Source organism: Cryptomeria japonica, chromosome 2, assembly GCF_030272615.1.
Source record: "Cryptomeria japonica chromosome 2, Sugi_1.0, whole genome shotgun sequence".
Lineage (NCBI taxonomy): Eukaryota > Viridiplantae > Streptophyta > Pinopsida > Cupressales > Cupressaceae > Cryptomeria > Cryptomeria japonica.
The window spans coordinates 198,519,242-198,591,330 of NC_081406.1; the positions used below are offsets into that span (position 1 = coordinate 198,519,242).

General features: G+C 33.0%; 4 protein-coding genes across 4 annotated transcripts; 3 read left to right on the top strand and 1 right to left on the bottom strand.

The window, feature by feature from the left end:
- Positions 1–12,893: 12,893 nt before the first annotated feature.
- Positions 12,894–15,021, bottom strand: LOC131072775 (ankyrin repeat-containing protein At2g01680). The gene is made up of 3 exons (XM_058009032.2): positions 14,565–15,021; positions 14,060–14,475; positions 12,894–13,959 (listed from the first exon to the last, which is right to left on the bottom strand). Exons 1-3 carry the CDS (start codon positions 15,019–15,021, stop codon positions 12,991–12,993), a joined length of 1,842 nt encoding a protein of 613 aa, XP_057865015.2. The 3' UTR covers positions 12,894–12,990.
- A 21,544-nt stretch (positions 15,022–36,565) lies between these two features.
- On the top strand, positions 36,566–37,367 carry LOC131072774 (ankyrin repeat-containing protein At5g02620-like). The gene is made up of 3 exons (XM_058009031.2): positions 36,566–37,006; positions 37,049–37,166; positions 37,261–37,367. The coding sequence occupies exons 1-3, from the start codon at positions 36,566–36,568 to the stop codon at positions 37,365–37,367; spliced, it is 666 nt and encodes a 221-aa protein (XP_057865014.2).
- An 80-nt stretch (positions 37,368–37,447) lies between these two features.
- Positions 37,448–38,872, top strand: LOC131859756 (ankyrin repeat-containing protein ITN1-like). The gene is made up of 2 exons (XM_059213781.1): positions 37,448–37,675; positions 37,760–38,872. Exons 1-2 carry the CDS (start codon positions 37,448–37,450, stop codon positions 38,870–38,872), a joined length of 1,341 nt encoding a protein of 446 aa, XP_059069764.1.
- A 28,399-nt stretch (positions 38,873–67,271) lies between these two features.
- Positions 67,272–69,545, top strand: LOC131072773 (ankyrin repeat-containing protein At2g01680-like). The gene is made up of 3 exons (XM_058009030.2): positions 67,272–67,728; positions 67,830–68,245; positions 68,589–69,545. The coding sequence occupies exons 1-3, from the start codon at positions 67,272–67,274 to the stop codon at positions 69,543–69,545; spliced, it is 1,830 nt and encodes a 609-aa protein (XP_057865013.2).
- The last annotated feature ends 2,544 nt before the right edge of the window (positions 69,546–72,089 follow it).

A 72,089-nucleotide genomic window follows, 5' to 3' on the forward strand; every position in this document is an offset into this window, starting at 1 on the left:
TGCTCCAATACTCCAAAATTCCAAAAACTCTATAACTCCCCCCTAATGTATGTAACCATTCATTATTTTTCACATGTATACTACTCCCCCTTTGACATCAATGCCCAAAAATTGTAAAAAGAATGTCAAAGAATGATAATTGTACACTGAATATCTCCAAAAATGTCCTACCAAAGATTGAGCAATTTCAATATTTTTGGGTAAGCTTTCTCTAATAAATCCACATAAGTATCCCAACCAATTTTGAATGTGCCGGAGATAGATACAAGTCCACTCAATAAATATGCAAGTGATTCTTTCTCATTAACTTCTGCTGGTGTGGGCTTACCAAGCATATCCATGCATTCCCTCTTATGAACACCAAGTGAATCCAATCTTGGACTCACCAAACCTCTAAAACTTTTGCCTCTCTGAATGATCTTATCTCTTTATTTTTCAAGAGCATAAATTTGGTTCTCCAAGGTCAAAATTTGTCCATCAATAGATATGGTCAGTGAAATTAGTCCATTAAAAGAGTAAGCAATATTAGCAATTTTGTCCTGTACCTCTTTTATTTTTTCATCTACTTTTGTTGTATTGAAACATACCTTGTATATATTAGTACCTTGTTTCAAATAATTTTCTATGAAATTTAACTTCTGAATCTATTTCTTCTCCTTGTCAATGATCTGATCAAAAGTGGCTCTCTTAGCCAAAGTAAAATTTTTTAGTGCTAGCAGGTTAGAGATCTACTGTAATGATTGAAAATCTTTAGAGATGTGCTTTGTTATTATCTTAAGCTTGCCAGAAGGGCTTTCTTCATTCTCAATCTTACATTCTGAGACCAATCTCTACAAAACAATTATGGATTGATCAATAATCCCTTTGTCCATGGTTCCCTCCTTCATCAGTTTTTGAGCAACCATCATCATCAACTCTATGGGACTCATCTTTGTGATGTTTTTCTTTTCCACTAGAGAAGTGTCAATTATCAATAATGATGTGCTAGCAATTGGTTCCCTACCAAATTATCCTGTTTTCTCTAGTGATTTAACTTTTATTACCTCTTCACTTGTACCGGTGGCTTTGCCACTCGGTGCAGTCTATGCAACTGCCGGTTCCACTATAGGAACAATATCCTCAGCTTATACATTAGTATCCAGAGGAAAAGTGTCCTCAATGTTAGTATCATGTACAATGTTCTTTGCATTAACCGGTGTTTCTGTATGAGTCTGTACATTTGTGTTGACCGGTGGTTCAATTTTCACAATCTTGATATTCTTCAAAACTGAGGGTGGAGTACCCATAATTCCTTTACCTTTCCCTTCAACAGGTGTATCTACAGTATCAGTCTTTGTCTCCTGTGAAGTGAAGAATCCTCTATGCTCTCCCAAAATTTTTATCCAACCCTTGTGTATTTCCTTTATTATCTCATTCATTCTTCCTAACATCAGGCTAGTTATTCTATGTTTGCTATTAAAAACCTTTATGTCTGCAGCCTCAATTGTCTTCTCCATCTCATCTAGAGTTATAGAAACACATATAGCTAAAAGTTCTTGCATCTTAATGTGTTTATCATCTTGCATTGAAGATAACCTTCTAGCATCTAACATGTTGTATAGCTCTATCGGTATTTAATTTTCTATCTCAATTAATGCTTTCTTATAGATGTCTAAATATAGAAGAATTTCTTCCTCTACCTCTCTTTGTTCATCAACTTCTAATGTATCATAATAAGACTTAACATTTTTTAGCATCCCATCCTTAGTTATTTCATCTACAATTTCAACACAAGTCTTAGGCAGAGTAATTGTTACATTACCAGTCTCTAGTGCCAAATCAATGTCACTCTTCTTCCTCCTATTGGTAGTACCAGATGCAGCTAATGATATAGCCTTGGGTGCCTACTTTTGTGCCTCTAACTTGATGGTGACCTTCCTAACCGGTTATTTCTTTGGTTCCACTTTAGGTTCTTCCGGTTTCTTACTCACAACCCTTTTGAATGCTAATGGTGTCTCATCTTCAGGTTTAGAATCTATAGTCACAGGTTCAATGTGAACTACCAGATCCTTGATCTTTCTCCCTTTCTATGAGAAAACATCAATGAGTGCCTTCATGTCCTTTGAAACTTCCTGTACAAACTTGCTTGCTTAACCTTCTTACTTTTCCCTCTTCTTCCGATTGAAATCAGTTTCAACCTCAAAAGTCTTTTGCTATGTTGTTCCACAAGGTTTTTCTGCTTCATCTATTTCTGCATCTATCAGAATTTTTGCATATGCATCCAGAATTAATGTATCCACCTCATATCCCATTTCCTTTATCCAAATCGTTTGGGGCTTGACTACCTCCATGAGAGTCACATCCTTCTTAACCATGAAGCAAATATCGGTAGAGTATTTCTCTATTATTTTCTCAGGTATCCTTATTCTAGACCTCATAGATTTCTAAAAATCCTTGAAGTAACCCCATACCTTATCATCTCTAAGACTTACCAATGCAATAATTGATTGCTTAAACTATCTTCCTACCGGGATGTCAAAAACCCATTGCTTCCTTCCAGAACCAGGAGTATCATTCAAAAAGTATAACATTAAGCATACTAACAGATTTCCATACTGGAAGGTGCCTTTCTTCTCACCTTTAATCTTCCCTAAACTGATCAATAACTCCTCAAGCATCTAGTCACAAAGATCTAACTTGATATTTTCTCTCATCATCCTATAAGCGGCCAAAATACATGAATTGGAAACTGAATTTAGTCGGTTAGACTAAGTTACCTTGTATCCTATGATCATGCTTCCAAATTTAATGTTGGTGTTGGTGATGGTGGTCACCTTCATCGATCTCTTGTTTGATGTGGCGCCGGTGATCTTCCTTACAAAGTCATTTGATACTTTCTTATCCGGATGTTGCCCTATTGATGGAAAACCAGTAATTGCCCGGATGGCTTCCTTAGTGATTTTATAGGGTCAGTCTAGCCATATGAATTTCCCATGTACTCTTCTTACATATATGACAATTTCATCCTCAAACTCTGAAATATCCAGAATATCAGTGAACCCTAGATCTTCGCTATGTTTATATGCCGGTTTGATTTTACCAGATTCTCCCATGAGTTCATTCATATACATCCCCTTGATCTCTGAAGTTACTAAGTCTTCTATATAACAATGAATATAGGCCCTAACATCTTCCATATATATCACCCTCCGGGATGCGAGAAAATGCTCCAACAAAATCTTCCTTGGTAGCCATATGTGGATATCATTTGAAAATTGGCCTAGGGCGGTCTTTAACTTCTACTACAGTTGGATTTGTAATGATAATAGGAGAAAAAGATGATCCCGATTCCATGATTCAAGAAGAATACCTTTACAATGCTACCGGTGAAAACTTTCAACAAATCCTTCCAGATGTCGGTGTGATCGTTCAAGAAGAAATTTGATCTCCTCTAAATAGCTTTTGATTGCAGTAAGTCACTCTGAAATCACTTTGAATGCTGTGTGAATAATAATGAAGTGTAATCAACCTTTTATCCATTGAGAAAACCCTAATCTTCTGTTGACATAAATGACTGTCGGTGAATGATACCAGATCTCACTCTGAATGTATCAATGCTGGATAATCCTCTCCAATATCTGAAACATCTTCCAGAATCTCCTCCAGGGGCATATGCATCATCTTCCATGAAATTTGCCTACCCCTAAGGCATCTACCTTTGTTACCGGATGAGCTCACTGCCGGTGCAGGAGTAGCCTCTTCTGCTAGATAGGTAACCGAGACATTCCCATCTGATGATTGCTCTTCAGTTTTCCTAACCCATCTCTGAGTATGATCTTGCCGGATTTCACTAACCTTATCTTTGCCTTTATCATTTGATCCTCCATTGCCAACTGGTGGATTTCTGCTTCTGCAGAACTTAGCAATATGTCCAACTTCATTGCATGCATAACATGTAACATTTTTCTTTTGAATTGCCTTGCTAAAATCATTGAAATTGCTTGACCTGCACTGATTAGCCATATGTCCAAATTTTCCACAAGCATAGCATTTTACATTCATTCTACAATCTTCTATCTTATGACCAATTTTATTGCATTTAGAACATTTATCAGGAGCAGAATCAGGGTTTTGATTTGCTTTGTTTCTACATTACCTAGCCGTGTGACCAAATTTATTAAAAACAAAACATCTACCATTGAATTTATAAGCATTGAATTGCCTTACCAGTGCCTTATGGTTTTGATCTTCATTAGCAGTACCAGAACTCTATCCTTGCTCAAATCTAGGTCCACTGGAATCTCCAATTTGCCTCTGTCTATTCAGTAACTCATCAAGCTGTGCTGAGCTGATCTTGAATTTTTCTTTGTACTCACTTGCACCAGTTAAGTCATCTCTTAGTATTGTCATTTGTCTCTCAATCTCTTTCTCATTGCTCCAGGATTGTACCAAATTAGACCTTAATATCTCATTTTCATGAGTCAACCTACCACATTCTTCAAATTTGTTCTTCAGGGATACATCAAGATTTTATTCATTTTTCTTTCTATCCTCAATATCCTTAGATAACCTCATAGTCATAGTTTGCATTTCATTCTTCATAACCATGTTCTCTTGAATCAATTTTTGACATTGTTCCTTAAGTGCATCTTCATCATTCTGATTTTGCAAAAGTTCCTTTCTCGTAGCTTGAATAGATGAAAGTCTCTCTTGCAGTACAAGAATAAATTCTTTAGCAGAATTTAAATCATCTTGTAGCTTTAAGTTCTTCAATCTTTCAGCATCATAATCTTCAAGTGCCATCTCAAGTTGCTTCTCCAAAGCCATATTCAATGATTCCAGTTTCAGGATCTTCCTCAAGTTGTTAAACTTCCTTTGAGGCACAAGGCTCTGATACCAATTGTTGGAAACCAATAACACTGAGGGGGGGGGGGGGTGTGAATTAGTGTTATACAGGAATAGAAGATTTTAGCCTTAACAAAACATTCATACACCAACTGGTATAAACATAATTGAAAGAAGTAATGCAGCCAATAAGCCAAACACATAAATGTGAACCATAACACACAAATTTATACATGGAAAAACTCAATGAGGAAAAACCACGGTGGGATTTGTGACCCACAATATCAATTCACTGGCCATATGAAGAGTTATTACAATATATTATGGGCTTGCACTTGCAAGAAGGCTTACAACCTAGAGCACACTTCTCATCACAATAGGAGCCTCACTGAATACATAACAATCCAGACAACAATCCAGAGAAGTGTGAACTTCTTAGTATAGCATCTTCTATGCCAGAATACAGTTTCGGTTTAAGCTCTATTTGTTCTAGTTAAAACCCTAAACCTCAATACCGGAATAACCCTTACAATGAATTCCTCACATACATAGTCTCTCCAATATATTTTGTATTACATTACATTCATATATCCATTCCAAATGTCTATCCTTATTCTCTCATTCTTCTTCTTTCTATTACAAAAATGTTATAATCAATCTCCCCTATATACCCTATACAAATTTATGCCTTATGTCCGCTTACAAGGATATATATAATATCATATTACATGTTGGCCATATCACATAAATGAATAAGTATTAAAACAAGTTGCTGATGCCAGATCCAATATATGTTGGCCTCCAATACCGATGAACTTTACTATACCATGTTGGCCTGCATTGCCGGTGATCAAAGAAATCTTCTATCCTGCCGGTCCCGGTGTAGATTCTATGAAGTGCCTGCCGGTACACCATATGAAGCCGGAACCCAAAATCATGTTGCCATCAATGACAACATAATGAAACGTAACCAGTAGAGTATCAATTGCCAACATATGTCTGGCAAACAAAATTAGGGCAAAAATCAACTGCAATGTGATAAACATATGTGGCCAACTGGATAAACTGTCAAAGTGATAAACTCTAACAAGTGCCCTGATAGAGATAGGATTTAGTGCAATGTGATAAACATATATATTGATAATGATAGTGCCATGTGGTAAACATAAGCGCTACAAAGACAATGCCAAATAAGTAGCACCATGTAATAGACATAAGTACGACTAGGATGAGGGTGACTAAGCAATATCATGTGATAAACATAAGCACCACAAAGATAGGGCTAGACAAACAGCATCATGTGATAAACATAAGTACCACTAAGATAGGATAAGATAAGAAATGCCATGTGATAAACATAAGCACTACTAGGGTAGGATTGGATAAGAAACAACACGTGATAAACATATGGACTATTAGGATTGAATAATGCCAAGAGCTGATATAATGAGACCGATGCGATTAGCTTGGTATGATTGTAGGAGTACCTGCCTCTCTTGGAGTTGTGAGATAGATATCCCATGACACAGAGACTGTGACCATAACTAACTGAGGATGACCATAGAGATATAGAGATGACATGGGGTTGATACACTTCATGTTTATGTTTGAGATTCAGGCAAACATGGGGCTGCTAACTATATTAGCTAAGTGGTGGCATTCAGAGACCTTCTCGTTCCATTTTCCAATCGACAGGATGTCAATTATGCTGGAGGATGTGCACATGATATTGTGCATTCCCATCACTAGAGATATGGTGCTTTATGAGTGAGATGGCGATGAGGATTCTTTGCAGTGAGTATTCGATGACATAGACCTAGAGATCTAGGCTAGTCATATTACCTGGGAGACTATGTATGCTAGTGGGGATGTTCAAGCAACAGTTGTGGGCAGGGTGATAAGTGGATTCTTATGCCCAGACAAGATGACCCATGGACTAGCGATTGGATGGGGACGAGCTATGGATATGTTGATGACCCAGAGTGCCAAGTTTGTGTGCGGCTTATGTGTGTTAGCCTATTTTACCACAAGCTTCACCAGTTTGTTTATCTCGGAGGATGCGACCTCGAATGCGGCCTCAGATGCGGGCTCATACTGTTACAAGTTTAGTGATATGAGCATATTTTAGTGACTCGTCCAGTTTGCTTTAGGTTTAAAGGACATGGATAGGATTATGTGCATTACTATTCGATGTTCACTTCCTAGCCTTGGTTAGGGAAGCTAGAAAACTAGAGGAGGGTGATTGACAATATTGATACAATGAATATGGAGACCCTACCTTGATTGCAAAGACTGGCCAGAGGATGCTAGAGAGCTCCCATTTTGTTACAGGACCAAGTTCTTGATTGGACAAATGCCCTATATTCTTGACAGATAGCTACTGGATAGGGTATGTAGACAGTTTGGCAAAGTTTACTAGATGCCAAGGGGTTCTAGGGAGTTCACATGGACAATGCGAGAGCAGGTTAATTGGGGTCTAGTTTTGTCTTATGAGGCCGCGCAGTGGCTGAGCTTTAGGCTCTTGTCCCAATGCCTGAGGACATGCATAGGGAGATTGCAGATGTAGGGATGACGTCGGACTATAAGGCGTACTTTAGGGTACATCCATTTCCATGGTTGACCGGACTAGTAGAGATGCCATCAAGACTAGATGATGAGGTTGATGATGAGGATGGGAGGCTAGGATGGAGGAGATGAAGGAGAGGAGGATAGTACGAGGGAGAGGAAGAGGCAGAGATGGAGGATGACAAGGGAGAGAGGAAGGTTGATAGGAGGGAGCTAGAGGCCATGAGGGTAGGCCTTTCTAGGCTACTATAAGGGAGAGGTGGACAAACAACATAGGTTTCCTTGTAGGTACAGGGAGAGCAGGCATAGATACAAGATTCCCCACAACAGGGTGGGAGAGGGGAGGCAACAATTGGATAGGAGGAGGGAAGGGAGCTAGCCATGCTCTTGGAGAAGGTGTAGACACAAGCCAAGGATATAGAGGCCTTACAGGGATAGGTGGCCAGACTTAGACAAGAACTATCCTAAGGCATGCCGAATGAGAGAGAAAGGGCCATAGAAAAATATACTATTACCGAGGAGACCATCCAGACTATGGGAGCTGCATGACAGGGGGCTATGGCCACATGTTATATATTTTGCCTTAGACCTAGTGGGTAAATCAGCTATTGTAGGTACCTATATGAGGTAGTGATACCACCTCATCTTAGGGTAGAAAGCTACAGATAGGATTCACAGACTACCTCTAGGAGACATGGACATAGGGAATCCAACAATGGGGTCATGTGACGACCACCACTAGTAGGTTTAGGAGGGGGAGGATGACGGGGGGATCCAGTGGTTGGATCATCAAGAGCTCAGATTCCATTGAGGCCTACTAGCTCTGAGGGAGGCAGGTCATCATAGCTCTCTTAAGTCAATTTTGTATCACTTTTTTTACAATGATAGACACTTGGGACACGTATAGTCATATGATTTTTTTGACATCATTGCATCATGACACATATTTTTTAGATATATATGAGAGAGGATCTATTTTTGGTGGCCACTATATGCTTATGTGATCCTATGTGATACATTTATGATTATTCTTATGACATGATGTTACTACATGCTTTATGATATCTATGTGATTTTTATGAGATGCACTTTTATTTATGATGATCCTATGATGCAGATGTGATGTATGATGATGTATTTTATGTTTTTATATGCTTATGCCATGTATGATGATGCACTATTCCTATCTATGATGATACAATTATTCTATGCTATAATGATATATGATGAATGCATGCAAACAATGATGCTTGTATGATATATTGACAAGTGGTGTGTGCACGATGTGATCTTATGTACATGTTGATGATATGATTATATAAAAAATAATGTATTGATATGTAGAATGGATGTAGTATGATTTCTATCTATGTGACATGCATGATGTAGAACAACTTATGATGATACAAATGAACACTACATGAAATGTAGATGTTTTTGGTGTGTCTTTATACTTAGTCTGGTAATTTCAGACTACACAGACATGGGGAAGGACGATGTAGGACACACAAGAAAGGGGGATGGAAGGTAGAAGATATGGATGTGAAATGAGCTTCTTGTTTTATTATCATCATTTATCTTGTTTTAGGGAATGTATTGTGACCATCCAAATATAGGTTCGACCTAGATAGTCATTGTATCATTTGCATGGATATCAGACAATCACAAACAAGGAATGCCCTAGTTCACACTAGACCCACAAAGTCCTCATATCCTTGGACGAGCCATAGTATTACTAAGAGACAATCCACAAGAAACAAATAGGTGATCATGCCCCATCTCGGCCACTCTAGTCATAGACATCCTTGAGAAGCATAGGAAACATGACATCACAAAAGATCAAATCAAAAGAAAATCAAAGACTTGACACCGACATAAACTGAAATTCTCAAGTTATAAGTGTATCTTGCCACATGTGTTAACATGTTTGATCTAGTCACAATGTTGTCATCCTGATAAAGTACAAATTATGCTGAAAAACTCTGTTGTAGAAAAAGTCTGCCAAAAGATTGATTTGTTGAAAGGTCACTACTGCTTGTGTCTCATCTAATACTGACTTACTCCATCAAACCAATACTTTATTACAGAGAAGAGTGAAAACTTTATTGCGGATCGACGATGCAAGTGATCTTTTATTGCAGATTGTGTGCGAAAAGAAGGAAGAAATGAAAAGATAATGCTCCTCAATACACGCAATGCCAAAAAAATCTACTTCCACTACTAGGTTTAGGATTTGCCCCCAGTTGTAAATAGAACCTGATTTATTGTGGGTGAAAGAAAAAGGTGGAAAGAGTTTATTATGGATAGCGAACCAATCTTAGGCAGATCAATTGTATTGGCTATCACTATTTAGTTTGCCTTTGTCTTTTCATTGTATTTTGGAAAGAGAAAATGCAGTTTACGAAAGTTAATTTATCACCACGTGAAGAGACGAGGACCTCTGTCGTGACTCCAACGACATAGAAGCAAAATTAATCCAGATTTTTCAAAGAGCCATCCCTTTCTAAGCTTTCAATGTTTAAATCTGAATAAGACTACTATCTTTTACTTGTTTCCTCTAAAAGTCCTTAATATTCATTTCTTCTCCCATTTGTTATGATTGTCATGGAATCTCTCGACCTTAATTTTCCTACACGCTCACAATTTCCCCACTCCTTCCTTTCCTTACTCGGGTTTTCTTCATTTGTAGCAATAGATTTGAACTCTTGCGGGCCACCACCACCATGTAAGAAGAAAAGCAGAGGGAGTGCATGCAACTATGACTGACATAATCTTATTGATCAAAGAAGTTGAGTTTCACCATGACTTCCGTGTGGAAGGGCACCACTGTCACTGTAATTAGCCCTTTTCTAGATTTTCCAAGCAACGAAGTAAGCTTGACTTGTCAACATTTTTTCTAGTCACCCACTAAATAGAGCACGCCACTCAATTTAAAGTAAAAAATGGTATACTCTAAAAATTTAATTTCATTTATTTCAGTGACCATTTGTTATAATTTTAGTGACCATTTGTTATGTATTTCAGTGACCATTTGTATACTCTAAAAAATGTATACTCTAAAAATTTAATTTCATGTTTAAATCTGAATAAGACTGCTATCTTTTCCTTGTTTCCTCTAAAATTCCTTCATATTCATTTCCTCTCCCATTTGTTATGATTGTCATGGAATCTCTCGACCTTAATTTTCCTACACGCTCACAATTTTCCCACTCCTTCCTTTCCTTACTTGGGTTTTCTTCATTTCTAGCGATAGATGTGAACTCTTGCAAGCAACCATGAGTTCCGTGTGGAAGGGTACCACTGTCATTGTGATTAGCCCTTCTCTAGATTTTTTAGGCTAACAAAGTAAGCTTGACTTGTCGACATTTTTTCTAGTCACCCACTAAGTAGAGCATGTCGCTCAATTTAAAGTAAAAAATTGTATACCCTAAAAATTTAATTTCATGTATTTTAGTGACCATTTCAATAGTATAAGGTTTTTGTAAGTATAAAATATGAAAAATTGTAGTCACATGCTTTCCCATATTCCAAATACAAATGTAATATCAATATTTTTTTTCTTTTGATTCAGAGTAGTACTTTATGACTTTATTTCTTCACCATTTCTTATTATTTTAATTATTTTTTATATTATTTTATTTTTGTATATTATAAAATATTATCTTTCATGTGCATTTTGTAGATCTTTATCTTATTGCATAGGATTATATTAAAGGGTAGATCCACAATACCGTAATAGTTGTGGAAGCATTCTAAGAACAACTTTAGTGATAATTAGTTCTTGAATTAATATTGGTAATCATTAGACTAAGGTTCACATTCACTATTATCTTCTCATAGTCTTTTTGTAGAGCTTAACTATATTTCAATTTATTTGTTTTAAAATATAAATTATAATATTATTACTTAGCTAATGATCAAAGTTTATCTAGGTGAAACACAATTATATATGACCAAATACATGTTTATTTATCTTCTTAAATTACATCTATTTATCTATGTTCTTATTAGAAACATATGTAATTTGATTCTTTTCTTTGCTTAAAGTATTAATCAATCAAATTTTGCTATGTTCTAGCATGATTTTATAACACATAAGGCTTATTTGGACTCACACATGAGAGAATGATGTACATGTAAAATTATTGTTTCTTAGTGCTTAGTGGCATCAATATATAGTATCAATTTGGTACCTAAATGTGAATTAGAGGTTGTGGCTATTCTTATTTAGTTCACTCTTTACTACTAGAGATAATAGAAGTAACAATAATAAAGGTTGATATTCCTTGTAGAAAGGTCAATTGTTGGACATAAGATTGAAAGCTAATTTTATGTGCAGCATATCAGTAATCCAAGGTCCATAAAACATATTTTGATTGATTAAAGAATAAGAATAACTAGATTGTTGAGATCAAAGGTTAGTATTCATGACGATTTTGTAGTGATTTTAGCAACAATAGTTTCCAATGCAAGGCTTTGACTCCAACTCGTTCAACTTTTCTTATCATACCACTTTTATGATATAAATGTAGTGTCATTTGTGAAAGCCTTAGCTGCTAAAGAAAATGTACATAAACAAAAGAATGAGGAGGCTCTTCCAAAAAAGATATTACTTAATTAGCATTGAAGAAGTCCCTCTAGAACTAGAAATGATATGACATAAGTTGCAATTGCTTGGAGCTTATTATGGAGGTATAGGGAAAGTTCTAGTTGACCTTATCTTGATCTATAACAATGATCGTTTAAATTAATAACCTAGTCATCTTCACCCATTACAATACAAAAGAAAGTTGTTCCATGGTTTGTGATTTATGCTCTTAGAAATGTGAGCTCAAACACATTATGAGGTGGCTAGAATAAGAGCACAAATAAGATCCATGTTGAAATAGTTGATCACATATCATAATTATTTATTTAATAGACTACTTTTTTATTATACCGAATTCCCCAACTCATGAACAACAAGCGAATATTTAAAAAAAAAGGTAAGTAAATATTCTTTATTTTCTTAAGACAGACTAATTGTTCCCATTATAATTAAAGCAACAGAAATGAAGGCGCAAGAAAAATGATACATTAATTTTCTCGTTCTATTTCCTAAAGACAGATTAACTGTTACTGGTTCGAGACAGCTGATTCATGTAAGCAATACAATTTAAACTGCAAGAAAAGTCTAGCGAGGGGCCACGAAATTCAATCTTGCCCCGTATCATTGTCGAATAGGCTTTACGAAGCTCATGTGGATTTTATGGAGTTAGAATTTGAACTATACCAAGATGCTATTAGCTGTCGGTGTTTTAGTGCCTTTTGTCTTTTCTTGGTAATCTAAAGACTCGCATAGTACAAAATTCAATGTGCACAAGTTAATTTAATCACAGTAAAACTTGGAAATTAAGTTGATTGAATACCATTATTAAACAAGAGTAGTGGTACTATAAAGATAAAAGGAGAATATTAGTTATTTCATTTTCCACCTTGAAAAGATGGGGACCTCCACCGTGAGATTGAAGATAGAGACGGTGGAGACTTTTCAAAAGTGGAAATTGGGAAGAAATTCCTACTTTCTATCAAAGCCACTAGCCATTGATAATATTTATGTGTTTACAGTGGATGGAAGCCGTTCCCTTCAGAGCTTTCAAAGTCTGAGTCAGAAGAAGAATGGATCCGTCTCCGAGGAAATCTCTCGCTCGTTTCCCTTGAATTCGCTTCACTCTCTTCTTCTCCCAAGTGTGTTATGATTGCCTCAGGGTCTCTTGATCTTGACCTTCCCACACGCTCACCATTTCTGCGCTTCTTACTTTTCCGGAGTCGGGCTTTCTTCATCTGATGGCCAGCAACCAGCCAGGCAAGAGAAGTGAACATAAACACCATGCTTCCTCCTCCAACACCACACATGCTAATTGCAACCCACATACTCTTCGGACCCACCACCACATAACCAGCAGCCAAAAAAGCCGAGGCAGTGCATCCAACAGCCACCCACATAATCTTGTTGATGAAGAACAAAAGCTTCATCAACACTTTCCTATGGAAGGGCACCACGGTCACCAGAATCAGAACTATAGCGAACGACGAGAATAAAGCCACGGTGTCAGTTATTACAAATACTTTGAAGGCGACGGTGTGTGCCATCACAGCAGTGCCTTCGTCATCGCCGTCGTTTTTTAAGCCGCCTGGCACGGTGAACATGGCGGCGAACGCCACTGTAGCGATGAGCACCGCCACCACAGTCACAGTGTTCCCTGCATTTTTTATTCCTTCTGTGTGCAGCTGCCGCAGTTCTTTTGCCATGCCGTTCACTCGATCACTCGTGTCGGCCGTCTGGAAATGATGAGCACGAACGTGGTGATTAATTGAGTTGACGCTGCGTTTGAGAGCGAAGTCGTCCCGCTTGAAGCGCTCCAGAGGAAGTTCGTAGGCGCGCTTCGCATCGAAATCCTTGAGCGCAGCCCCAATTATCAGGGCTCCCGAATGAGCCGGTTCTTTCTCCAAGATATCCAGGGCCGTCAGCCCTTGTTTGTTCACTGCGTTCACATTTACAGTCGTACACGTCACAAGCCACTGGACCATCTGCGAAGCCATCAATCTATTAATAAATAATTATATGACAAAGCAATAATCTCTGTGCACGGGAGGGCTACTTAATTTGTGGGCCACTCTGCTCGCTTACCTGCTTGAGTTTTTTCCTGGTAGCAACATGCAAAACTGTATTACCCTCGTTGTCTTTTGTCCTGATAAGCTTGGACGTGTCAAGAAGGTCAACCACGTGCTTGACAACTTCGATCTGGTTCGCCTCCACTGCAGAATGCAAAAAGGTTTCACCGGCTGTGGAGAGCATGTCGGCAGAGTCAGGCCTGAAGGACAGTATTTCATGAACAACGCTGAGCTGTCCTTTCATCGCTGCGATATGGAGAGCCGATCTGCCAGAGCCATCGAGCATGTAGCAAATCTCAGGATCGGCGGTTAACAATGCTCTTGTTACTTCCAGATGGCCGTGTGGCGCAGCTAAATGTAACGGGCTGATTCCTTGCTTGTCCACTTTTCCGACCAGCCCAGTTCTCGTCTTAATCAGCTCCTTTACTATGTCTGACCACACCATATATATCAAATTATCAAATTAAACATCAAATGTCTTCACAGTAAATTTTCTCTTTTATTTTCTTAAATGAAATTACCTGCGTGTCCTCTAGTTGATGCAGCATGAAGAGAGGTCCGCTCGTCTGGTTTTTCGGAGTCGAGGGCAAGCAAGGAAGCGACTTCAATCAATTCAGTAACCACATGAACGTGGCCTTCCTTGCAAGCAACAAAGAGGGCTGTTTCATAATCCTGATTAACCTTGTAAGCAATTCGTAGGTCTCTTTCCAACAACACCTTCACAACAGTCGAATGTCCTTCTCTTGCAGCTTCGTGCAGGGCAGTATCCCTCTTACTATTGACGTAGGAGAAGATTTCAGGCTTGATTCTCAAAATCTCAGACACGAAATCTGTCTGTCCAGCTCTTGCAGCCACATGTAGAACTGAATTCTGGCTGGAACTGGTGACTTGCTCCAGAACATCAGCACTCTCGTGTATTAAATCACGAATTGCATTGATATTTCCCAAATGGGCAGCCTCAAAAACTCTCGAGTCCATGACTTCCCTCTGTTTTGCCATTCCCATCCTCTCCCAATTTATGGTTATGATTGCATAAAACTGCACGGAACTGAACAACTTCGGCGATACAAGAAGAGTAGTATCCTGCGGCTACACCGTACTTCTTCATGTTTTCACGGCTCTCATTTTTCCCCTCATGGTTGTAATGGCCTTATTTGTTTCTGTGGTTCTAAAGCTTAGACTATACTATTCACTTGACTTTGGGAAGTATATGGTAACAACGATGAAGCTTCCTTGTAATTGCATTTGTTTCCCCGTTGCTTCTTGTCACCTTCCATAAATAAATGTCTCTCTTTTCTTACAAAGCTTCTCTTCTATTTGGTTTCGTCTTCTATTTGGTTGCAAGGAAAGTAGAGCGCATACATTTTCTACATTCATTCTTTTTTTTTAACAAGTGTTTTTTTCTCTTTCCATTTAGTTGCTTATTTTATTGTATATTATCCATTTTAAAAAGAAGTTTATTCAGCTAGTTATTTATTTAATAAGTGTTATTTTCTTTATATAAATAGATGTTTGGCAAAGGTTTTTTTTAATATGTATATTATATATTTTTTAATCTTATAATTATTTGTGAGTCTAGTTGATTCTTAGCATCCAATTATATATTGTTCCATATACTTAATCTCTAGTCTTTTAAAGTGATGACATTTCATTCCATTCGTTTCTATTGCATTCTCTATTTTGGAATAGCTATCATATTGCATTTTACAATTTTTCATTATCTTTATTATTCATCTATTGAACTTCTTCCTGGTATTGGTATCTTACATTTGTTAGTCTCATTGACAAATCTTGCACGGTATTAGAGGTTTTCATATTAGATCTTAGATGGTATCAAATCTTTTTTACTGATCCAACTTATGCTTGTTTCTATCAAGGAATACGGGATCCTTTTGCAGTTTAATATTGTAGGATTGCTTTTGGTAATTAGCAAGTAGGTGGGAGCTTATCATTGTGTTCATTGTGTCTTTAAAGATTGTTTTTATCTTTTCGTTTCTTGAAGTTAGACATTAGAGGTTAGATCTATGACAATTTGAAGATGAAATGTGCTTCAATATAAAATAACAACAAAGTTTGATGCATTTTGCATAAGATACAACCCTACCATTACATTTTAGAGTGCCCTAAAATTCTAGAAGTGCCTATTCATTTGTCAATTTTCAAGCACTTCTATTGAGACTTGATAGAATTTTTTTTTCTTATCTAATCTATCAAAAGAAATATTTTAAAATAATTTCTTTATAATGGACTGGATCAACATAATAATGCCATTTTACTAATTCGTAAACACATAAAAAATAAAAATATATTCAACTTATATGAGTGGATATATATGTGTAAATGGTTGATCTAGTTTTGAAGGGTGTTTAATAACAAGTACAGTAGTAGTAATTCCATAACCACTTTTATCTACATAATAGTTTAAGTATGGAAGGCCACTTTTATGTTTTCAGGTTACATTCTAAATGAAATAGAAGATCAAGAGTTTTAGACACATTCAAACTTTTCAAAGTCAAAATTTGAATAAGAGAGGTATCACTTTCTCGTTTCCGCTAAAATTCCTTCATATTCATCTCGTCTCCCGCTGGTTATGCTTGTCATGGAATCTCTCCACCTTTAGCTTCCCACACCCTCACAATTTCTCCGCTCCTTCCTTGCCAATAGATGTGAACATGAAAGCCTTGCTCCGACAATACACACGCTCAATGCAATCGACATTAGATGTGACTAGAAAAGCAAAAGGAGTGCATCCAACCATAACCGACCTAATCTTAGTGATAAAGAAGATGAGTTTCACCAATACATTGGAGGTGCAAGGATAAGCCAATAGGTAAATAAAGGAATTAAATTTAACATTATATAATGTGTTATATTAATGTATAGGTCTATACACATGTATCATTGTATTATATAATTTGGTACATGTTTTTTTGTCAATTTTCTTCATTGTTAAGATATCCTGGTATTCAAATGCATCGAAATTAGAAATCCATTATTTGTAAATATTATGTAGAAAAATTAGAAGTCTATACAACTTTTTGAGTATAGAACTAATTGCATATACTTAAACTTGTTATTGTACATATTTTTTCTCCTTTTAAAAAGAAAACAATTAGAAGCCTTAACCTTTCTATTATAAGAGCAATTACAGGTGAGCTTGTTATGTCTTTGCATCAATGTTGTATGGATTTTTTAAATTTTGTAATAGTGCTCCAAAGAGAATGCAACCTATATCAAAGAACATAATAATTAGAAGTATATGGCTTTATGATAGTGTACAAGTAATTGCATATACTTACACTTGCTACTGTAAGTAGTTTTTCCCTATTAAAGAAGAGAATAATTAGAAGTCTCGAACTTTATGAAATGTCTATAATTTAACAAATACAATTTTAAGAATTTAATACTTCGTTTTTGTGGGATATCTCACTATGTTTTAATCCCTGTCTCTCAATAGTCATTTAAATATATTTCAATAAATAGAGAGAAAAAAGTAAAAAGTACTCTCTTAAAACTTGAGCTAGATATATAGCATATCATCCCCAAAATCGTTGTTAATAGTGATCAATTCATACACAATTGTAATCATAAGTTTTTCACCATTAGGTTACTCAAAATCCAAAACAGGATGATAATATTGATCAATTTGCACATACCTACATATCAGGACAACATGTACAAACTAAAACCTATCAGCTTAATCTATGAGAGTTTGGTTCTATTTACACATTAGAGATCACAAGACAATGAACTTGTATAAACCAATATCCCCAAAAAGATTAGATTTTACACACTCCTTTGAAAATAAAAGAGAAAATGAACACGAATTTGTATAAACCAGTGTCCCCCAAAAGATTAGATGCTACATACTCCCATAAAAGATTAGGTGAAAGGAGGAGTATATAAATTTTCTATGTGTAGATGCACAAAAACAAAAAACCTATGAAGGTTGTAATGATAGTGTACCAATTTTAGAATTGAATTTCCTTCCATAGATGACACGGGAGGTAGTACAAGGTTATTGGACAAGTACAAGTGTTGTACGAACCTATGGATTCATCGATAGGCTCTAGGGTATGCCATTGCTGATAACAAGCATCCCACTTTGACCTTGGTTAATAGCACAAAGGGCCAATGCCCTCCACCATGCTTACTCCCATGTCCTCTCTCCTTACAAGATGCCAACTCCCATGAAGTCCTTACAAAGAGAAAGCATTCCATCTTGGTCATTTAATGCCACATGATCAATGGCTAGAGATGACATCTCAATTATGTAAGACTAATTATTACATCATCCATAATAGTTTTTTTGCCTTCTATAACTTCAATACAAATACATACATGCATTCAAGTTAGAATGATTAGTTTCTTCTCTTGGAGAGAATGCCATTTATAGACCATTTGGACAAATCAAAATTGTTTTCATTCTAATTTTCTTTTTTGGTGTGTGAATGAATGCCATTTATTATTATTTTGATTGCCATATGACTTCTTGTATTTGAGTGTATAAGATTCAGTAGATTATGGTTTGTCAGTAAAATCACTTTCTTCCCAGCAAGAATATTGATGGATATTGTTCATTTTACTTAATAGGGTCTCTCTTTTATATGCCCTGACTAGCCAAGGACCCTACCATAAGCTCTTCATTTCATGGTAGGCTTTCAATGATTTGATATTTGTCTAACATCATAGAAATGATAATTGTTCATACCCAAAAAGATCTATTCTCATTTATAAATAGATATGCCTTGAATGAAATAAAATCAACAATTATGAACATTGCATTGTTGTTTTTGATTAAGTTGTTTATACATTGCTTTCGTACTGGGATCAAGAGTTGCTAGACCCAATGAATCTCAAAGAATTAATTTTTTGAGCTTTGTTTTCTTATCATGCAATAAAAATATTGCAGAGCTGTTAATCAAAAGAATTATTGTGTAGAAAACTTCCATCAACAACTCACAAATTATTTCTTTCATTTAAAAAAGATACAAACACACACATGTATGTGAAGTTGCTACTTAAGTTGCAGGAATATTTAACTTTCATAGATTAACCATATAATTCAAATTACCCATTACCAATTATGTTGAAAAGTTAGAAGCATTAGTATGAAGGTTCATCACCCAAAGTGTTTAGGATCAACAATAAGATTTCTTGAGTTCAGGGTTGAAATTCATTGAAGCAAACTTCATGTAAAAATGTATGTGTAATAGTAAAAGGTGAAAGATGGTGATGTACAAAAGGCAACCACTAGCACAAAATCTAAAGCAATGACAAAAGAAGGTTATCACCAAAAGATTATTTTAGTATCAAGACCAAGTCATGTTTGGCATTGATAAATTCAACACAAGCTAGGGATGTACTTGCTCTCTTGCAAGTATTGGCAAACTTAACCCTCTCTCTTGAAAGCATTGGTGAATTTGGTCCTCACTACTCTCTTGTTCAAATTACCCCAGGCTCATAACAATCCCATTCCATTGAAGTTGATTTGGCTCTTTGAAAATTTAGGGAAAATTATTTCATGATTGAAATATATCCAACCAAGGACAAAAATAATTAATCCACATGGCTCTTGCAACACCAGAAAATTCTATTTGCAAATTTGCAATTGTAAAACATTTTTTTTTCAAATTTATGATTGCAAAATATTCCATGAAATTCCAACAAGAAAATTGGAAGTGAAGAATTTGTGCTTGAAGGAGAAGATTTAAGTGTCCCCTAAAGAAAAATGTTTTGCTGAGAGAAACATAAACAAAGACTAAATTGTGGTTCTAGTTTGGACCAATTGGTGAAGTTTTCATTTGCATGCATCAATTTGAGAGCATAAAGGAACTAAAGAAACCAATGTTTCAAATATTAGATCCATAAAAAATTTGATTATAGGTAACCCTATGTTGAATCTAACTCCTTATCCAAGTGCCAAGATCAAAGTCTAGAGTCCTCATGATAATATCTTGAGTTGTGAGTCTACACCCAAGCCTGAGGATGATAAAGCCTACCTTGCTTTGGATCATGTGGATATCATTCCCACTCAATAAGCTTCTCTAAGATGGTACTTTTAAAATAGGCATGGCAATGTTTGTAATATTTTTCTTACCAAGTGCGAAGATTATTAGCTTCTCTTTTTTGAAAATAAGATTGCTTATGCATTTAAAATGGTACAACTGCAAGGTTATGTTTTTAAGCAATTATAATATCAAACTATGCTATGGTGAACAATGCACAAAATAATGTATCAACATAGCTAACTGAAGTGATTAGTAGTAAAATTGCAACAAAATTGCAATGTGGCCATTTAAGATGTCTCAAATTAATCTTCATTGGATGAAAGAGTGAACTTGTATTTCAATCTCAAATTTAGGTTTTTCAAATTTATAATTTTGAGATAGGTCTATTTTAAAGTATGTTGTTGTATGAGTTTTCTTATCAACTTCAATTCAGATGTATGGACATTTCAACTTGAGAATATGTATGATAATAATAAGGGAATTTTAATTTATATACACATTAAATGCATGTGACAAAGAAGGTTTTGGAAGAGATGCAATGGTATTTAGTTTTCTAGGAAATATTATTATATAAGAAAGGTCATTGAATAAGGGAACAATATGCCCTCTTTTCTTTTGAATTAGAAATAAGATTAACAACCTTGAAACTATTTGAAGATCTTGCCTTTGATTCCAATTTTAATGTCATGATAGGTAAAATATTTTTTGAACAATACAATCTGCAATTCATGTATAATCACCATGGTTTGTAATCGTCAAATACTTGAGGATTATAAATTTGAACTAAAACTTATGTGATTGCATTACACCTCAAAGTTACATAGTAGAAGTAATATGAAAAAATATCTTGAGTACTCATTATTATTGATGTTCATTGAGTTTTTCAAAAAATTCAAACAAAATTTCCTAGTTATTTCATAAAATTATGTGTGGCCCATTCTATTTCCTATTTTATGCCTATTAATTGCCTAGAAATGTGATGAATCAATATTATGCAAGCATCCATAATATGGTTCTTGATAGAGGGTCTCATATTATAAATCATAGTTGGGGCCTCTATCAATTAACACTTATTATTGTGGCTATTTATGCTCTATTTTATGCCCAAAAGTACTTATCCCATGTGGTTAGTTTATGAAGGAGCCTCACTTCATGAATGGAAGATTCAAACCTCATCAATTCATACACAACTGCAATAATAAAAATCCAAAGCGCTTCGATGGGTGGATGCTTAAGCCCATTGAAATGAAATTTTAATTTTTATGAAGATTACAACATAACTTTGGCATACTAAGTCCACATAATAAAAAATTTCCATTTTCATTGGAAAATTCAATATATTTATAAACTAACATATATGGTAATTCTACTAAAGATATTAAAGCTTTTGAAAAAGGTAAAACAAAGAACAAAAAAGTAAAAATTCTCTCTTAAAACATGAGCTAGATATATAGCATATCATCCCCAAAATCATTGGCAATAATAATCAATTCATACATAGCTATAATCATAAGTTTGTCACCATCAAGTTACTCAAAAGCTAGGACATGGCAATAATATTGATCAATTTACACGTACTTGCATAAAAATGCTTTAGTGATAATGAAATGGGTGTGGATTTCACCAGTTGAAAACTAAAACCTATCAACTTAATCTATGAAGTCGTAAAGCAGTATGCCCTAGGAATCTATTTGTATAATTAGACTATAAATTAAAAGAAAAAAGAATAATACCGCTTCGATTTCTTAAAAGGAGAATCCATAAAATAGGTCACAAGAATACAGATTAATGAAATGGAAATCATAACTCTATACTAAATTGAACTTGCAAATTTAAATGAGATTAGGACAATCACCACAAAATAAGGAAAAAGGATTTACTCTAGAGAAACCCTTATGTGGAGAGAAGTCCAGAAAATGTTAACTACAATTCACTTAAATCCACAACTCTAATGGCAATTATAGTCCTAGGTTGCTTGGGGTATTCAGCCAATTTGAATCTCAAACAATTCTATGGGAACATCCCCAAAAATTTCAAAACAAAGTGGGGATGGAAAAGGTGGGTGTCCTAGAAAAATACAGAGCGTCATTATTCTAAGTGTCGTTCTTTTCTCAGAGGATTCCTAACATACCAATCTTAAACATTCTTGACATACCAATTTTAAACAGATTTTTCCTAGCTAAACAGATATTTCTTTGGATCTAAAGTATTTATTTTCTATATCCCGTTAAGATGTTTGACACTAAATCACTGTCAGTTTTAAAACGTGAGATAGGTATTCCGTCATATCGATTAATTATTTCAATAATATGTTTAAGGTTTTCATAGGCACATTTCTTAAGTAATTTTCTTACTAGATTGTTAAACTTTAACTCTAATTTTATTAAAAAAAATAATTATTTCATTTGAGATCAAATTAAATTAAAAACTATGGAAATGTTTTCACAGTCACACATTCATTTATTGATAGTTAAAAAAATTAAATACATTTTTAATCTCTTTACAACAACTAAAACTCTAATTTGATTGGTTAACTCTTAGGGGAGAGGACCCATTAGTTGAACATCCTAATTTTACACTTCTCATAATCTTATGTGGAAATTTCAAATCATATCCAATTTTGTACAACAATTTAATTAGCAAGTCTCCTATTTATAACTAATATTCAAGGGCCACATAATCAAATATGATGCCACATCAGCATGCTTTTTTCCAAGGTGTCAAAAACAACCAAAAAAAAAGTTGAGAAAAATGGTTGTGCAAAAGGGATACCATACTTATGTAGTTGATGTGGTATCACATAAATAGTTGCTTTTAACAACTATGGGCAATCATCATCAACATTAACAACTTTAAAATCACAACTATTGGTGCAATGTTGTAAAAAGAAAAGGACATTAAATCAACAAGTGTAGGTATTAAGTCAACAAGTGTGGGTAATAAATCAACAATTTCTATCACAACCATTGGAATGCGCTCAAGTACTGGGTCCTTTCCCCTATATCTCCATTAAAAGGACCTCCATGGACCAATCTCACCCCTCTTCAAGAATCTTCTCATCATCATGTTTTTTGTTGCATTTTCCCTTTTGACAACCATTCTTGTTTACAGTTTCTTCTTCTTGGTCTAAGCTCTTAGGCACAACACTTATTCTTAGATTATCTTTGTACTCAAATAGAATTTATAGGTTTTTAACAATTTTTTCTTCCAAATTCTAGAACGCGAGAAAATTTTCTTCTCTTGACCTCTCATAACCCTCTTGGAGATTTCTCTATTGTTGCTCATCTTTTCTTCTGAGAGGTATTAAGTTTTCTTTGTATTCTTCTTTCTGAAGAAAAGCCCAAACATTGTCTCTTAATTGATAATATTTCAAGATTACTCCATTGATGCTTCCCTTTTCTTCTTGAAGACAATATTTTTTATCATTTTAAATTTATTTACATTTTTTAACTATCAATAAATGAATGTATGACTGTGAAAATATTTCCATAGTTTTACGTTAATTTGATCCCAAATGAAATATTTTTTTTTTATAAAGTTAGATCATAATAACATTAGAGTTAAAGTTTAACAATCTAGTAAGAAAATTACTTAAGAAATATGCATATGAAAACCTTAAACATGTTATTGAAATAATATTACTAAAACCAATGCAATGTATAGAACTGAAATTATAGAAAATATATTTTCTAACTCATAATATAATCTATTTAATGGTGACTAGGAAAAATAAAGTGAAAAGTCAAGCTTACTTTGTTGCTTAGAATATCTAGAGAAAAGTCAATTATAGTGACATTGGTGCCCTCCAGTTACATGGTATGTGGTGCCCCGCAAGACTATGTCGATTGTAGTGAGCGTGTGTATTGTCGGAGCGAAGCTTTCATGTTCACATCTATCGGCAAGGAAGAAGCGGAGATATTGTGAGGGCGTGGGAAGGTCAAGGTCGAGAGAAATTGTGGCCAACAGATTCCGGAATTCGTCCAAATTCGCTCTTTTGAAAAGTCTGCATTTTTCCTGCCTCTCCGTCCTTGGAGTTACGGTGGAGGTCCCCATCTCTTCACGGCGGCGGGGGCGGGGGTGGTAGTGGATGGTGAAATCTTTTATAAATCTTCGTTCTTCGTCCAAATCAACTATCTTTCCAAGCATTACCATGATTAAATATGAAATACCAAAAAGGATTTGATACCATCTAAGATCTAATATGAAATACTCTAATACCATGCAAGTTTTGTCAATGAGGCAAACAAATGTATGTAAGATATTGATGCCAACAACAAGTTCAATAGATGAATCATAAAGATAATCAAAGATTGTAAAATGCAATACAATAGCTATTCCTAAAGAATATTCAATAGAAGTAAATGAAATGAAAAGTCGTTACTTTAAAAGATGAGAGATTAAGTATATGAGATGATATATAAGTGAATGCTCAAGAGTCAACGAGACTCACAATAATTATAAGATAAAATAATATATAATATACATGTAAAATAAAGTCTTTGCCAAAAATCTCTTTATATAAAGAAAATACCACTTATCCAAATAAATAACTACTTAACTAAACTTTTCTATTTAAAAAGATAATATACAATAAAATAAGCAACTAAATGGAGAAAAGAGAAAAAATGAATGGAACAAAAAAAAAAAAAAAAGGAATGTACAAAATGTATGCACTCTACTTTCCTTACAACTAAAAAGAAGATGGAGCAGTGTGAAAGTTTGTCAGGAAATATAAGACACTTGTTTATAGAAGGTGACAAAAGTAACGTGGAAACAAATGCAATCCATGGAAGCTTCAAAGTTGTTACCATATACTTTCCAAAGTCAAGGGAATATTATAGTTTAAGCTTCAGAACCATAGAAACAAACAAGTGTTGCAGGTTAGTGTAGTTCCTGTCCAGTGCTGCAAAGGTGGTTGTGGATTGGTTTTGTTCTAAGAGTGGTAGCGTTGGAGGTCTGTTCATGCATGTAATTGCCTCAAAACCAGGTAAAACTATAATGAATCTAGATCAACCTTTGCTAAAAGTTGTTCAAGTAATCTTATTGCATCATAACAACCTCATATAACTGACCTTGTCTCGAGGGCAATTTGCAAGTATAAAACTCATTAGAATTCCATAACTTTCACTTAAGATTCAAAATAACTACAATATAATTGTCACCCTCATTTGAAAATAAATCTTTTACATCATTGAGAAATATACATAGATATATTCAAATTAATCATAGGGCCTTATATATTTAGAACAATAAACATGAATATCACTATGTGACCTAAAATATTAATGATCTAAACAAATCAAATGGTAAATGAAATAATGTGGGTTATACAAATGAAATTGAAGATTGCTAAAACATTACCATTTTACAAACTGACAATTTAAAAGTAAACATGCCTTGATAAAGTACCTAAATAATAACAACACCATGCTGACCTCTGATTGATTTTGATCTACGAGAACTCCTACACATTAGTAACTACATCATTCTTAATCCTAAGTTCAGTCTCTATTTATTCTTAATCCACATAGACCAAAAACTTATGTTCTTGTTGATAAACTAATTTGTTCCATATAGGTGGAATTTTTAATAAGATCAATATTTTGCACACAATATTAATTCTAAATACTCCACCCTTCATTATATAAGTCTTAGTAGAATGATTAAAAAGGTTCTAGATATACTATATTAAATATTATTTCATCTATCTACTCACTTAGCCAATTATTTTAGAGATGCTACTATTTAAAATATCCCCAAATCAACATCAATAGAATATAATTCTATCTAATAGTGTAGATAATAAATCAAAATATCATAATATAACAACTAAATAAATTGGAACATTAAAAATGATATTTTTTAAATTATGACACCATCGTTAGCAGTTAGAATGAATAAACACATATTTAAAGAGAATCTAATAAGAAACACTAATGAAGAGTATGTAAAGATGTAAATTATTCTATATCCAAATAAGACATAATATACTCTTTATTCATAAATAAACTCATAAATCAGTTAATAAATCTATTTCATACAAAATATAACCCAATCTTGTTAAATCAAAATAACAATAATAGATTTCAATAGGAGATAAGGAAATTTTCATAAACAATGAAATGTATAAATATCTCATTACATATCTTTATACCATGCTTAGGCTTTCTATTGCCATAAGTATAATTCAAACATAAAAGAAAGAGAGATGCGTCCATTGATATCCAATCTGAGTTGCTTCAATTTAGTCCTTCGAATGAAGATGAGAACAAGAATCAGGTGCTTTTTCCGCCCAACCTTGAATCTTACGCTTCCCCGAAATTCTTAGTCAATTAAGAATACCTGACCCTGCACGAATTGCTTAGCAAAAAGAATTTGAAAGACAAGATGGAATCTGGTGCATGCCTAGATGATACATTCAATTTATTTTTCTAGTTCCATTGAGAAACATACAAGATCAATCAAGGATATGGTAGAGAGCATAAATAAAAGAATTCCATCTATTTCAATGGTTTATTCAATTGAATTACTTGACCGAGTATAATGCCATGCATAGCAAAAAAAAAAGATAGTTTGGAAAAACAAACTAGTCTCTCTAGGATTCCATATTTGGAATCCGTCCCGGAAGGTAACTTTCCCCATACACAAGCCTAACTAGCTTGGTTCACATGAATAAAGATTTACAATTTCATAAAGAAGACAATATTTTTGTCTAATAGAAATAACAACATTCTTATTACTTTTGTTCATAGATCAAACACTCTTTCATGGAAGTACATTCACACATATTTGAAAATAATCTTTCATTGATTAACTATCATGCAAATTTGATAAACAAATATAATTTCATTTCCAAACCAAAAAGTAAATCAACTAAGTTTAAAAAGAAGGTGTAGCGCATGTATTAACCTTTTCATATAAATGAGTTATAATGAGTACACATTCTTTAAAAGATTAACTATTGCAAGCCATAATGCGCTAAATGCCGTTCTTTAACATTTACCATGCATGTTCATACTTATTTTTATCAAATGTACCTCATAATGCATTTCCCTATATGACTATTCAAAAGAAAATTAAATAAATTTTTATCTAATCATGGATTGTCTCAATCGAATTCCATTCTAGTATTAAACATTGTACTATTTTACAACTTACTCACTATCCTTTCTAAATGCATATTGACCAAAGAATTGAAATAGATCCTACCTCCTTATGCTCTTGTTACTGGCTTGAGGTGATGGACTTGCTTCCCTCCTCAAATCTGTCTACTCCTCTCTTTCAAGATGGTTCAAAAGCTCTCTGTCGCTCTCCAACTGTCGATTCTTCTACTATTTCTCTCTTCTATATCCTCCCTATCCTTCTTTTCTATCTCTTTTCTAAACTTTCCTCTCTAATCTCTCTATTCTCTCTTGTCAATCTTTTGTCGTTCTTACTATGTTCTACTTCTCTATTCTTCTTCCTATCTTTCTATCTTTTTCCCTCGAGCCTATGCTATTACTTATACTGCTCTCCATCTAAATTAGTTGCTAAAACTTTGGCTTTAACTTAGCCATGACATTGACACCTCTGCTAAACATTCAAGGTTCCCTTAGTTCTAATGATTTACAACTCTTCTTGTTTGCATACTTGTCGATTGGACTGGATTCTATGGTTCACAGATCTCTAACACCTTTGCTCCATGTCTAATCCTTACCTCGACTTAGCTAGAGTTTCGTTTAACCAACTAAGCATGATAACAAACGCAGATCTTCCTACATCTCGGGTTATCTGTCCTTGTCGACACGTCTATGGGTCCTTTGGCCACTGACTGCTATTCTCTGCAGTCGTGGAGAGCTAAGTCACTTACCTCCTGCCGTGGTTTGTGGAATTTAAGTCGACTTCTGCTACCGTGGATAGAGGGACTTAACTGCCAAGTCACCTACCGTGGGTCATGGAAGATAAGTTAACTGCAGACTTTTGCTATATCATGGACACTGCGTGCCAGGTCGACCTCGACTATCAACTTCTAACAATCGATAACCAAACAAACCCACCACGTTTGCTATATAATGCATAAAACATGTTAATAAAAATAATAATGTATTTAATAATATATACATTACATTCAATTTATTAGATGTTAAATTAAAAAGAAAACCTAGTTAAAACATTATGATATATAACTATTTAATTTTATATATATATTAAATGACGGATTTATTTATTTCTATTTGTAAAAATGTTTTAATATATATATATATATATATATATATAATCCTAAATCATATACAAGCATATTTAAGAACATAACATTTCAAATTGAAAAGATTATCTTAATCACTTTAAAATAAGACATAAATTATAAAACAATTATCAAAATTTCATGCATATGAATTCCATATAATTGTAAACACATCAATCATAAATAAAATTATATTTGCATTCTCATATGCTAGAAATACTAAATCATCTTTAATAAGAACGTTAAGTCGATAGGTTTCATAACTCTAAATATCAAACTAATTTTCACTTTTATAGACGAAATCAATGTAACGATTACCAATTACTCATATCATTTTATTCAAAATCATGCATCGACGAAGTCACAATTGCACAAACAAACTTTTCTATTGTGGTGTGTGAGATTCCTCTAGTCTACCGAAGTGCATGAGCTAAAACAACTCTACCTGAGTCCTGTTCTCACCTTCATTTTTGTTCTCCTGTCCTTGCATCACTTGTACTCAATAGTTCATTAGTAATGACTATCCGCAATAAAGATAATACTAGCCATCTAATTGCATATTGCATGAGTAAAGTACATACATCATTTCTTATCATTTGCATACAAACTGCATTGTCATCGAAATAAATGTTCATATTCATTTCAATTTCTATTTATAATATAAATCCTTCATTATTTTCCTAATAACATATTATTGAAAATACAGTTCATGATAGAGTAAGCTAGGAATATCAAATGACAACCTAATCAATAAGCTATTAACCCAAGAATATCAAACTGGTAATCATTTGGCTTATTATGAAAGAAAATAGATAGTAATATAATGATCTTTGATCCATTGAGTACCTCCAAAATTATCAAGTGAAATTGTTTAACATCTCACTCTACATATAGAATATCGACTTAAATTATCACCGTTGTATTTCTAATATTTCTTAGTAAAAATAGAATTAATGTTAATCGGACTGGACAACTTCAGTTTTAGTTTTTTCATATTATAAATAATCATTTAACTTAAATTATCACCATTGTATGTCTAATATTTCTTAGTAAAAATAAAATTAATGTTAATTAGACTGAACAACTTTAGTTTCAGTTTTTTCATATTACAAATAATTGTTTATGCCCATATTATTTAATTGATCATTATATATATCTATATATAAACATGTTTAAGTAAATTTATTCCTACATCGAAATTGTTGACAAAGAGGCTGAAATGCTAAGTTTATCTCTGTTCATGCTAATAAGCTGAAAGGCTAAGTTATCTCTGTTCTTAGTAATAGACCAAAGGATTTTTTAGACATAAGTCATCAAGTAAGGGCCAATAAGACCAGATGCTACATACCTATGTGTTTAGCTGACAAGTCAGTGGGACTAAGGTATAACATCAACAAATTATGTATCTCCAAAATCTGGAAATACTAGTACAATGGGAAGATGTTGCAGCTGCACAAGGGTAAAACCCATACATGATTGTAGCTGCACCAAGGCTTTTTTACTTCCTACAATTGAGTTAACAATCAATGCACAATGTTTTCACAGTCTATAATTTGAGTAAAGAACTTGGGGAAAATTCTGAAATTGTCTAAAAGATGAAATATCTATTACACATGATTTTCCAACAGCTCTATTTTTAACTAAGTTAAAATTAAACAATATTCAAGAAAATTGTATGCATTGGTTGAAGAGAAGCTTCTATCTCATAGATTAAAACTCAGAATTGATTGTATCATCTACATACAATAGATTGTTAAAAGGCTTCAAATTGTTTTAAGTAAAAACAAATCGTTATTACAAAACTAAAAGTCTGAAACTTATACCAATACTCCCCTTACCCATACAAAAATAAGAAGGTTGGAAAATATTTGAGTTCTCACTAAAACATAAAGGAAAATTATTTGTAAGACATGTTGAAACTGCAAATATCACTAAAAACATGTATGTAGACTGTAGAAGAATACAACTATGCAGATGAATAACTTGCTGAAAAAGTGTTTGGCAATCTCCAATTGACTACAATGGTTTGGTAGGTTATGAAGAATGGACTTCCTCATGTCTAGTCTAGAATGAGAGGGTTGATACATAGGAACGAATGTTCATTGAAACATAACAAACATGTTTGTAGTGATCATGACTACATTTTTTTTTGAAAAGGTTGTATAAAACTTAATTTACATTTTTTGCAGTGTGAATTATTTTAGCAAATGATTTAAAGAAATGAATGCAAACTGTTTGACATAATGTGTTAGTATACATTTATGTAAAATATGAAGCTATCATGACAATTGTTTGACAAAATGAATTAGTAAATGTTAATACAAAATAAGGAAGTTTGTATTCATATGCAAAGGAAACTTTTCAAGAAGTATCCTAGACTAGCTAAGCAACTCTACTAGACATGCATGTAAAATGTATAGGAGTAGCAAGGTATGTGAATTGTTTGACAAAATACCTCAGAGAAATGTGATCTTGCAACATTAGTAGTAAATATTTATAAGCAAGGAATTATGAATTTCAATACGTTGGAACAAGATATTATTACTTAAGTTAAATATGATGCAATATCAGTCAAGAGACATGGGGCGATGCCTGGACATCTAGGGAAGGATAACAAATGAACTACAAGTGAAACATGTTTAGATGCATTTATAGGCTAAAATATAATGGAAAAAGTTGTATGAATACACTACCTACTATTACAAGTCAGGAGACAATTTTTTAACCTTTCAGTCAAGCAATATAAGTCATTGGAGTAAGATATTATTATTTTTAAGTTAAATATGATACAATATCAGTCAAGAGACATGGGACGATGCTTGCAAGTCTAGGGAAGGACATGTTGCACATAGCAACTTCCGAAGCAACAACACCTATCTCTTCCATAATGGTCATCTTGCTGAACATAATGTAAGTATAACATAGAAGTTACCATGACCAAATAGGTGCCTTCCTTACCTCACACCACTTATCAAAAGTGAACTCAAACCATAAATACAAACTGCCAAAATAGAACCCTCCATGACTCTTACACCGAACTAGAAATTGACATAGTCATAATAGAAAATTTTTGTCATAATCTCAACGTAGCAACCTATGACACTAGTTCCCAAAAATTATTAGGACTTCCAAAGTGGAATGAAAAATAAAATAAATAATTAAATTAACATGTTTGGACTAAAAGGTTGAGACAGCTTAATCCCAACATTCTCCCACTTATCGAAGACTTGTTAAGAGTCAAAACACTCTGTTATCTACTCAAGGCCCCAAGACCCATAGAACCAGCACACCATATGAACTTCTCAGTGCTCACTAGCTTTGTTAGTGCAACAACAATATTTGCCAAAGTATCAATTTTCTCCAACTTCACCTTTCCATCTTCCACCATATCATGAACAAAATGAAACTGTACATCAATATGCTTTGTTCTGGCTTGGAAAGTAGGATTCTTTGCTAAACATATAGCACTCAGGCTGTCACAACATATAGTAATTTGTCCTACATCAAAACCGATATCCGAGCATAATATCTTAAGCCAAATAGCTTCTTTACAAGCATGAGTAGCTACCATAGACTCAACTTCAATTGTAGAAAAAGTGACTGCAACTTGCCTCTTACTCATCCAAGTCACTACACCACCAAACATCATGAACACATATCTGCTAGTGGGGCTTCTGCTGTCAATGTCACCTGCCCAATTAGAGTCTAGACATACCCATGAATAATATGAGAATGCTGAGGTCTAGTAGGATTACCATGGAAACATAGGGAATACTCGAAAGTACCCCAAAAATATTTGATCACTCTCTTCATTGCATCCCCATGCACCCATCCAAGATTAGCCATAAACCGACTAAGGACTCGCACAACTTGTGCAATGTATGGCCTCGTACAGACCATAGCATACATTTGGCTACCAACAACACTCGCATAAGGAACTCTAGTCATGTCCTCCATCTGAAAAGGAGACTTTGGATAGTCTTCCACATAAATTTTTGTCCCTTCTAGAACATGAACAACTAACTGTCTGCAATTTGTTTTGTTGATTCTCTCTAACATAGAGTTCACATACTTTCTTTGGCTGACCCAAAGCTTTTTGTGAGCTCTATCTCTTTTGGTCTGCATTCCTAAAATGTACCTACCTACACCTAGATCTTTCATCTCAAATTGTGTTGACAACTGATACCTCACAGAATAAGAACCTGAATTAGCCTTAACCCAAATAAGCTCATCCTATTGTTCCAAAAAGATGACCACCTTAGATTGCACAACCCTATTGTAATCATCCTTTAAGTCTCATGAAACAATAAAAGATTCAATTAACTTCCAACGAGAAACAAGAATCACACTCGAATAATCCACCCAAAAATAATTAGAAACAAAATTACCCCAATGAGATTTAAGAACTATCATAAGGTCAGACCAATCTCCAATACTAGTCATAGCTGGCTACCCATTCCAAACCTCCTCCCAAAATTTTAGCCTTACGACCATTGTGAACAAGCCAAGATAAATCAGGTAGAATAACAGACCGACGTGAAGAAATAAAGTTCCAGATGGATGACCCCTTAGGGAGGTAATAAGTAGTGAAAATAATTTTCCTATCCAAACCAAACAAATATTTAAAAAACATAATTTTGGACCATGTCAAATGAGGAGCTTTATATAATTTCCACACTAGTTTTGCTCCCAAAACAAAATTCTAAAGCTATAAATCTCTAATCCCCGCACCCCCTAATTTCTTAGGGAGACAAATATTATCCCAAGAAAGAAGACGGATACAAGATTTCCCCCCCACATAGTCATTCCAAGGGAATTTCTTTAAAACCGATAGTAGCTTAACAATAAAATTCTTAGGAGCTTTCAAAACAAACATGAGGTAATTCGGGATAGCATTAAAAAATGACTTAATCATCAAAATATTACCTAAGAAAGATAATCATTTGTGCTTCCAAGACAAAATCCCAATAAAAATAGAGGAAATAAGTTTTTCCCCAGAATTATGTTTTTTCGAACCTCCAAAAAAAGGAAGTCACAAATATTTGCAGGGAATAGAGCTAGTCTAAAAACCCCAAAATTGAGATAATTTATGTTGAAGCATACGAGGAACATTTAAGAAAAATATTGTAGATTTAGCTTCATTGACTAATTGACCAGATGCAGAAGAGTAGTTTGAAATCGCTTACTTAATAATCTTAGACTCAACAATTGAAGTGTAACCAACTAGTAAAGTATCATCTACAAATAAGTAGTTAGTTTAAGGGGTCTAAACATTTGAGATCGAAATTCCTTTCCAAGACCCCCAATGAGTCTATCAGCATTGATGACTTTTCTTAATTCCTCAACCATCATAATAAATAGAAATGGAGACAAAGGATCTCCTTGACGAATTCCCCTAGAGGAAGGGGAAAAACCACAAGGTGAACCATTGACTAGAACAGAGAACCTAGCAGAAGAAAATACATGCCAGAATCCATTTGATCCATGAAGAAACAAAACCAAATTTCCTCAAGATTCCACTTAATAAATCTCAATTGACCCTATCGTACGCCTTCATCATATCAAGCTTAAGGATCATCGCTGAAATTGGGTTGCTTTAATGGGTGGTAATATCTAAATAAAATTCCAGCATATGCTACTATTCCATTGATGGGTGAAATTATTATGGTAATTGATGAAGTGAATGATATAGACAAAAAACTTAACCAAGTTTCACTAGATATTGTAATAAAGAATATCTATTTTGGACCTAGTGAAAGTGTTAATGATTCTCAGACCATGCAATTTGATGGCACGTGTTCTATATAAGTTTCAAGGGCTATGATTTTCTAATTTTGGTTAATGGTGAAATATTTAAATATGATTTCATGCTGACATTCAAGTGGACAAATAATATTATAGAATATGAGACACTAATGCTAGATTGAATATTACATAAACACATGAAATAAAATGCATCAAATTCCTAGGATTCTTATAGTTCATAACACTATAGATAAAAATATTTATAGAAAAAGTTCTTTCCCCCTACTGCTCTTATTGAATCAGGCCTTGTATTCTCTTTCTTTTTTAATACAAGGGTGCTGCCCCTCTGCAACTATTTACTTATTAAAAAAATAAAAAATTTAATAGAGAAATGGATAATACTCTAAAAATATATAGAAAGGACATTTGGGACACAATAGAATTGTTCGATGCATATAGCATGAATAGATCAACACGCAAATAAATGGAATAATAGATGCTATAATTGTTGAGGCATTTGAGTTTCATCTATGTTCAACATCTTCTCAATATAAACTCATTATTTAGATCTTAACAAGGCCTAAATACCTACCAATTTCCACAACTAGCAAGTATCCATGAAAACTAACATATTTATAGTTTCCTAAACTACATGGAGAAGTTTGACATCCAAGTAAATAATGACACATATATGGTAGTACATTTTAAGGATAGAAAATAATTTTTTCTTGATATTAAATTAGTTTAGATAAAGAATAGTGCAAAATTTCAAAAAGGTTGATTGAGCTAGAAATTGGTAGTGAAAATTGCTACAAAAATAGAGGTTTGCCAATTAATAAAATGCAATCTAGAAAGTGTGAACTTGGTCATAGATTTTAATTGAAAGATGGTCTACATAAGAAAAATGTTAAAAGTAATAGAGAAGAAGATGCTAATAGAATTGTTAAAGATATTCAAAAAAATATTATTCTTGCTCATATGATGAGTTGAAGCATATAGGAAGGACCTCTTTGTATGAGCTATTCTACTTTAGCTAGATGCCACACCATTTCACCAAAAATAAAAGATCCACCAATCCTAACCTTTCCATAGAAATACAAAAAGAATTGATGAAACTAAAAGAAGGGGTATTGTTAAACCAATTAGACACTCAATGGATTTCAAAATTTATCCTAGTTAGGAAAAAGATTGCAAAAATAAAGTTTTGTGTAGAATTTATAAATCACATGTTTTAAAAGTGCCTCTAGTACTAATTTAATAATTTAATTTTAACAATAGATGCCTTCTCAGAATATAACTAGGTTGTGGTCAAGAAACTCAAGAAACATAAGGGAACTTTATAACTCCCTGGGGCACATATATGTGTATACGAGAATGCCAATTAGAACCAAGAATGTAGGGTCAACTTTTTAAAAATTCATAAAAATTATATTTTTAGGTCTAATATATGAGATAGTGGTTATATTTCAAGGCAATCTAATAACTTAGCAAAGGATATAGAAGATTACCATAAACATTTGTAGAAGATCTTCTAGAGATGCTTTGTATGGGATCTCTTTAAATAATAATAATTACCTAATGTGTTTGGTGTAGAAAAATAAAATAATGGGATCTATTGTGTCCAAGGGTAGAATTAGAATTGATGTAGAGATGGTCAAGTAATTGACCTCATTCCTAGGCCTAAAATAGTGAAAAGAGCTTATTATTTTTTTGGGTAGATCAGTTGTAGTTTCTGCCAAAATTTGTGGAGAAGATCAAGAAAATGTAAAACATTCTAAAGAAATGACTAAGAAACATGTGGAAGGAAGAAACATCAAAGACATTTATTGGTATTCAAAGGGCTATCAGAGAATTGCTAGTTTTGATTCATTCTAGAACTAGTTTGGACCTTGCTAACTATTTCCTTTTTCTTCTTTCCATACTATAGTGAACATGTTATTACAAAAGAATAATTAGAATATGAAGTGGCTAGATATAATAAAAAGCTAATAGAGAACTTTGAAACTATAATTCTAAAATTGTATGGATTATAGTTTGATGTGGAGAGACCCAAGTGGGTTATTTCTAGGACATTTCCAAGGCCCTTTTAAAGATAAAAAGTTGTGCATAAAGTCCTGAAAATTGATTTTGAGTAAAATCTTTGCCAACATCTACTTAGATAAAAAAAATAACACTTATCCAAATAAATAAATACCTAAACTTACTTTTTAAAAAATAGATGATAGACAACAAAATAAGTAACAAAATGTAAACAGAAATTAAAAACCCACAGGAAATAAAATAATATTAAATAGAAAAAGAATGTAGAAATTATATGCTCTCTACTTTCCTTGCAACCAAATAGAAGATGGAGCAGTGTGAAAGTTGCCAGAAAATAGAAGAGTTTTGTTTATAAAAGGTGGACAAGAAGCAGTGCGCAAACAAATGCAATCACAAGGAAGCTTCAACGTTGTTACTATATACTTTCCAAAGTCTAGTGAATAATATAATTTAAGCTTTGGAAGCACAGAAACGAACAATTCCATTACGACACGGGGGAAAAATGAGAGCCGTGAAGACAGGAGAACGGCGTAAGCCACATGGCAGTGCTCTTCTTGGATCGTCGAAGTTGCTCAGTTCCGTGCAATTTTATGCAATCATAATCATAAATTGGGAGAGGATGGGAAAAGAAAAACAGTGGGAAGTGATGGACTCGAGAGTTTTTGAGGCTGCCCATTTGGGAAATATCAATGCCATTCAAGATTTAATAGACGAGAGTGCTGATGTTCTGGAGCAAGTCACCAGTTCCAGCCAGAATTCAGTTCTACATGTGGCTGCAAGAGCTGGACAGACAGAATTTGTGTCTGAAATTTTGAGAATCAAACCTGAAATTTTATCCTACGTCAATAGTAAGCGGGATACTGCCCTGCACGAAGCTGCAAGAGAAGGACATTCGGCTATTGTGAAGGTGTTGTTGGACAAAGACCAACGCATTGTTTACAAGGTTAATCAGGATTATGAAACGGCCCTCTTTGTTGCTTGAAAGGAAGGCCACATTAATGTGGTCAATGACTTGATTCAAGTCGCTTCCTTGCTTGCCCTCGACTCCGAAAAACCAGACGAGCGGACCTCTCTTCATGCTGCATCAACTAGAGGACACGCAGGTAATTTCATTTAAGAAAATAAAAGAGAAAATTTACCGTGAAGACATTTGATGTTTAATTAATTTGACAATTTGTCTATTTATGGTGTGGTCAGACATTGTAAAGGAGCTGAATAAGGCGAGACCTGGGCTCGTAGGAAAAGTGGACAAGCAAGGAAGCAGCCCGTTGCATTCAGCTGACCACACGGCTATCTGGAAGTAACAAGAGCGTTGTTAACAGCCGACCCGGAGATTTGCTACATGCTCGATGGCTCTGGAAGGTCGGCTCTCCATATCGCAGCAATGAAAGGACGGCTCAGCGTTGTTCATGAAATGCTGTCCTTCAGGCCTGACTCTGCCGACGTGCTCTCCACGGCCGGTGAAACATTTTTACATTCTGCAGTGGAGGCGAACCAGATCGAAGTTGTCAAGCACGTGGTTGACTTTCTCGACACATCCAAGCTTATCAGGACACAAGACAACGAGGGTAATACAGTTTTACATGTTGCTACCAGGAAAAAACTCAAGCTGGTAAGCGTGCAGAGTGGCCCTCCCGTGCACAGAGATTCTTGCTTTGTCATATAATTCATTATTAATAGATTGAGGTTTTTGCAGATGGTCCGATGGCTGGTGACGTGTACGACTGTAAATGTAAACGCAGTGAACAAACAAGGGCTGACGGCACTGGATATCTTGGAGAAAGAACCGGCTCACTCGGGAGCCATGATAATCGGGGCGGCGCTCAAGGAAGTGGATGCGAAGCGCGCCTACGAGCTCCCCTTGGACCGCTTCAAGCGGGACGACCTCGCTCTTAAACGCAGCGTGAGCTCAATTAATAACCACGTTCGGGCTCAACTTTTCCAAACGGCTGACACGAGCGACCGAGTGAACGGCATGGCAGAAGAACTGCGGCAGCTGCACAAAGAAGGAATTAAAAATGCAGGGAACACCGTGACTGTGGTGGCGTTGCTCATCGCTACCGTGGCCTTCGCCGCGATGTTCACCGTGCCCGGCGGCCTCAAAAATGGCGGCGAGGACGAAGGTACTGCTCTGATGGCGCACACCGTCGCCTTCAAAGTATTTGTAATTAGTGACACTGTGGCTTTATTCTCGTCGTTTGCTATAGCTCTGATTCTGGTGACTGTGGTGCCCTTTCATAAGAAAGTCTTAATGAAGCTTTTGTTCTTCATCAACAAGATTATGTGGGTGGCTGTTGGATACACTGCCTCAGCTTTTTTGTCTGCAGGTTATGTGGTGGTGGGGCCCAAGAGTCTGTGGGTTGCAATTAGCATGTGTGTTGTTGGGGCAGGAAGTATGGTGTTTATGTTCTCTTCTCTCGCCTCGCTCGTTGCCGCCCATCAGATGAAGAAAGCCCGACTCCGGAAGAGTAAGAAGCGGAGAAATGGTGAGCGAGTGGCAATCGTAACACACGTGGGAGAAGATGAATATGAAGGGAATTTAGGGGAAACGAGCCAGAGATTTCCTCGGAGACGTAACCATTCTTCTTCTGACTCAGACTTTGAAAGCTCTGAACAGGACGGCTTCCATCCTATCAAAGCCACATCAAAACTATCAATGGCTTTGATAACTTCTTCGCAACTTTCTCTTTTGAAAAGTCTCTACCGTCTCTGTCTTAAAACTCACGGTGGAGGTCCCTATCTTTTGAAGGGTGAAAATGAAATGACTAATATTCTCCTTTATCTGTATAGTACCACTATTCTCGTTTAGAATTGCTATTCATTCATCTTAATTTCCAAGTTTGAACAATGACAAATAATAATTTAGAAGATTTTTGAAAAATAATTAAATTAGAGTATAAATTTTTTATGTTTGAATATTTTATTAGATAATAATAGAGAGTAGAAAATATTATTCAAGAGTCTCTCAATAAATGTTTCAATAATTTATTTGAAAACTATCATTATATGTACAACTATTTCAACTTGGAACCTTGCTTGTGTATGTTCTCTAACACCTCATAATCTGCTTGAGATCACATGTCTAAAGACATGAACCACAAAACATAGAACAACTCCCTAGTTTTCGATTGAGCATTATGAATGTAATTAGTAAAGAAGACTAGATCATAAAGTCTCTCAAAAACTTCAAGTGATCTTTGCCATGGATCAAGATAAGGTTAACTACAACTTTTTCTTTAGCCCCATATTAAGCTCTAAGCAATTGCAAATTTTGTCATACCATGTCTAGTTCTAGAGAAACCCCTTCCATACCAATTAATTGAAGCACATTTTTTGTTTGTATCCTCCTCAATTCTCTCTCTACCTATACTTTCTTTAGCAACTAAGCCTTTCACAACTAACACTATCTCTGTATTACAAAAGTGAAATGATAAGAAAACTTAAAAGATCTTGAGGCAAATCATTGTATTGGCAACCATTGTTTCAAGATCACTATTAATCCTCATGAATAGTAGCCCTTGACTGTAAAGATCTAGTTTTTCAACTCTAGGAATAGTGGAAGGATGTGATTCCATATGAATCTATTGAAATTAATAGATTTTCATTAATTCTTTCATCATTAACAAGTAGTCAATAGATTTTATTTTTGTGAATGTATATGAAGTTTAATATGGAGTGTTAAAAACTAAATAAAATACAAGAAATATAAATAGTAGTAAAAAGTATTAAGAATATTTTTATAATACCTTTTTTAAAAGTAAAAGAAATTAAATCACTTAAATATTTCTAGAGATTTATATATTACAATTAATTTTTTAACAATGCTAAAATAAAAAAGAAAGGAATACCTATGATAAGGAAGATGAACAATTAATGATTTATTTTTGAGGAAGACTATCTATGGGGTTTTATAAAAAATTTAGCATGGAGAAAATGATTGTTTTCAAGATGAAAAGGGGAGCAATAATAGAGGTAATAGAGGCAAAGAATTTGGAAGAAAGTGAAATTTTTTATTTGACTGATAAATAATTTAAGAAAATTTGACTACGTATATGAAAATAGAAAGGGAATCCAAGAGCCAATGTTGTAGATAAGAGCTTAGATCAAGAAGAAGAAACTATAAAGAAGAATGGTATCCAAAAATTTTAAAGTGTGATATAAGAATTATTAGAGAAGAAAAATGCAACATTAGAATTTTAGTTGTAACAAAAAAATAAAAAATTGTATTTAAAGTTTTTACGCCGAGAGCTGTAACCTACAATGGCATTATATAGGGGTCATCACTAGTAATGGTGTAAGAAAAAAGAAATGCTTTGTATTCCTAGGGAAGTAAAGATTAACCTAAATTGTCACCGTCCACGCTGTCAACCCAAGCTATCATCAGCCGCAACCCCATTGAAACCCCAATGAGAAGGAAGGAAAAAAAATAAAATTGAAACTGACGATAATGGAAAAACAAAGAATTGTTTGACATTTTGGCTATTACAAATGCATGTAGAAGGAAGTGCAACAGTCTTAATGCATGGAAGCGAGAATATGAGGGGTTATTGATGGTAAAACATTTCAAGTGACACACATCAAAATGTAACGAAAAAAAATGAATAGTCACCTGGTGTTTTTAAAAAGCTATGGGTTTCATCATTTCACATTTGAATTGCAACAAACAATCATGCTCCACCAGACGAGTGTCCATGACTTCCATTAAATTTTCATTTCAGCATTGCATTGCTTCTCTTTGTATCCCGAATACTATTGTTCTTCTCAATGCAGGTGCCATTGTTGACCACCTAACAGTAAGTACATTTATTGGGTTTTTTAAATTTATAGGAGAGATAACTGTTAACACTGATTGTAATAACTATGGTTGCAGAATAAATAGATAGACATGTTTGGCTGCATGGTAACACATCCTAAAACGGTGCAAGTTCTATCGCATGGGCTACTAGGTCACAGGAAAGGCTCCCTTTGACACCATTGACACCATCTCATACTCTGATGCTCTTGAAATGCATGTTTACAATATTGTATTACGTATACTTCTAGATATTTGTGCTGAAGATTATAGGACAAATTTTCATTTCACAAGTAAAGGATTAAATAGCAGGATTGAAACCATTATCATATTATCTCACCATCAATTTCCCTTGACTTGTTCATAGCAGATCATGCACCACACTAGCCATCTTTGAGAGAGGATATGGATCTGACATTGCATTTTATATTATCTTACACTTCTTGTTTTTCATTTTTAAAACATAATTCGCATCTACAGTGTGAGTTTCAAGGTTTCCAAAGGAGCATCTATTGGATGTGGTTCCACCCTATTCTAGTTGCACCAACAATTTCATTTTGAGGGCGTCATCCAGTAACATGCTTGAAAATTGTAAGTGCACTGGTTTTACAAAATTGATTATGCTTTGATGCATGTCCATGCTCTATTTGAAAGCTTCCATTTTAGCACAGGCAGGAAGAACATTGTCAAGGAATTTTGGTTTATACCTGCCAATCCCATTTGTGTAAGTTTTATAGCCATTTAAACAAATCCATTTTCTACAATTCTTGCAATCATTAAATGATTCCATCCACATCTTGCATGCATGTCTATCAGAGAATTTCTAACTATAATTTTTTTCAAAAATATTTGTACCATTATTCTTAGATGCCCCTCCATGCCTAATTCAAAAGCTCGTATTTTCACACGAGGGAGAATACTGTGAAATAATTTGGCTTTATACCTGCCAATCACATTATTCTGAAAGTGTCAAAAGACTTTTCAACAAATATTACAAGCATTGCATTCCATGAGATGACATCTCCTGAGCCTTTGAGGTATTCTAACAAAAGTATACTATTTTGGATTATCTTCTTCACAACCAACATTTTCTTCAATTGATGGAATCACATATAACTTTTGACAACCAAAACTTAAATGTTTTCTGTATATCATTCATTGAAACATTTTTTAATGTTGCATTTATGTGGTACTCCCCATTACTGTGTCCAAATACCAAAGATTTAGAAAAATCAGAAATCATTTTTATATTTTTAAATCTTAAATACAAAATATAATGTTTCTAATTTCAAAAAATCAAAATTAATGCCTATACAAATAGTGCAAAAACAATGTTTTAATTCTTAATTTTCAATTTAAAATGATAAAAAACAATTTATATTATTCTAAATCTTAACACAAAAATATAATTTTTCTAACTTCAAAAAATCAAGATTGCATGTCTATATAAATGGTGCAAAAATAATATTCAATTTAAAAAGATCAAAAAGAATTTATATATTTCTAAAATTTAAAAATCAAAATTATAATGAGTTCAAGTTCTATTTTATAGAAAACATTTAAAGCTACAATTAAAAATGCTAACTTTCTATTTTCTATGAGTTGTTTCCCTCTACAAACATAAACATGCTTAAGTTGATCAATATTTAAAAAAAGGATTGTTATTTGAGAAATATTTATCAATAGAAAACATTTAAAGCTACAATACATTGAAATAGATGTTATCATGTTAGCAATTATAAAGAGTTGAAGTAATATTTTATAGGAAACATTTAAAGCTACCATTAAAAATACAACTTTCTATTTTTTATGGGTTGTTCTACAAACATAACCTTGCTTTTAAAGAACTATTTTTATCTTTCAATGGTGTCTTAGAGGAAAGTTTATATATCTATTGTGCCTTTTACTATGGATAACAATTATAAATTATTTTTAGAATAGATATGTATAGTTGAATTGTTTAACACTATTGATTTAATAAAAATAAATAAAAATCTTAATTTTCAATTTAGAAAAATCAAAAAATAATTTTTGTGTAAAAATTTTAAACAAAAAATATAATGTTTTTAAATTCAAAAAATGAAAGTTACATGCATACATGTATATATATAATGTTTCTAAATTTAAAAAAATCAAAATTACATAAGACACAAATATTTTTGAAATGACATATATTTTTCAATTTGTAATTTAGTCAAATAAAAAATTATTCATATGTTTCTATTAAAAATAAAAATATTATATTTCTAAATTAAAAAAAATCAAAATTGCATACACAAATATTTCAAAACAATTTAGTATGTTATATCACATTTTCTCTCTTTATAGATTATATAATTTTTCATATAAATGAGATTTTTCTATTGATATTTTTTTAATCTCTTAGTTAATTTTATGATATTTAATTATATATTAATAAATTTCAAAATTTATTTATATTTGAATTCCAAAGATTAAAAAAATTAAGCTTTTTAAATTACATTTTATAATTACCCTTTTTTATGCCACAATACATTTAGCACATGGTTGTGTTAACATAGTTTTTATACCACACACACATGTATGTATGTATGTATGTATGTATGTATGTATGTATGTATGTATAGATATACATATAGATATACATGTATATCTATATGTATATCTACACACACACATGCACACACACATATACATACATACATACAATATATATATATATATATATACACATATACATATCCATATATATATATATATATATATACATATTCATATATATATATATAAATATATATACATATATCCATATATACATATACATATACATATACATATACATATATCCATATATACATATACATATACATATACATATACATATACATATACATATACATATACATATACATATACATATATACATACATATATATATATATATATGTATATATATGTGTATATATATATGTGTGTGTGTGTATAAACATACACACACAGATATCTCTCTCTCTCTCTCTCTCTCTCTCTCTATATATATATATATATATATATATATATGTATGTATGTATGTATGTATGTATGTATGTATGTATGTATGTATGTATGTATAAATTGAACTATAAAATTAACTATAAATTGAAATAGTATACCTAATTTACTATGAATCTAACTCAAACTACCATACTAATGTAAATCATAAGAAAACCTAATACAATTCATTACCATTTATAATCTTAAGATCATCAATTTCATTAATTAAGCTAGAACCGTGGTTTCCTTTTGTAGGGTTGAATTAAAACCTCAATGATGTGCCACAAATCAAATTCCATATAAAAGAAACACTTTAAATTTCTATGATATCAATCATAAAAAACTATTTTAAAAGATGTTCCAAAGAAGATTGTCTTCCAAAGTTCTATCTATAGAAAACCAAGATATTTAAATCTTTATTTACCTAATTTGAACCATAACCCTAAAACAAATTTAACCCTAGAATTAAGCTCTAGCTACAAGTTAAATTATAATCTAACAATAATTCAACGCTATCACTAGATTTAACCCTAACCCTAATTAAAGTCTATCCCTAAACATGACCTTAACCCTAATTGAAACTAATACATATCCAACCCTAACCTTAATCTACCCCCAACCTTGATCCTAATTAAACCCTTACCATAATCAAACCCTAATTGTAATTGAACCTTAACTCTAATTACATATAATCTTAACCTAAAACCCTAAACCGTAAACCTAAAACCTAACTCTAATTTAACCATAACCCTACAACCTAACAATAACTCTAAGCATGATGTAAACATAACCCTAACCATATTGTTAATAATAATCCTAGACCCTAATGCTAACCCTAACCATGATGTATACCCTAACGATAATCCATAATCCTAGACCCTAAACCTAGCCCTATCCCTAGGCATGGTGTAAATCCTAACCCTAAACCTAATGCTAATCATTACTTAGACCCTTATGTAATTAAACTAAACCCTAACCCTAACCAAACCATAATTCTAACCCTAAACTTGATCATTTCCCAAACCCTAATCATAATTGAACCCTAACCCTAATTATTTATAACATTAACCCTTAACCCTCAACCTAACTCTAATTTAACTATAACACAAAACCACAACCCTAATAATAATCCTTAGTCCTAATCCTAACCATAACCCAAAACATGTCTCTAACATTAACCCTAAACCTAATACTAACCTTGACCTTAACCATGATGCAAACCCTATCCCTAACTTTAATCCTAACCCTAACCTGACACCCTAATGCAAATTCTAATAATTATGTAAACCTAACCCTAACCATATCACTAAAAACAATCTTAAACCCTGATGCTAATCCTAACCATGATGCAAACCCTAACCATAATTTTATCCATAATCCTAGACCCTAAACTTATCCCTTACCATTATGTAAACCTTAATCATGTCCATAATCTTAGACCCTAAACCATAATGCTAACCATGATGTAAACCTTAATCCTAACCATAAACCTAATCATAATCGTAAGCCCTTTACCCAAGCATAATCCCAATCCAAACCCTTATCATGAGGTAAATAGAATCCTAACCTTAACACTAACCCTAAACCTTACTATAACACTAAACACTAAACCTAGCCTTAATCCTAACATTTTTCCTAAACCAACTTTCTATAACCCTAATCATAATAGTAAACCCTAATCCTAACCGTAATCCTAACCCTAAAAATTAACCATGATGTAAACCCTAACTATAATCCTAAACCTAACCCTACCCATTATGTAAACCCTAAAGAAAATCCTAACCCTAACCCTAACCATGATGTAAACTCTAACCGTAACAACAATCCTAACCATAGCTCTAAACCATAATCCTCACCATAATCAAAATCTTAAGCCTAACCTCAATCATGATGTAAACCATAATCCTAACCATAACCCTAAACCCTAACCCTAATCATAATCCTAGCTCTAACCTTGACCCTAACTTAATCATAACCCTAAACCCTAACCCTAAAAATGATCCTTAGTTCTCACCCCAAAACCTAACCCTAACAATAAAACTTAACCCTCATATTTAATTTAGAATGTTAGTATTAGGATTATTTGTTCAATTAATAGGATTATTTAACCCTAACCCTTATTAAACTCTAATCCTAATTAAACTCTATCCCTAAACTTGACCTTCACCCTAATTGAAACTAATCCTTATCTAATCAAACCTTAATCTACCCCCAACCTTGATCCTAACTAAAACCTTACCATAATCAAACCCTAATTATACAATTGAACCTTAATTCTAATTAACTATAACCTTAACCTGAAACCCTAAACCCCGAACCTTAAACCTAACTCTAACTTAACCATAACCCTAAACCCTAACCCTACACCTTAACACTAACTATAAGAATGATTTAAGCCTAACTGTAACCATATTGTTAACAATAATGCTAAATCATAATGCTAATCCTAACCATCTATGTTAAATATAACAAATATAACCTCTCAAATTTGAGAAATAGTATGTACAATAATTAAATTTAAAATTAATGAATTGATCAATAATAAACTATTTTTAAAGTGAAACCTATAACCACCAAATTGAAGCACAACTCTAAACCTAACCCTCAATCAATCTAACCCTAACCCTAAATCTAACCCTGAACATAGTTCTAACCCTAACCCTAAACCTAATCATGATATAAACCCTAATCCTAGCCATAATCTTAACCATAACTTTAAACCCTAACCCCAAATAAGATGTAAATTTCAACCTTAACCATAACCATATCCCTAACCATATCATATAAATCGTAATCCTAATCATAACCCTAACCCTATCCCTAAACTTCAACCATAATGCTGACTCTTAGCTTTAACCCTAACCCTAATCTTATCCCTAAACCCCAACCATAATCCTAACCCTGATATTTAACCCTAAACCTAACCCTATGCCTAACCATGGTATAAACCCTAACACTATCGACAATCTGAAACATAGCCCTAAATCGTTAGCCTACTAGCCATAATTCTAACCATAATCCTAAAGCCTAACCCTAATCATAATCCTAACCCTAGCCCTAGCAATAATACTTAGTCCTAACCTTAAAACCTAAACCATAACCCTACATCTAACTCTAAACTTAAACCCTAAGCCTAAGTATGATATAAACCTAACCCTAATCATATCCCTAGCCATATTCCTAAAGTATGTGTCTTGGTTCGAGCCTTAAATTTTCTCTCACCCACTTTCTCAATTTTTCTTACCACATAGGGAAATAATACAATTACATACAATTATACATTATGTATTACAACCCTAATCCATACCATGGCCTAAACCCTTACCCTAACCATAATCATAACCCTAATCGTAACCCTAAATCATAACCTTAACACTAACCATAATCCTAACTCTAACCCTAACCATATTAATGATGTAAGTACTAACCTTAACCATAACCCTAAACCCTAATCCTAAGTGTAATCATAATCCTAACCATTAGCCTAAACCCTAACCCTAACCATTACTCTTATCACATAGGGAAATAATACAATTACATACAATTATACATTATGCAATACAACCCTATTCCAAACCATGGTGTAAATCCTTACCCTAACCATAATCATAACCCTAATCCTAACCCTAAATAATAACCTTAACACTAACCATAATCCTAACTCTAACCCTAACCATATTAATGATGTAAATACTAACCTTAACCATTACCCTAAACCCTAATCCTAAGCATAATCATAATCCTAATCATAAGCATAAACCCTAACCCTAACCATTATCATAACCCTAAACTTGACCATAATCAAAACCCTAAACTTAAACTTCTTTAAACATAACCATTAACCTAAAGCTGACTATGATAAAAACTAGGTAAAAATAATCCTAAATCCTAACCCTAACCATAATTCTAAACCTAAATCAACTCCTAACCTTGATGTGAACCCTTACCGTATCCCTAACAATGAACCTTAACTCTAACCATAATACTAATCTTAACCCTATCCATAACCATAATACTGACCATTAAATAATATTTAATATTATCATTAAATAAATTCTTATATATATCTTACATTTTAGTATATGCTTTAATCTTGTAAAACATATATATTTATTAAAAATAGTCTAAATGGATATATTTCATATACCTAGATATATAATAATATAATAATATTAAAATACTATTATATAATTGAACTCAAGAAAAAGATACTATATAATTATATATTGCATTTATTTTATGTTTTCCATGTCGCACGCAATCATATATGTCTTAAATTTTAATTTAATCTATATAAAATACACCAAGAGATATCCTTCTTGAGGTGCCTATTTTTTTTTATCAATTTTATACCCTAAATTGAAATAGGCGCCTCGAGAAGGATATCTCTCAGCGTATTTTATATAGATTAAACTAAAATTTAAGACATATATGCTAGTTAAGTATCAATAAATGAATTAAGAATTATAAAGACGTCTGTATTAATTATAGAGTAGTTTGATCTCAAACAAAACAACAAAAAAAATAAAAAATTGCATCACAATAAAATCGGATTAAAACTTTACAATCTAATGAAGGAAATAGCGAGGAATGAAAACATACTATTGAAATGATCATTAAAATAAAAAAATATAAAGTATGCATTTTTTATTCTATATTTGACTAATATGCTCTATTCAGTGGGTGATCAGAAGAAAAGTGACAAAAGTGAAGCTTAGCGGGTGACCAGAAGTGACTTATGGTGACGGTGTAGCCCTTCCGCACGGAAGTCTTGGTGAAACTCATCTTCTTTATCAATGGAAAACCCGAGTGAAGAAAGGAAGGAGCGTGGAAATTGTGAGCGTGTGGGAAGGTAAAACTCCAGAGATTCCATAACCAATGGAAAAGGAGATGAATAGAGAGAGTTCGAGCAGACTGCCATTTTTGTAAAAGAGCGCCTAAAGTTGTCTATGCAGGAAAATGTTTTTTTAAGATAAATATAAATAACATTTCAATAGCAAAGTTGAAACGAAATCTATCACAAGAGTTGGGTCCGATTGTCAGAATTAAGGTAAACCTTCACTATATAATTTTATTTAAGTACGTCCAGAGGCGTAACACTATAATGGCATTCACTCATTTTTTTCGTATAATTTTAATGATTAAAAATAAAAATAAATAAAAATAAAGACTAAAATCTGAATTAAAATGGAGCTGCTTCTTCTTCTTCTTCTTCTTATTATTATTATTTATTATGACTACACAACGAATAATTTACAAATAAGTTAGAGAATAAAAATCTAAATTAAAAAATAATTTTCTATTATTATTATTTATTAAAAAATAAAATAAAATTAAAGTCTTCATTTAAAAGAAACAAATGTAAATTAAAAAGCAACTTATTATTATTATTTATTAAATGTTAAAAAATTATATTTTTAAATCTACATTTAAAAAAACTTCTAATTTAAAAACTTATGTTTTTAAATCTAAATTTTAAAGAAACTTCTATTTATTTATTTTTTTGCATGCAAATCATTTCCTATTCTAAGATAAGACTCTAAAAATTATATTTTAAAATCTAGATTTAAAAGAAACTTCTAATTTAAAAATTTCTAAACTTCTATTTCTTTTGGCATGTAAATCATTTCATATTCTAAAATATACGACCAAATTCTAATAAATATTAACTATATGAAATTAATTAATCAATGCTAAAGGTAAATATTGTTTTAATTTGATATCTCTTTGCGTCCTCTACATAAATTTTATTTATAAAATATAGGTATGCTAGTTTTAGTTTCTTTTGTATTTCTTTTCTTGGTGTTTTAAGAAGAGAAAATGTAGTATGCACAATTTAATTTAGTCACATTTATGCTTGGAAATCAAGATGATTCAATACCAATGCTAAATTAATATTATATGGAGGAAAATATTTGTAAAATATGCCATTTTCTATTGTGTAGAGATGGGGACCTTCATCGTGACTTTGATAATAAGCAAAAAAATAATATAGATTATTCAAAAGAGGAAATCGGGAGGGTGTTTAGATGTTGTACTCAAAGTCACTTTCCATCTATTAGTTCTTGTATGTTTAAGAGGATGGAAGTTGTCCCTTTTACAAATTTCAAAGACTAAATTTGAACAAGAGAGGTTACATCTCCAATTGAATTTTGATGTAGCTCAAGTTTTTAGAACCCGTAAGTTCAATCTCAAATATATCATGTTCTACTTTATCTTTGAAAAAAAATCAATAACAATGAATAGAAAATGACATTAATGTATATTTAGTAGTTTTCATATCATATTAATAAATTAAAAATTATAGAACAATCATGTGACGTCTGTGTAGCCTCCAACATTTATTAGTTAATCGAAAATAAAAAATCTGTTGTGTTCTAATTTTCAATCAGCTAATAAATACAATAAAATTTGCAATCCAGGGGATAGACAATTCAAAACAACCACAACATTGAAAAGTTAAAAAAATTATTGCCATGTTAACCTAAAGTTCTCTATCATGATGGCCCCTAAACTCATATAAAACATATTTTTTTCTTGTTTTTCTCAAGATTGACTCTCTCTAATCCTAGGAAACCCCCAAAACTACCCATCTCACTAGAGATTCTCCCTAAATAAACTTAACCATTTAAGCTAAAATATTATATTTTTTGACAACTATTAGGGGAAGACTAGTGAAAAAAAGACTATAGAATAGACACCTAAAAATAGTAAACTTAAAGTCTTGAAATGATTAAACCATCCCTCAACCAGCTGAACCTAGATGATACTATTATATAAAATACTCCACATCCTCCTCCTCTTCTCTTAACAAAATAGACCCTCTTGGTCCTTCTAGTTCTAGTTAATATGTTGGAGGAAATTGGTTTTATATAAGCAAATAAGCTTCTATGATCCAAGAGTTGTAAGAATCTAGTAGACATTCCCACTTACAAAAATACAAAATATAAAATCTAGATCAAGTATCACAGATTTGGTATCTAGTACACATTCAATATACTCTCTCTTCATTTTTGGAATGCTCTTCATCATCCTCCCCTTCTCTTAAATAAATAGAAACTCTCAGTCCTTCTAGTTCTAGTTCAAAGGGTAGAGAATTATGGTTATGTTTAAGAAAATAAGCTTTTGTGATCCGAGAGTTCTAACGATTTGATAGCCCTTCTCAAATTTAAAAAATAAAAAATTATAAAATATAAATCAAGTAGCCATCAGTTTGGTATCTATTAGTCACTCAATCAATTCTATCTTCTTCTTTGGAAATTTCCTGGTCCAATTTTTATTTTCCTTCCTATTTCGCTCATCTTTCACCTAATCATCACTAGTTCTAGCTACGTTTGAATAAAGTTTAGTGACATCAAAGATAGACTGATGTCCAAGTCCTTAGGAAAGTCAATTTGGTAGGCATTGTCATTTAACCTCGTTATAAATTTGCAAGGTTTGATCTTTTTTAGCTTGGGGATGCCTTTAATTTTATAGATGTATCATGTCTGGAATAAAATAGCTCTCTTCTTATATTTCTGATTCATGGACTATGAATTGAGCGTAACTTATTTGTGTACCTCTTGAATATTCTATAAAAAAAAATCAGTATCTTTTTGGTTGTTATGTGGATTCATTAGCAAATCAACTAAGTCCAACTATCCTTTAGGATTCAAACCATATAAAACTTGAAATGTAGCCTTATTTATAAATATAGTTAAACTATAATTATAAAAAAATTCAACTTGAGGTATCACCAATTCCCATTGTTGAGGATTGTCTCAAATTAAGAACCTCAATACATTGTTTAAGCTCTTATTTATCACATCTATTTGACCACTGATTTGGGGATGGTATGATAAAATAAATTGCAATATGATATTCAAATTTTTCCACAAGAGCCTCTAAAAGTGGTTTAATAACTTGGTGTCTCTATTGCTTGTTATAGCTTTTGGAGTTCACCTTGTAGGTTCACACTATTAGTGTAGCATGTTATTACAGTACTTTCCACCACTATTTTTGCAGTTACAACTTTTATATGGGTATATCAATTGCATCTCCTTTTACATAAATCCTCTTCTTATCATCAAAGAAAACATGATGTATTCACATTTCTCCTCATGTTGTCATTACAGTGACTAAATGATCCCGAGAAATGTGTTATAATATTGAGGCTCCTCTCCAATGACCCTCTCATATCCAAGCCTTCCAAAGGCCTTACATTTGTATTATGGATTTGTCATGTCACCCCAGGTGATAAATTGAAAGATTCAAATGACATAGGCTAGCTATATAGAGATGACAATGATGGCATATTGAATGAGCATTTGGGAGAATAGAAGGTTAGCTTGTTTGAATTCCTGTTAAATCTAATGAACTACCTATTGTATGTTTTCGTAGTATCTATTAGGGGTGATCCCACAATAGTGGGTTACACTTTTAGGGATAAACAAATTTTGTTATTTGTCCAAAATAATTTTTTTAGGCCCTTGTAATGAAGATAACCTTCGAACATACCCAAAATTATGTTTTCTCGAAGATACATTTTTTTGGACCTTTGAACAAACATGCCTCTTCATTCAAAGATCATGTTGGCCAAGTGTTTTTTAATATTAAATTTCATTCACTTAAACATCACCTTCAAGTCAACCCTTTTATTTAGGGTTTTCTTGAAGAAAAGTATAACTATCAAAATTGACAATTGCACTATCATTTTTTATAGTGGCACTAAACGTGAAGAGGTGAAAGCGAAGAGGTGAAGGTGAAGGAGGTAAAATGAAGTTGAAATCACCTAGGTTGTGCACTTGGTTGGTCTCTAAATCACCCACTTGCAACCACACCAACAAACACTTCCAATAAATGAGCAAGAAAACAATGCATGTGAGACAATTTCAGTAACAAAACACAATGAAATCATGGTTAGGCATTATGTTTTACTAATATAAAATGGTAATAGTCTTATCAAGGAATGCCTAGTATGTGTTTGTAGACCTTGACCAAGCATTTCACTAAATTGTAAAATAGTTTAATAGGGGTTTCAAATGGTTTTAGATGTGGTTTTGAAGGTTGTCAAGGGTTACATTTTGGGTTTCATGTATATACAATAACAATAAAATTTTAAGTGGTTATCACAAATGATCTTTGATGAAAATTCTTATATATTCCATGTACATGTTCAAGTAGCATCAAATTTTTTTAATCATAATATGTATTGTAGTTTTTAGTAGGACCTTGATCATTTCTAGGATTAGGAATTTCATTTAGGTGGTTTTTCTAATAAATTTTTTTTTTATCATACATAAATGATCTTATATTTAGGATAACATTATTCCCTTCTATGTGAGGATAGCATGTGATGACACTCTTTCCCTACATGTGTCCTTGTTTCTTATGCCTTTATTGTTGGTATGCCTTTGGGGGTTTCTATGTTTTATTATTAGCCTCATGATGGGATTGGCTTCTTGAGTATGAGTTTCTTCTTGTGTGGTTTCTTGTGTTGTTGTAGTCTCTTTGGTTGTTAGGTGTCAACCTAGGTCTAGTGTGTTTATGGAACCTTGTGTTATCTCCTAGCATGGGGGTGGTTCCTTTTGATCCACATGGTCAGGTGGTTTGATGCCTTCTTTCATTAGGATGATATTCATTGGATGCCTTGAGCGTGGATTGGTTTCTTACCTCTTCAGCATATGGATGGTTCTTGTAGCATATTGATGTAATATGATTCATATGGCATTTGTAATTATAAGATTGAGAGATAGATGTAATTATTGATTTAAATCTATGTATTGATGTAAATAAAAACTTGTACCTTTATGTAATAAGGATGATGTAGTAAGATATGTGGATGTAATCATTGTTGGATCTATTATGTAAATTGGACATGGTATTTATGAAATGAGAGAATTGGAATCATGGTTAAATAAAAGATTTTATTTGATTATATTGGATGGATTGTTATGTTTTTTAATTGAGAAGTTGGTACCTCTTAGATGTGCTTGTATTTTGGTTAAGATGATGCATTAATATCATGATGTATGTATGATCATTCTAGAAAAGGAATTAGGAACATTGGCATTGGTGTACTCAAATAAACCTAAATGGATTAATGGATATTAGAATATGATAGGTTGTATTCATGATGGTTAAGTAAAAGATAATTCTTTATGCATTAAAGGAAGTAAATTGATTAAGGAGTAATGTTAAAGTAGTATTTATTATGATAAATGAATGTGATGTTGTTGTGTTATGTTACTTAAGTAATGGCATTGGAATACCTTACAAAATATTTCATGTTGATTTGTTATGTATATTTTCCCTTGCATAATATGTTCATTCATTTATGTTAATTATTTAGATGTGTACCCAATGAAGGGTTGGTTATATGCATTGAGAAATGAGTTATATGTGTGTTGCATTAATAAATGTTTTTTATAAAAATATCTCTATTTGTTAGTTTGATGGTAGTTTCTCTAGGGTATTTTGGCGAGCATTACAATTAATTGATTTAATAAATTAAAAAAAAAACATATATTACAATAATGAATTTACAAAAAAAAATATTTTAGGCAAGGAACCACCTTAAGGGGTGGTAGATCTGTTCAAGGCTTAAAAGTCTTGAAATGTGCACTAAATTTGGCTAGGTAATTATTATACGAGATAGTGGAAGTATCCCCACAAAGCTAATGTTTCCAAATGAATATTAATGACTCATGCTAGATTTAATGGTACTACATACTAAAAATATCATGTAGATAAAAGTGGATATGGAATTACTAACCTCATCATTGTTAATGAACACCTTTCAAATTTAAATCAACCTTATAAAGAAGGAAATTTTTTTCACTCATATACAAATTGAATATACTTCTAAACCTTGCATGTTGATTAGCTAGTGATATAATACCAATACGTTGATCCAATCCACTATAGAGAGAATATTTTAGAAAATATTTCTTTTGTAGGATCAGTCAGGGTAAAAATATTTAATAGAATCTTGAGCCAAGTGCCTAAAAATTGACAAATGAATAGGCATTTCTATGACATTAGGGCACTCCCAGATCTTATTGTAGGGTTGTATCTTATGCTAAATGCATAAAAAATTATGTGACTTAATTTTTTTTAAAGCATCTTTCAACTTCAAATTGTCATAGATCAAGCTTCTAATATTTAACTTCAAGAAAAGAAAAGATAATATGAAATTTTAAAGACTTGGTGGGGACACTGATAAGCTCCCATCTACTTGCTAATCAAATGAAAGCAATCCTACAATATAAAACACCACAAAAGGAGCCTTTTTCCCTTGATAGAAACAAGAATGAGTTGGATCACCAAAAGGTTTTGATACAATCTAAGATCTAATATGAAATGGTCTAATACCATGCAAGATTTATTAATGAGGCAAACAAACCCAAGTTGCCAATGCGAAGAACAAGTTCAATAGATGAATAATTTATCAAAGATTTAAAAATGTAACATGATGGCTATTCCAAAAAAGGATGCAATGCAATCAAATGAAATTAAATGTCATCACTTTGAAAGATGAGAGAATAAATATCTTGAAATGATACATAATTGGACGCCCAAGAGTAAGCTAGACTCATAGTTTGTATAGAATAAAAGAAATATAACATGCATGTAGAGTACACATCTTTGCCAAACACAAAAATACAACCATAATTATTAAATACATATTACGTCTTTAAATAAATATTTACTTATATAAAGAAGAATGCTTATTCAAATAATTAATTACCTAAATAAAATTTTCTATTTACAATAGATAATTTACAATAAAGTGGGAGCTAAATGAAAGACAATAAACTAAAATAAAAAATATTATTGAAAAAATCTAATTTTTTTTTTTGTAGAGTCTCAAGTCAAGTGTTTGAAAATTGACAATTGAATAGGCATTTTCTATGATTTAGGGCACTCCCAAAGCTAATGGCAGGGTTGCAACTTATGGAAAATACACTAAAAATTGTGAGCTAAAAAATTGTAAGCGTGTCTTTAAATTTTAAATCCTCATAGGTCTATCCTCTAATGTCTAAATTTAAGAAAAGAAAAGATAAAATCACCTTTTCAAGACAAGTGGAGACAATGGTAAGCTTCATTTACTTGTTAATCACCAAAAGAAATCCTACAATTATATAAAATAACAAAAGGCATCCTTTGTGCTTGGTAGAAACAATCATAACTTGGATTATCATGAAGATCTTTCTACCATCTAAGATCTAATATGAAAATCTCTAATTCCATTTAGGTTTGTCAACGAGGAAAACAAATCTAGAAAAGTGATGCCGAGAACAACCTCAATACAAAAATCACAAAGATAATCAAATATTATAAAATATAATATGATTGTCATTCCAAAAAGAAAAATGTAATATAAGGTAGATGAGAAATTTAAGTATGTTGAGATGATATATATTTAGATGCTCAAGATTTAGCTAGGCTCACAATTAATATAGAATTAAAAAAATTAATATACATGTACAATAAATGTTTACCAAACATCTACTTATATAAATAAGATAATACATCCAAATAAATAACTACTAAATATTTTTTTTTTCTTTTAGATATTATAATGTAAGCAACTAAATGGAAAGAGATAAAAACCACAAGAAAAAAGAAGTCGTTGAAAGAATGTAGAAAATGTATGCACTCTACGTTCCTTGCAACCAAATAGAAGACAAAGCATTGTGAAAGTTGTAAGAAAAAAGATTGTAACTGGTAAAGAAGACTGGATTCACAAAGTATCACAAAACCTATAAATGACCCTTGCTATAGATCAAGATAAGGCCAACTAAAAATTTCCTTATACCTCCATAGCAAGCTCTAAGAAATTGCAAATCATGTCATATCATGTCTAGCTCTAGAGTGACTTCTTCAATAATAATTAACTAAAGATTTTTTTTAGAAGAACCCCCTCAATCTTCTCTTTATCTACACTTTCTTTAGCACCTAAGCCTTTCACAAAGTTGAAGGAGCTAGAGTCAAAGCCTTGTATTAGGAACCATTTTTTGCTAAAACCACTATAAAATCTTTAAATACTAGCCTTTGATATCAAGGATCTAGTTATTCAAGGATCATCTTTTAATAACCATGGGATTGTTATTATGTTGCACATAAAATTATCTTTCAATCTTTAGTCCAACACTTGACCTTTCTACAAGAAATATCAACCTTAATTATTATTACTTCTTTGATCTATGGTAGTAAAGAGAGAATAAAATAAGCAAAGCCACAACCTCCACTTCATATTTACGTTCCAATTTGATACTATATTTTGATGTTACTAAGCACTAAAACACAACAATTTTTTACATGTCTTGAAAGAGTCATTCTCTCATGTACTAGTCCAAATAAGTCCTATGTGCTAAAAATCATACTAGAACATAGCAAAAATTGACTGATGAATATTTTAAGAAAAGAACATAATAAAATCAAGTATGTTTCTAATCATAACATAAGAACATATATAACTAGATGCAATCAAATAAGATAAATAAATATGTGTTTGGTCATATATAATTGCACATCTCACCTAGATAAATTTTGATCATTAACTCAACAATAATATTATATTTTATATTTTAGAACAAATAAATTGAAAAAGAATTAAGCTATGCAAAAAAAAACATGAAAAGATAAAATTGAATATGAACCTTAGTCTAATGATTGACAATATTAGTTTGAAGACTAGTTCCCAGTAAAGTTGCTCTTAGAATGTTTCCACAACTATGATAGAGTTGATCTTATTATGGATCTACCCTCTAGTAATAATCCTATGCAATGAGATAACATACTAGACAAAATGTACACAAAATATTGAAAGATAAGAGTTATAATATACAAAAATAATATAATCAATTAAAAATATTAAAATAATAATAAATGATAAATAAATAAAGTCATAAAATACGACTTTGGGAATGAAAAGAAATATTTGTCATGTTACATTCATATTTAGAATATGTGAAAGGATGTGACTACATAGGAATTTATTGAAATCATTAGCTCCCCATTAAATTTTTTAGCATTAGCAAGTAGTCAATAAATTTTTGTGTATGATTAATATGAGCGATAATGCATAAATCCTCAAGAAATTTAGGAGAGATCAAGAGAAGAAAAACTTATAAACAATCCATAAGCTTCATTTGACTAGCATATAGGAAAATTCAAATGGAGTCTAAGAGCCAATGTTGTTGCTAAGAGCTTAGATAAAAAAGAAGAAACTTTAAAGAAGAATGGTAGTGAAAAGAGAACAATACAACAAAAATGTGATGAAGAGAAGATTCATGAGGTAGATTGGGATGAGAGGACTGATTCATGTAAGTTCTTTTAAGGGATATAAATGTTATTGGAAAAGAAAAATGCATCATTCGGGTTTCAATTATTGAAAGAAAATTAATAATGTATTTAAATTTTTTATCAATGAATGAATTGCACATTTGCAATTGTGGAGAGATCTGTGTAGTTGTAGATTAATTTGATCTCAAAGAAAACAAAACAAAAATAATATTAGGCCACGATAAAATAAGAGATAAAGTTTGACAATTTAGTGAAAAAACTATTTAAGAAATATAGTTATGAAAACCTTAATCATACTATTGAAATGGTCATTAAAATGAATGCAATATATAGAATTAAAATTATAGAGAATACAATTTTTGACTCTGTTAATTACAGTGACAGTGGTGGGAACAACTTAAACAACACACACTAAGCTTACATTCATAGATTTAAAAGTGTTAAAACATTCAAAATTGACTGACATATTTTAGGTTTAATATATTGTTTAATGCGTGTAGTCACTCTAAGAATACATTTCTAAGCTTAAAAGTATTAAACAATCAAAATTGACTAACATTCTCTAGACTTAATATATTACTTCATGTGTGTGATTTAAAACTGGCAGTCAGCCACACCCACCCTTCCACACGGAAAGAAGTCTTGCTCAAATTCATCTCCTTTATGTAATAAATGGGAGAAGAGATGAATATGAAGGAATTTTAGCAGAAACGAGGAAGAGATAGCAGTCTTATTCTGATTTAAACATGACTCCGGACCATGTCCTGTATAAAATACGACACTGCTCTGGCACAACGGGGTAAATTTAATGGCCGTGCCACCGTATTTTTTTTCAATGTTGGAGGTGGAGGGAGACAGAGGGATAGAAAAGATAAATATACTATAACTTTAAAACTATATAATAATGTTGAATTAATTCATAAATTATTATGTAATATTAAATATATTTTAAATAATATGAATTTTTTATTTTAACTATTAATAAACATAATGATTAAAAAAAAATTATACTTTAGGTTACCACATAGCTTATAGTAGATGGTTCAATTTGTTAATATTTTTCCTTGTAGGGATTATTTGTAAATGGTTCAACTAGTGCACATGGAGAGAGAGTTGTTTGTCTATGAAAGGGCAATAGAGAGCTTGTACATTGTGAATTGTGTACTTGCAGTTAAAGATGAATAAATTTATACTTCTTGTTGCAATCTAGTAGCAGAGAGTCTATGCGAATATTGTTTGTATTTGAGTTTGGGTTTGTAGGCAAGAGTGATTGCCAAAACAACCTCTTGGAGCCAACTAATGTTGCATCAAATTGTCAAAACAACCTAAAATATTGGAGCCAAGTAATATTTATGATTAATACTACGAAAGAGGAGAGGACCCCGTTGTAGTTCAACTTTAATAATTGCAATATTTTTGTAGGGGGGCATAAAACGAAAGATGGAAAGAGAGGGGTTTGCGATGAGAGCGGAAATGGAGAGAGTAGCGAAGGCATTGATTAAGAGATTGAAGTGTGCCAACATATTTGATCAATCTCATGCATTTTATAAAGATTTACAAGTAGGATTTCCACATTTAATTCATGTTTGAACTTCAAGGAGACCAACCATGCAAACAACTTGTCCACTATAAATATCACCTAAGAAATGGTTTTGAGTACTTCTATTGAAACCTTAAATGGTTTTGATTTCCTCATATATCTATAAAAAAAATTGTTCGTGAAAACATAAACATAAAGCCCCCTATAAATAAATTGCATGAAAACTAAAATCTATATAAGAGACCTCAATAGTATTAGCCACATGTTAATTGTCTCACTTAGAGGTAGTGGGTGAACTCACAAAGCTGGTTCCCACTTTTTCCAACAAAGGAAATTGACGAAAGTAGAAAATTTTGTTTATGGGGGATTCGAGCGAAGTGGGGGTGTTCGAACGGAATACCCTTTGGGGTTCGAGCGAAGACCCCACTTCACTCGAACCCCATCTTTCGAGCGAAGCACCTTTAATGCCCGTTTATGTCATTTTTAAGTTATAGTGCGGGGGTTCAATCGAACCCCCCTTCATTCAAACCCCCCTAAAAATGGGGGGTTCGCTCGAACCCCCCTTCGTTCGAACCCCTTTTTTAACACTTCTCTGAAGATTTCTATATTTTTTTGCAGATTTTTGGCCTTGAAACCTCTGGTTGAAGGCTCAAATGGAATGATCTTGACAACCCAAAATGTAGTATTATAGTCCTCTAAGAAAGCTTTCCAATGAATATAATTTTATTACATATTGAGTTTATTATGAACTTGTTTTTTTAATTTTACCAAATATAGGTTTTTCACCGAACATGAACTTCTCTGTTCAACGCATTGGGAAAAATAGGAAACTAATTCAAATTTTTTTTGAAAAATATCTAAGCGCTGGATATTGATGTCTTCTTTCTAACAAAAAAAATAAAATTGAATTTCGATATATATAGAATAATTTATGTGTTCAAACATAAACCTATGTCTGAATTATGACTAGTCGGACTTCAAAACTTAATAAAATGAAAAATATTGAACATATCACTATCAAACCAACTGCAAGCCTTGGATATTGATGTTACAAACCAAAATTCGAAAGAATTGAGTTTTTATCGTTTGTAGAAAAAAAGTTATACGTTTCGGGAGGCACATCACTCTTAAAAAATGTAGTTTGTTGTAAAAAACTACTTTTCGAGGGAGATGGAAAAATTTAAAAAACTCCTTCAAAAAAATTTGAAAAAAATATATACAGAATCTACAGACAAAATTCTACAAATCACTAATTTACATCATCTTCAAATTCTTACTAGTTTAAAAGTTATAGTTGTCGGAAGTTGAAGATTATTTTAAAATTGTTCATCTCAGTGTCAAAAGTGGCAAAAAAGTGGGAACCATTATTGTGAGTTCACCCTAGTATATAAAATTATACTTACACGAAAAATACATGAGTAAGAGAAATTTATGTTAATGTGAAAACCTTGATGATGCTTTTTATTTATATTCAAACAAGACTTAGACAACTCAAATTTACAACATGGGCATGCATGGGCTCGTTGTGCTGGAAAATGATTTTGTTGGCATATAACATAGCAGGTGGCTACAAATTATATTTTTATGATTATGTGTTCCTAATACTTCCTACACCTGCAGTTTCTCTTCATTTTTTTTGAGGTGTTTCCTTTTGCTCTGTCTCTGTGGTAATCCACCCTTCGCTCTATGGCTCCTACCTTATTTTTTGGATTATAGTTGAATCTGGGGGCCATGAAACTGTAGGGTGGTCTTAGGTTGATCAAATAGATATGATTTTGAGATGGACATTCATTTGTGTTTAGAGACACACAGAGCGATAGACTATAAATGAGCAAGTCCTCATCTTATTTGTAACATACTTTTAATCAGTGTTCCACGGGGACGTGTTCCCTGCCCCTTTTCAGCCGCGTCTCGGAGATGGGGACATCTGTAGGATGGGGCAATGGGGACGCAACGTCCCCTACCGTCCTGTCACTGCCACCCAAGCGTCGCCGGAGATGGGGAGACATCTTTGTGTCTCCCAAGGAGATGTGTAGACATCTCCACATCTCCTTGGGAGACATTTGGGTGTCTCCCGTCACCCCGAAGTATATGCAATGTTTAAAATTAAAATTTTAATTTTTTTTAAAAAGTTGACTTTTTTGGGGGTTAAGGGGTAGCCCTAATTGGACATGGGCCAATAGAAAAATAACACTCAATGCCTTGACCCCAACTTGACCCCAACTTGGGGGCGCTGCCCCCAAACTCCGATCGAAAAATATAGGGGGAAATTGCACCGATAGAAGTAGGGAATAATTAACCTCCAAGTTTGATTAGGCTCCATATAACAACATAATTAGCATTGAAGAAATCTTGGTATTTAGATTTAGTGTTTCAAAATTCCTATATTTTCATTTGAAATGTAATTCTTATACTATTATACTATCATACATCTTTTCAAAACTAGTTTTTCAAGTACTATATGTATATGTATAACTATATCACCACCACCACCCCGCCACCTCCCCGCCGTCCCCAAACTTAGGCTCTTGGTCCCCCCGTCCCGGAAACCCGTCCGCTCATCTCAGAAACTTGTCCTCGTGTCCCCTTGTCCCCAATGCCAGTGGAACATTGCTTTTAATCAGGTTGTGTAATTCAGGTGTGAAGTTCATGCCTTCATATGGAGTCCCATTAGAGGAAAAACTATGTGAAGTTCATGCCTTCATATGGAGTCCCATACTAGAAAAAAATATCTTTTCATAGCTAGAAGGGGGCTCTTTCTATGCTCCACGAGGACCGATTTTGAAGTGACAACTCTGTTCAATGGTTTTGTAATAATAAAGAGATGTTTTCTGCGTAATTATTTTTTATAATATATAATAATTTTTTATTAAGACAAAATTAAATAAAATTAAAACTATTTAAAAAAATTTATGTTTATGTTAGAATAACAAAACTCTTTGTAATAAAAATATAATATATATAGAAAACAATTTTATTGTTTAATAATATTAAAATTACATAATATTTTAAATAAAAAATATATTTAAAAATTTTAATTATTAATGAAATGTTTTAATAATAAAATTAAACTGCCAAAAACTTATTGACTGCTTGTCCATCTATAGTTTAATAATTAGAAGCTAAAACATTTGTAGTTAACATTCAGAAAAAGTTAAAAGCCTAACTCTAACTTCTGCAATTTTGAACGAGCTGTAAAGCAGCGTTGGGAAACATGCTGCATGACTAAGAAACCCGTTTTGCTCGTTGAAATGGGAAACGACATTCTGTCGTTACGTTTCTGGTAACATTGTCATACAGTTCAGCAGATAGAGAATAAAAAGCTACCAGGAGGCTTGCAGACAAATACACCTATAAATTAACTATAATAATTACAGATAGAAGGAGTACTGTCGAAAAAAATAGAGTTCAAAAACATCTAACATAGTTGAAGTCCAAACAAAACCAAATCAAATAGATCACATTGGACTTTAATAAATTGAGTCCCAGACTTTGACCTTTTCTATGAGCATCACGTCCCATCCAGTAGCTATTGTAGTCTTCTTGAATTTCCTTTGGTCCACAACTCTATCCACGTGTCATCTATCTCTAAGTTTCTCAGTCATACAACCATTTGTCATTATGAAAATATTTCAATGTATTTGTATCAATGGGCATTACTTGGAATCTTTGGGTTTACATTTTTTTTTTTATAATTTTTTTTGGGGGTGACGAAATTAGAAGTGTTCAACATATTCGTATTGAGCTGCTCTATAGAAACATTTTGTAGAAAGTGTGTTATATGTATTTTTATTTTCAGTACATCTATAGTGTCTATGATATAATCACTTGTATCTTTTTTCTATTATGTTTGATTTGAGGTAATCTTTAAGAAAATATCAACAATAGTATTGGGCTTTTAGAGCTCAACCTTATAAATTATAATTATGGTAAATAGTATAAGGATCCATATGTGTGATGATAGTATCTTAGATTTCTCTAATTTGTCTTGACAATGGGATACACATCTTATCAAAAAATAATTACACGGTGTCAATTCTAGATTCAGTCTAGAGAGTCTAGAGGCCATGTATACTATCCTTTACAACTACTATTTTAAAACCTCTTTGTAAAATTTTTAGTAGCCAAAGATTGATATCACCATTTATAATAAAACCAAGTAAGGATGCATGAATGAGTTTTGAGATCCAAAAATACCCTTAATCTTGATATTTATCATCTTGCAATGTTGAGGATGGGGAAAACAACCTTTATGTCTTCATAGCTACCTTGACAACCTTTGCATGCATTTTCATTATTGACACCTTTTATAATCCCCTTTTGATATTCCTTTATTGATAGGATGGTTTCAAACCATATAGGGATTTTTTCAACTTGCAAACAAGGTTATCTTTACTTTTTTCAATGAAATGTTCTTGTTGTGACATGCAAATTTCCTCCTCCAAATCATCATGAAGGAATGGTAACTTCACATCTATTTTCTTAGCTTCAAAGTCATAGGTTACTACAAGTGATAACAGGAATTGAATGGATGTCACTTATATAGAGGAGAGAATTTTTCGCCATAATCAATTCCCTCCACTTGAGAATACCCCTTTGTGACCAATTGTGCTTTATGATTCTCAACATTGTCATTTAGACCTAGTTTCTTCTTGAGCACTTATTTACATCCAATAGGTTTTTGTCCTTGAGGAAAAGGTATTAGATCCCATGTAGCATTATTCTTCAATGTAGCCATCTCTTCATTCATGGCTTCCATCCAAGAATATGAATCATGCATACCCATAGCCTCTCTAACAATCCTAGGCTCATTAGTGTTAGCAATAAAATTAAATATGAAATTGGAATCCAACAAATAATATCCAAACCTTTTTGGTATACATAACCATAACATTCAGATTGCTACCTATCATGACTAGACCTCTTTAATTATTGAGGTTGAATTTTTGCTCTTCTTTAGAACTTTGAAAGTTGTTTGAGTTGTCATCATCATAAGGTCTAACATGAGTGCATAGTTTATCTTTCATTGAAGTAGGTGGTACCTAAACTACTTTCTTTTTATGTTTTTCTTCCTTTTTTGGTAGTCAATCAATAGTGGAAGGTTTCAACTCACAAAAGATCACACTTATACTATAGAGAACCTTCTCTATGTAACTAGAGCCCAAAGCATGTAACTAGAGCTCAGAAAATAAAGACCCACCAATCCTACGCTTTCCCAAGAAATACAAAAATAATTGATGAAACTAAAAGAGGGGGTATTGTTAAACCAATTAGACACTCAATGTATTTTAATTTTTTTCCTGTTGTGAAGAAGATCAAGTAAAAATAATGTTGTGTAGAATTTATAAATTTGAATGTCAACTCCGTAAAGAAATGGCATCCTCTTCCTAGTATGGATCACATGTTGCAAAAGGTGACTAGTAAAAATTTAATATTAATGATAGATGGTTCCTTAGAGTTTAACTAGGTTGTGGTCAAGTAACTCAAGAAACATAGGGAAACTTTAATAAACCCTTAGAGCATATATGTGTATGTGAGAATACCAATTGGAAAAAAAAATGTGCGTTCAAAATTCGAAAGATTCATGGACATTTTATTTTTAGATCTAATAAATAAGATATTTGTTATCTTTCAAGGCAACCTATTAACTTAACAAAGGGTAGAAAATATTACCACAAACATTTGGAGAAGATTTTGTAGACATTCCTTGTATGGGATCTCCTTAAATAATAATAAGTATGTGTTTGGCGTAGATAAATGAAAAATAATGAAACTCATTATGTCCAAGGATAGAATCAGGATTGATCAATAGATGGCCAAGGTGATTGAACTCATTCTTAGGCCTAAAATAGTGAAAAGAGTTAAATCATTTTTTGGGTAGATCAATTGTAATTTGTGCCAAAATTTATGGAGGACCAAGAAAACACAAAACATACTAAAGAAATGACAAACAATAATATGGAAGGAAGAAACATCAAAGACATATATATATATATATATGATGTGCATCCTTTAGTAAGTCTTTACAGGGGTCAAAATTGATATATTTGATGGGAGAAGCATGCATATGCCTTGGTAGAGGATGTGAAGAACTACATGCCATATTTGATCAATGTAAATGTAATCACATATATTCGACACATTTCCATGAAGGATATTCTTACTTAATAAGAATATTAAAGGAAAAGATGCAAGTGGACCAATAAGATCCAAGAATATGGTATTTAAGTTCAAATGACTAACTTGGTAATATAGGTTAAGGGTTAGCAAAATTGATGGTACATACAAACTACAGATTATTAAGGTAAATAAAATTAATGCTAGTCACACAAATCTTGATTTGTCATTGAAAGAATGAAAACATTATTTTTATTTCTTAAATATAAAATGGTTAGATAGAAACATAAAGCTAGTAGAGAACATTCAAACTATGATTATAAACTCATATGCCAATTCATGATATTTTTGATGTGGAAAGATAAAAAATAATCCACCTAAATGATTGATGAATACCATTAAGACATATGCAAGGACCCTTCTAAAAATTAAAAACTGCACACAAAATCCTTAGAGCTAATTTTGAGTAAAAACTTTGCCAAACATCAATTTAGAAAATAACACTTATCCAAATAATAACTACTTATATAAATCTTTCTATTTGCAATAGACAATATACAAACAAATAAGCAAATAAATGGAAAGAGATTTAAAAAAAAACAAAAAAAAAACACCACAGGAAATAAGTACGCACTCTACTTTCCTTGCAACTAAATAGAAGACGGAGCAGTGTGAATGTTTGTAAGAAAAGAGAGACTTTCACTTATTGAACTTGACAGGAAGCAACGCGGAAATAAATGCAATCTTAAGGAAGCTTCAATGTTGTTATTATATACTTTCCAAAGTCAAGTGAACAGTATACTTAAAGCTTTAGAACTACAGAAGCGAACAAGGTGATTGTGACATTGAGGGGAAAAATGAGAGCTGTGTAGACATGAGTGTTGGTGTAAATAAATATTCATTTTGGATATTATTACACTTTACTTAAGTTAACTTAGGATAATGCATCTCTTTGTAGTTTGGATTTGAGACACTTAGGGAAGTGTGCACATAGGGATAGAGCTTGTAGGAGAAATTCCACATTTTGTGGTCTTATTTTGCTGTTACACTCCACACTCGGTGGGTCATCCACCTCTTGTGGAATATAATATTATTTCTCCTACCTACCCTTAGTATTTCTTACCTACCCTTGTTTCTCATTGAGCCACATGTCATAATTGTGTGCTCGTACATCCATATGGCCTTGCCTATATAAGCAGGCCTATATTCATTGTATTGGTTAATCCAGTTGATCATTTGCATAATGTTGAGAATACAGTTTGTTCTTATCATTCTATTGTCTCTCTTTTTATGCTTTTCATTGTGCCCTTGATCTTGACAAAATCCTACAATGAGCAACCGTGAAGCCAAATGGTATTGCTCTTCTTGGATCGCCGAAGTTGCTCATTTCCGTGCAATTTTATGCAATCATAACTATAAATTGGGAGAGAATGAGAAAGGCAAAACAGTGGGAAGTAATGGACTCGAGAGTTTTTGAGGCTGCCCATTTGGGAAATATCAGTGCCATTAAAGATTTGATAGACGAGAATGCTGACGTTTTGGAGCAGGTCACCAGTTCTAGCAAGAATTTAGTTCTACATGTGGCTGCAAGAGCTGGACAGGCAGATTTCGTGTCTGAGATTTTGAGGATCAGACCTCAAATCTTATCCTATCTCAATAGTGAGCGGGATACTGCCTTGCACGAAGCTACGAGAGAAGGACACTCGACTGTTGTAAAGGTGCTCTTGGAAAAAGACCAACGCATTGCTTACAAAGTTAATCAGGATTATGAAACGGCCCTCTTTTTTGCTTGCAAGGCAGGCCACACTCATGTGGTTAATGACTTGATTCAAGTCGCTTCGTTGCTTGCCCTCGACTCGGAAAAACCAGACAGGCTGACGTCTCTTCATGCTGCATCAACTAGAGGATACGCAGGTATTTTCATTTAAGGAAAAAGAAGAAAATTTTAAATGCAATTATGTTGTGAAGACATTAGATCTTTAATTTGACGATTTGTTTAATCATGGTGTTGTCAGACATAGTAAAGGAGCTGATTAAGGCAAGACCTGGGCTGGTTGGAAAAGTGGACAAGCAAGGAAGCAGTCCGTTGCATTCAGCTGCTCCACATGGCCATTTGGAAGTAACAAGAGCATTGTTGACTGCCGACCCAGAGATTTGCTACATTCTCGACGGCTCTGGCAGGTCGGCTCTCCATATCGCAGCGATGAAAGGACGGCTCAGCGTTGTTCATGAAATACTGTTCTTCAGGCCTGACTCTGCGGAAGTGCTCTCCACGGCCGGTGAAACTTTTTTGCATTCTGCAGTGGAGGCGAACCAGATCGAAGTTGTCAAGCACGTGGTTGACCTTCTTGACACGTCCAAGCTTATCAGGACACAAGACAACGAGGGCAATACAGTTTTACATGTTGCCACCAGGAAAAAACTCAAGCAGGTACGTGAGCAGCGTGGCCCACAATTAAGTAGGGAAGTCACTAATCTCCACATAAAATGGTAATCTGTATGATTTTTAAAATGTGGAAACACAATAGATTTGAGAAATTTTCAGCATGAAATCTTCATGATCTTCATCCTCTTTTTGTTAAAAAATGAACAAAAAAATCGTCATCTTTCTGTAAAAATGAAACCAAAAAAAATTGTCATATTTTGCACATGTAAAAACTTTAAAAAAAAATTTCAATGTCATGTAGAGATTAGCCTGTTCCATTAAGTAACCCTCTCGTGCACAAAGATTCTTGCTTTGTCAATTAATTATTAATAGATTGATGGGTTTCCAGATGGTCCGGTGGCTGGTGGTGTGTACGACTATAAATGTAAACGCAGTGAACAAACAAGGGTTGACGGCACTGGATATCTTGGAGAAAGAGCCGACTCACTCGGGATCCGCGATAATCAGGTCCGCGCTCAAGGAAGTGGATGCCAAGCGCAGCTACGAGCTCCCTCTGGAGCGCTTCAAGCGAGATGACTTCGCTCTCAAACGGAGCGTGAGCTCAATTAATCACCACGTTCGGGATCAACATTTCGAGACGGCCGACACGAGCGACCGAGTGAACTACATGGCGAAAGAACTGTGGCAGCAGCACAAACAAGCAATAAACACTGTGACTGTGGTAGCGGTGCTCATAGCTACGGTGGCCTTCATTGCCATGTTCACTGTGTCGAGCGGCCTTAAAAATGATGGCGAATACGAAGGCACTGCTGTAATGGCACACACTACCGCCTTCCAGGTGTTTGTAATAACTGACTCCGTGGCGTTATTCTCGTCGTTGGCGATAGTTCTGATTCTGGTGACCGTGGTGCCATTCCATAGAAAAGTCTTAATGAAGCTTTTGTTCTTCATCAATAGACTTATGTGGGTAGCAGTTGGATGCACTGCCTCGGCTTTTCTTGCTGTAGGTTATGTGGTGGTGGCCCCCAAGACTATGTGGGTTGCAATTGAAATGTGTGTTATTGGTGTGGGAAGCATGGTCTTCATGTTCACTTCTCTCACCTCGCTCGTTGTTGGCCATCAGAGGAAGAAAGCCCAATTCCGGAAAATGAAGAAGCCTATAAATGGTGAAAATGTGACAAAGTCAAGATCCAGAGATCCTGTGACGATCATAACTGACGTGGGAGTAGATGAATATGAAGCGAATTTAGGGGAAACAAGCGAGAGATTATCTGGGAGAGGAAACCATTCTTCTTCTGACTCAGACATTGAAAGCCCTGAAGGGAACGGGTTCTTTCCATTGTAGCCACACAGAAACTATCAATACCAAGCGGCTTTGATACTGATTAGGAACTTCTTCTCAGTTTCCTCTTTTGAAAAGTCTCTGTCCTCGGATTCCCGGTGGAGCTCCCCATGTCTTGAAGATGGAAAATGAGAAGATCTTTCGCAAATATTCTACTTCACGTGTTCAACAGCTGTTTGTAACGATTTAATCTGCGGAGTGGGGTCTACTGCAAAGTATAAAAGAAAACGCCTATGAACAAGTCTAGCGATTCTTTTTCGAGTGAGAAAAGAAAAGAAAAAGATATTCAATCATTTTGATTTAAAAGTTTTAATATGATTAAATTTATTTCTACACACTGCATTTATGCGCCTCTATTAAAACTAGCATATATATCTCAAATTTTAATTTAATCCATATAAAATATGCCGAGAGATATCCTTCTCGAGGCATCTATTTTTAATTAGTTTTACATCCTAAAGTAAAATAGGCGCCTCGAGAAGGATATCTCTCGGCATATTTTATATGGATTAAATTAAAATTTAAGGTATATATGCTAGTGGCAGTCATGCGATGTGACATGAAAAACATAAAATAAATGCAACATATAATTATATAGTATCTTTTTCTTGAATTGAATTATATTATTATGTAGAGATATATGAAATTTTATATATCGATTTAGACTATTTTTAATAAATATATATGTTTTGCAAGATTAAAGCAGCTGTTTGTAACGATTTAATCTGCGGAGTGGGGTCTACTGCAAAGTATAAAAGAAAACGCCTATGAACAAGTCTAGCGATTCTTTTTCGAGTGAGAAAAGAAAAGAAAAAGATATTCAATCATTTTGATTTAAAAGTTTTAATATGATTAAATTTATTTCTACACACTGCATTTATGCGCCTCTATTAAAACTAGCATATATATCTCAAATTTTAATTTAATCCATATAAAATATGCCGAGAGATATCCTTCTCGAGGCATCTATTTTTAATTAGTTTTACATCCTAAAGTAAAATAGGCGCCTCGAGAAGGATATCTCTCGGCGTATTTTATATGGATTAAATTAAAATTTAAGGTATATATGCTAGTGGCAGTCATGCGATGTGACATGAAAAACATAAAATAAATGCAACATATAATTATAGAGTATCTTTTTCTTGAATTGAATTATATTATTATGTAGAGATATATGAAATTTTATATATCGATTTAGACTATTTTTAATAAATATATATGTTTTGCAAGATTAAAGCATGTACTAAAATGTAAGATGTATAGTAGACTTTATTTAATGATAGTACTTATAAAACATTATTTAATGGTCATTATGAATAGGGTTAGGGTTAAGGTTAGTATTATGGTTAGAGTTAAGGTTAACATCATTGTTAGGGCTACGATTAGGGTTTGCATCAAGGTTAGGGTTTGGTTTAGGTTTAGAATTATGGTTAGGGTTAGGATTTAGGATTATTGTTAGGATTATGGCTAGGGTTATGGTTAAGGTTACTATTATGTTCAAGGCTAAGGTTTACATCATTGTTAGGGTTAGGGTTAGGGTTAAGGTTAGGCTACAATTAAGGTTATTATTCTAGAAGAATGGTTGGGGTAATGATTGAGGTTCAATTAGAATTAGTATTAGAGTTAGGGCTAGGGTTCAATTAAGAGTAGGGTTAATATCACAATTAAATTAGGGTCTTATTAGGTTTAGGGTTAGTGTTATGATTAAAAAAGGGTCAAGGTTTAAGGATAAAGACTGATGTTAAGGTTAGGGCTCTATAATAAAGCATGCTTTCAAGGTTAGGATGAAGGTTTAATTAGGGCTATGGATTGCGTTAATATAAAGATTAGGGATAGTATCAAGGTTAGGTTAGATTTAAGGGTAAGGTTATTTTAGGGCTATAGTTTAGGTTCAAGATAGGGTTTAATTATGGTTAGGGTTAATTTTAGGGTTAGGTTATCATAAGGGTTCAATTATAGTTAGGGCAAGAGTTTAATCAACGTTATAATTTAATTACATTAGTGTTAGGGTTAAAGTAGTATTAAAGTTCAATTAGGATTAGGGTTAGAGTTAAGTTTAGGGTTAGGTTATGGTTAGGTTTCAATCATGGTCATATAAGGTTTAGGGTTAACATTACACAACAATTAGGGTTACTATTCTAGGAGAATGCTTGGTGTAAGGGTTGGGGTTGAATTAGAATTAGTATTAGGGAAAGGGCTAGTGTTCAATCAAGAGTAGGGTTAGTATTACAATTCATTTAGGGTTTAATTAGGGTTAGAGTTTGAGGATAAAGCATGGCACGATGGTTAGGATTATATAATAAAGCTTGATTTTAAGGTTTAATTAAGGTTATGGTTATGTTAGAATATAGGTTCAATTAGGGTTAGGGTTTACTACGTCTAGAGTAAGGATATTGTCAAGGTTAGGGTTTGATTATGGCGAGGTTTTAATTATTGGTAGGGGTAATATTAAAGTTCAATTAGTCTTAGAATTAGGGTTATTATTCAATTGCATTAGGATTGGAGGTAAATTAGGATTGAAATTCAATTAGGGTTGGGGTTCAAATT

What these genes read in the sequence shown, in the direction of transcription:
- LOC131072775 (XM_058009032.2), bottom strand. Translation starts at nt 15,021, where the DNA reads ATGGACTCGAGAGTTTTTGAGGCTGCCCATTTGGGAAATATCAATGCA. An exon ending in ATCAACTAGAGGACACGCAG is followed by an intron (nt 14,476 to 14,564) that starts GTAATTTCATTT and finishes TGGTGTGGTCAG; the next exon opens with ACATAGTAAAGGAGCTGATT. An exon ending in CCAGGAAAAAACTCAAGCAG is followed by an intron (nt 13,960 to 14,059) that starts GTAAGCGAGCAG and finishes ATGGCTTCGCAG; the next exon opens with ATGGTCCAGTGGCTTGTGAC.
- LOC131072774 (XM_058009031.2), top strand. Translation starts at nt 36,566, where the DNA reads ATGAGAGCCGTGAAGACAGGAGAACGGCGTAAGCCACATGGCAGTGCT. An exon ending in ACCAACGCATTGTTTACAAG is followed by an intron (nt 37,007 to 37,048) that starts GTTAATCAGGAT and finishes GTTGCTTGAAAG; the next exon opens with GAAGGCCACATTAATGTGGT. An exon ending in ATCAACTAGAGGACACGCAG is followed by an intron (nt 37,167 to 37,260) that starts GTAATTTCATTT and finishes TGGTGTGGTCAG; the next exon opens with ACATTGTAAAGGAGCTGAAT.
- LOC131859756 (XM_059213781.1), top strand. Translation starts at nt 37,448, where the DNA reads ATGAAAGGACGGCTCAGCGTTGTTCATGAAATGCTGTCCTTCAGGCCT. An exon ending in CCAGGAAAAAACTCAAGCTG is followed by an intron (nt 37,676 to 37,759) that starts GTAAGCGTGCAG and finishes AGGTTTTTGCAG; the next exon opens with ATGGTCCGATGGCTGGTGAC.
- LOC131072773 (XM_058009030.2), top strand. Translation starts at nt 67,272, where the DNA reads ATGGACTCGAGAGTTTTTGAGGCTGCCCATTTGGGAAATATCAGTGCC. An exon ending in ATCAACTAGAGGATACGCAG is followed by an intron (nt 67,729 to 67,829) that starts GTATTTTCATTT and finishes TGGTGTTGTCAG; the next exon opens with ACATAGTAAAGGAGCTGATT. An exon ending in CCAGGAAAAAACTCAAGCAG is followed by an intron (nt 68,246 to 68,588) that starts GTACGTGAGCAG and finishes ATGGGTTTCCAG; the next exon opens with ATGGTCCGGTGGCTGGTGGT.